Raw genomic sequence first — 72,089 nt, forward strand, 5'->3', positions numbered from 1 at the left:
AAGACATAGTATCAAATCTGAAAACACAAAGTCTTAACAAATTGAATACTGATAAATATCAAACCCGGACTTGCGGCTTGAACCCTTGAACAAATGTTTTTCTTTTCTGTTGTCTTGATCGCCCTTTCTTCTTCGTCGAACTGTTCAGCCGTCTCCCTTCTTTTGCTTGTTGCCGTCACTTGCTTGTTGACTTTTTTTATGCTCCCCCAAACTCTCCTCACGTCCCCTATATATATAATAATATGCTTTAGGGTTTTTTTTTTATTTTAGAATTCCCTTAACACTTCGGTTCCAAGCCCAATTAACAATTCCCTCAACTAAAATCTCATGGACATGTATGCATGGAAATGGGCGGCCCACTGACTAACGTTGATGTAGATCGAACTTAATTAGCCAGTCCCCTAGTGTGCCTTCATGTCCCCTTACTAATGTAGAGATAGTAGGCTCGGTCCAATCGATAAAAATAGCGGCAATTTTTACTTCTGTTACTGGCACCTCACTCTGTCCAACTGGCTGGTCATTTCCATATTACTCGTTTTTGCTCCATTTGCACCAGGATCTAGCAAAACACAAAATAATAGAAAATAACACTAAAACTAAATAAAAACTATACAAAAATAATACACTTTACACAGGGAAATATGTGTATTTTACCACACATCAAATATCCTCACACTTAACCTTTTGCTTGTCCCTAAGCAAAATCCTAAGCGACATGTCCAACTTAAACACTTAACAATAACGCAAGTCTCGAACAAATTATAACGCGAACTACGAATCATCAAACACAGCGGTTTCACAAGACTTACAACGTTCAAAAGGTGATGAATCATAACATTTATATAAAAAGGGCCTACCCAATCAAGTTTTTCTTACCTTCAAGCAATCAATTATGCAATGTCAATACCCCTCACAATTTCACTCAACCCTCGGCTAATATATATAATATTTCGAGTGAACTCTCAATACCAAACTATGAAGCAACACTATCATAAGCTTGTACGTCAATCAGATTTCCACCTATTCGTTAGAACTCGGTACGGATCAAGAGGGCTTTAATGGGTAGGTAGGGACTAAAGGTAGGTTATATTTTTTTCATTTTCATTCTTTTTTTTTTTTGGTATAAGTGGCTAAACACATAATCACACGATAAACCGGATAAGAACGAAAAAATACTAACATATTGGTCATTTCGACCCACAGTTTTATTCTATTTTTTTTCTACGTTTTTCCTTTTTCTCTTTTTTTTTCTTTTTTTTCATATTTTCTCTCTTTTTTTTTTTTCATTTTCAAGATAAAGATAACAATAACACAATACGATACGGTTATCACATCAACAACGGGTAACAAACGAATGGCTAGGCTCAAAGTGGTGTATCTAAGGGTAGTGGTGAAACGGGTCAAACACAAAGGCTACACAAATAGGGTGATCCTAATGCCTCTATCACATCCATGTCAAACCCTAACCGAAGGTCTCAAACTGTATCAAAACGCACAAGTTCTAAAGTAATGCAACAAGTCGGTAAACACACATGAAACGAAAGTAGTCAACATATAAATATGAAACATGTAAAGGCTCAAATCTCACTATCATGTGGTAAATAAGGCTACCGATATCGACAATGCACAACCAATTAACTCTCCGGCTCCATCCACCATCCTAGGCATCCCAAAATCTTTACTCCCAAAAAAAAAAAAAAAAAAAAAAAAAACCGATTCAATCAACCTACTATCCCGCAACTTAAAGAAACATGTGCTCTCCGACTCGCAGATTCGACAATTAAACCGTTTTTGACCGACGTTTTGAAAAGGTTCTTGTTTTCTACGCGCTAAAGACCGGGACTCACAAAACCAACTCTTTTTTTTCTTTTTCAAATTTTTAAATTTTTTTTTCTTTTTCTTTTTTTTTTTTGACTCAATTCTACCTAAAAAGACGTAGTCTCCCATCCCCACACTTAAAATTTACATTGTCCCCAATGTAGAGTGAAAGACAACTAAAAATAAATAAGAAATAAAACCTAAAATAATATACTAAATAAAAAGATAACGAATTGGAAAGGACTTAGCTGGTTAGGATAAAAATCAGTGCCAGCTGCGCGTGTCTTCAATCCGAACTCGTACACGATCGTATAGCATTCCATTCGCGATGGGCTTTGCCTCTAACTAGTACACTTGGAAAATGCCTGATATCTGATAAGCAGCTCCAAAATCACCCGAATGGAGATTGAGTACGGGTGGTACATATTCAAACCTGCATAAACAAAAACAAGCAAAACCAAAGCAGTCCCGACTCTAAAAAAACGACTCAAAACTACTAAGTTAGACTCCTGGTACAAAATAAACGACTAAATATACAAACTCTACAAACCTCCCCACACTTGAATTTAATCAGGAGGTTTCTCCTTTATCCAACCCCGGTCCAACCCATTCAATTCCACTCTTTTACTAGTTTTCAATAAGAAATCGTTTGTGAAATTGAAAAACAATCTAGAATACTCAAATGGGTCAACCCACCAATATTTAAACTTACCTGGACCAAACTTGATTCGTGGCATGTAATGAGGAGAATGGTTTTCTGTACACTTTAATGTTCCATTAAGCTTCCTTTTGTACCATCTCTGCACCCTCAGACTATGTTGATCCAAGTTTCTCTGTGCCTTCTCCCGTGATTTTATATATGATGGCGATCCAACATCTAAATCTTTCATGGGCCAGCTGTCAAACTCTTCAGCCACTTCCTCTTTTACGTTCGGTGTATATTTGATCTCCATGGTCGGCGTCTCTACAAGTAATGTCTCTAGATAGGCGAGATCACCAACCGGGTCAAATTCCTCATATTCAAGAGTTGGTAAACCTACCAACTCATCACCAAACTCTTCCTCCCAAGATGGTACATGCTCCAGCTTCTCATCCTCCATCTTGTCCAGTGGCTCACAAACTTCTTCATCCCGGGCTGTGGTGTAGTCGGGCACCTCCAACTTTGCCTCTTCTACTACCCCCTCATCATCATCACTCCAAAATCCGTCATAAATATCCCATGGCGTGGGACACCAATAACTGGAATTAACGACCTGCTGAACCAGAGGTGGGACTTCAACGTCCATTATCGTCTCCGGTTCATGAGTGTGATCCTCATCTTCTTCATACAAGGGCTCAGAATGTGAAACCTGCACGACATCATTCTCACAAGACAAGGGTAAATCTGATTCATGAGAATTATAATAATTAAAACTAGAATCGTAATATTTACCTGACTGTGAGATCTCAATGCACATTTCTCCCCCCGGATCTAAAATTGTATAATCCATCTCACCATCAGCCGTTTGATATCCTAGATAATTTCCATTTATATCATACGTGTAACGGCCTTGGCTCTTTGAGCTCTGTGAATTTAAACTATCAAGTGCGGCTCGAATTCCCCTTTCTCTTTCTTCCTTAGCAGCCTTTACCCAGTCACGGAAGTCCTCTGGTGTTCGTTCAGGTTGCCCATTCCAAGACTGATATGACTGTGGCTGCACAAGAGGGTTAACATCGAAATCTATGGAACACCCCGAATCGTTTGGACAATATTTGGTGTAATGGGGCCCTCCACAGATAAAACACATGATAGAAAAAAAACTAACTAAAAAAAATATGAACAAAAACGACTAGACACACTACTACTAGACACAAACCCTAAGACTCAAACTACAAATAAGACCAATTAAACAAATAAGATCAGTCAAAGCTAATAACGCAATCGCCTAAGTGTCCCCGGCAGCGGCGCCAAAAACTTGATGTGCAAATTATGGTCTGTAAAAACTAAACCTAACCTAGACACCCTAGTTTTAAATTTATAAACTAAGACTCTCTAAATGCTAGACCACTGACAGGCAAGTGTACCTATCGTACGTAGTAAAGCCTAATGAAGTCCGAGTATCGAACCCACGAGACACTAGCGACGCTAAACTAGACTCTGACTTAACTAATACTTAACTGGTTTTAATTTGTATTTTGATTTGAGGTTTTAACTAATTAAACTAATAATCTACTTAAACAAGAAAATGTGGCAAACAAGACAAGCAACGTAAAACAAACACGAACTCGGGAGCTAGGTGTAAATCAAATATGATGAGAAAAGACTACCTAGGTGTCGAATCCCTAGAATCATGCAATGCTAATGTGACAATGATAACGGCTAAATATCTATTTCCCTCAATTGACCCCCCGCTAGAGATGTCCCAAATGAAGAAGCAAGACTAAATATGAAGTGCTAGAACGAACCGGCTCGAGCTATTGATACCAAATCCTACGAAAATAGAATCCTTTTGACCTCAGAGACAGTTATGTTAAGAGAAGATCCCAAAATCGCAAAGCAAACCCAACTTTGATAATTGAAATCCTAGGAAACCTTAATTACGATGCAATAAACGAGCCCGAGCTATCGGTCACCCAATCTACCCACCAATAATTAGCTAATAACCTAGCTCACCCTAATCGTCTTTCGAGTCACAAGATGAGGATGCAAGTTTTAATATAGTGATTTTAATTATTAGTCAACTTGGTCAATTTCTCAACACAATACCTAACCCGAAAATCCTAAGATCAACGAATTAAATTAAATCCTAAGTCTAGGGGGAATTTCTTCGTGCCTAAACCGCTGAATTTATTGACTAATAAAATAACCAAAACATACCAACATACAATATCAAGATCAATATCAAAGAAAAGTTATGTAAATCACATCAAATAACCATAATCATGTCAAAATCGCATTACAATCATCAAGTTCATCTAAACCTAGGTAGCATGAAAAGATTTAGCCAAGAATCATAGTCGCTAAAAAGGAACAAGTCTCAAATAATAAATAAGACATAGTATCAAATCTGAAAACACAAAGTCTTAACAAATTGAATACTGATAAATATCAAACCCGGACTTGAATCTTGATGGCGGCTTGAACCCTTGAACAAATGTTTTTCTTTTCTGTTGTCTTGATCGCCCTTTCTTCTTCGTCGAACTGTTCAGCCGTCTCCCTTCTTTTGCTTGTTGCCGTCACTTGCTTGTTGACTTTTTTTATGCTCCCCCAAACTCTCCTCACGTCGCCTATATATATAATAATATGCTTTAGGGTTTTTTTTTTTATTTTAGAATTCCCTTAACACTTCGGTTCCAAGCCCAATTAACAATTCCCTCAACTAAAATCTCATGGACATGTATGCATGGAAATGGGCGGCCCACTGACTAACGTTGATGTAGATCGAACTTAATTAGCCAGTCCCCTAGTGTGCCTTCATGTCCCCTTACTAATGTAGAGATAGTAGGCTCGGTCCAATCGATAAAAATAGCGGCAATTTTTACTTCTGTTACTGGCACCTCACTCTGTCCAACTGGCTGGTCATTTCCATATTACTCGTTTTTGCTCCATTTGCACCAGGACCTAGCAAAACACAAAATAATAGAAAATAACACTAAAACTAAATAAAAACTATACAAAAATAATACACTTTACACAGGGAAATATGTGTATTTTACCACACATCACATGCATATCATCATACACATTTTAGTCGATATCTCGCGATAACATCATTCATATTGTTCGTATTTACATACTCAACCTTTTGAATGCTTTTATACACTTAAATCCGCTATGTCCCAACGTACACTATATACGTAAATTTTATTATTCGTACCTACACTTATACGCATACGTTTTATGCTTATACTTATACTCATACTACTCGTACGTTTTATGTTTATACTCATACTTACGTGCATATTCATACTTAAACTTATACTTATGCTCATACTTTCATTCATACTCATGATTCATACATTCGTACCCGTACGCGAGCGTAATTCGAGTGATTCGCTTACGTGGGTCCCATACATACTTAAGCATGGACTTGCTTATATACTATATTCTTATACGCACACATTCTTATTTTTAAATTATATATACCGTAATTCATACACAACTAGTACAAGCTATGCGGATCATGCGACGATCAAAATAATTGCGGGTGCACACGGGATTATAGTGATAGGCGTATGAAAACCATAGAGCGTACTACTGTGTATGGTAAGACACGGAACGTAACATGACACCGAATAACGAGACGTTCATAACATGGTCAAAACATGGTGGATACGCCGCTGGTACTTCCTATATATAAGTGTTTTCACCATGTTACCAAACTTTCGTAAAATGTGCCATGAGAAATTCAGTGTTTTGCAGACCTTTTGACCTAATACAAACTTTAAACAACTCACAAACGCATTATATCCGATTATCCATGATGAGACTTCATCTTTAACACGCTACTTTCGTCTATCTAATACTTATATCATTCATATACTTGCATTCATTTAGAGTCAATCGTTCGCCCCATACTCCTATTATTCTCTATTATCCTTTCTTTCATACGAACCCCGTTCACAATCAAGCTTGTTTAAACATTCAAATCCTAACTTATCTCATTACCTTTAAAACCGTCTTCCTATTCTTTATTCTTGTGTAAATGTACTTAGTATACCTTTAACGTTTTATTCAAAGTACTAAACCATTTCGTTCCTCTTAATAAACAATTTTTACAAAAGTGCGATTTTTATACTATCCTTAAAAGTTCCCCTGTAAACTACCCCACTTTCCAACAAAATACAAACCGTTTGTCAAAATATTCCTTCTTAATATGTCACATTTTTTAATACATCTCCAATTTAAGTTATCCAAACTTTTTTAGACTCACTTTACCTATATACGCACCTACACGTTTTCAACTATGTTTGGTACCTCAAATTATTTTAGGCAACGAACTCCCTTGCAAATTCACTTTGTCGTTCTCCAAAGTTTCTTACTTTTCAAACCGTTTCAAATTTCCAAGTCTCAATTTTTGCCAAAACTTTTTCAAGTCTTCCTCTTTAATAAATTTCGGGATGAAATTTCCTAAAGGAGGGGAGACTGTAACGCCCAGCATTTTCATACTTTCCATATTTAGAAACCATTGCTTGAAATTCTATTTTTTTTTGGAAATCTTGTATTCCTTGTAATCGTATTTAGTTGTATCGTTGTAAAATCTGAGACTTTGATCGTAATGAAACGAATCTTTTATACATCGTTTATACATGTTTATACATTGATACATGCACTCGTTTGATACATGGTTCGTAATTCGTATAAACATAAGCTTTACTCGTAAACAATGATCGTGTATTCGTAATAGTTAAATCTTCATACATTTAAACACTTAGTTATTCGATTATAAGATTAAGTTGTATGTTTTTTTTTCACTTGATCATACCAAAATATAAACCACACATACTTGTTACATTTCATGTGTTATATACACCTATGTTATCACACTTTTTGCTAAATTAAAACATGTCATTTATGCATTTTGGACCTTGTTACAAGTTACATACATACTAAACACCATGTAACACTTTATTAAACATCAAATATATACCTTCTAATGTCAATAAAATAAAATAAAATAAAAATTATAGGGCTGTTAACAGCCTTGCATCAGTCCACTTAATTTCCTTGTTTCGAGTTATTTAGCCCACTAAACACTTCCAAAGCCCAACCCAATGAAACCCTAATCAATACCCTATACAACCCAAGCCTCCTCCAAGCATTTTTCACTTTCTAAACACTCTCCATTCACTCTCAAAACACTCTCCATTCACTCTCAAACACTCCAAACCGTAGCTGATTGCAGAAGTTCGAGCAGAATTATACCATTTCACTAAAGTGAGCATTACTCACTCAATTCTTATCCGATTCACTCGATTCTTTTTCCTACTACTTTGTATTGACCTTAGCTACGTTTCCATGGGTTTTCCCTGGAAAACCAGAGCCTGGAATGTTGCCAAAAGGGCGCCAAAGTCGACCAATTTTTTTATTCTTGATTCAAACTTTGATAAACTTGTTTAAACTTGAGGAAACTCATCTCAAACCTATGTCCTTATGCTTATATGGTTAGTTAGGCTTAAAAACAAGGTTGAGATATTCAAAATCAGAGGTATAAACCTCACAAACTTTCTGTTTTGTTCAAGGGTTTTAACCCACAAGTGATGCTCAAGTTCAAGACTTGATGATTGTGTGATTTAGGATTAGCTTGGGCTAACCTACTTAAAAATCCACACATTGCTTGATGTTTTCTCATAGATTAGTTGTTCATATTCTATTGTTTCTTATAAGTTCATGACCCTCCTTGTTGTTCATAACAACAAGTGTAGTGGTGAACAATAGAGGTACCTAAATGGAAGCTTTGTTCTTCCTACCTCATGTATGAATTCCATGATACTTAGAGGTGCCTAAATGAAGATTTTAATCTTCTACCTCATGCTAGACTTATATGATGTAATATACACTATGTAATAGTTTTGTAACAACCAAATAATCGAACTCTTGGTGATGAACTAATGGACATTCGTCAAGCTAGTAGATTGTATCATCTCAGGCCTTGACAACTTGTCACGATTCTAATGGAACTTTGTTCCATGAAAACATTTAAACTCTTTTAGAGTTTCATAGTGTCAAGAACAAGTGTCATAGGTGTTAGATGCTTATTTTCATATGTTTATTTTTCATGTTATTTAAACTCCAAATCCCTAGAACCATATGTAAACACCTCTTAAACTCCAAATCGAACACATTCAACTTCCTAGTCTCAACAACTTCGTCACATGGGATAATCGGAAAGCATATGCAACTTTGTGAGTACACTTGACCCATTTTCCTTTTAATACACTTTGGGTGCAACATGTTTTACTTGTTAAAATGCACGATTCACAACCATGATTTTATTCGTTCAATCCTTATACATGCTTTGCTATGCTTAGGTTCATGCTAGAATACATACTACTTGTTAACTCGGCTTAACAATTATAGCGCTATAGGAGTAGCACACCACCCGACGGGGTTTTGTTGAGTCTTTATCCTATAACGTTCTCGTCACTTTTGTGTCGAGGGATGCTAAATACTAGTGGACACTAGAGTTGACATATTGTTATGCATGATAGATTTACCTTGTATACCAATTGCTATGTTGGATTGAAAATACTTTTATACACATGCCACGAGTCTAAAACTAGTGTGCTTGCCAATACCTTTGTATTGAACTATGCTTTTTAAAACATGTTGCAGGTTTAGCAATTATGTTGGTGATGCATGGAATCTAGTAGGATGCTTAGATACACACTTTAATTTGTATTTTTATTGCATTGTATTTCATTATTCATGATGTTGTATTTACTTCAAATTCTTGTAAGTGACTCTTTAGAAATGAAATGAAAATTACTATTTAAAAACTTGTCATAATTATTAGCGTTTTGATGTCTCGAGCAATCTATTTCATCTCACTCCGATGTTTCCGCCATCGGTTGGGGTGTGACACCCTTTCTCTCTCTTCTCTCTCTCCCCCCTTCTCACCACCACTTCCATTAAAGAATTGCTATTCAGAAGGAGGTTTGATAGATTTGACGAAAGAATCGGTTGATTGGATGATTAGGGTGTGTAATTGTTATGGGTTTGTAAACCTAAACCCACAAATTATCCCCCAATCGGCCTCCTATCTACCCATGATAACTTTCTCTCTTTTTCCTCTCTTTATCTCTCTAACACAGATCTAGAGTTGAATTTGTGAATTGGTGATGATGTAAAGATGATAGCCTTTGAGCTTGTGAATTTAGTGTTTGATTCCGAATTTAGTGATAGGATTTTGTGTTATAAAGTTGTAACCTAAATCTCCTTTCAGATTGTAGATGATAAACTATTAATGTGCATATACCATAATTTTTTTTATACACAACTGCATATGATATAACATTATTTGTTTGAATACGAGATGTTTGATGAGAGAGAAAGTCAAACAAGAGAAAGAGAGGGGTTGTTGTGGTGCAGATTAACGGTGGTGACAGGGTGTTGTCGGTAGTGTCAGGTGTAGTTCGGGTATAATGAGGGGCAAAATTGGGAAGACACTATAAGACGGTGGTGACAGGTTGTTGTCGGTAGTGTCAGGTTGTGCTCTGAAGAGGTGGTGCTTGTGGGGTGGGTGTTGATGGTGGCAGTGGTGAGAAGGGGAAGGAGGTGGCGGTGGTGGTGGTGCTATAGAGAGAGAGAAGAGAGAGAGTCACGTGTGTTTAGAGAGAGAGAGGAGGTGCAGAGCTTCCAACAGATTTCTGAATTTTGGACTATTTATTTTAAAATCAAGATTAAAATGACCAGATGTTATTAATAAAATTAAAATGACCAAAATACCCCTGAACAAAAAGACAAAATAGGCAGGTTGTAACAGTTAAAAAAGGGGGTTTTTGAATTTTGGACTAAAATGACAATAAAAGTGAAACCACAGGGACCCAGATTTAAAAAGTTTGAGATTTGGACTAAAATGGCAAAAGTGCCCAAACCACAGGGACCAAAATGGCAGTTTACTCTTTTATTTAAGTTCGGATCACAACAATCCTAATCAAAGTCGGACCCTAATCAATTTTTTTTAAACTCGGACCTTATATAAATGGGCAAACTCGGATCCCTTAATGGCACACAAACTCAACATTTAACACTTGAAAACCCTGAATTTCCTTTACATACTCAGACCAGGACACATAATAAAGTCCGGAAATCCATTCCCTCTCTCCAACTCGGATCGAACAACTAGAATCAAACTCTGAATATCCCACATAACATACAAGTCCTGAATAATCCATCTACAAAACTCTGATGAACATTACTAAATCGGACCTGGTTTGTTTATTTGGTAAACTCTGAACTAAGTATGCATAAACTTGGACCTAGGATTCTAATCTTTGGTTTTTGTTTAGTTAACTCGGACCATCCTTTGATTCGCAAACCTTGATCCCTTTTTCACTTGAAACTCTGACTAGAACATAAGGTTTTATTTATAAACCCTGATCAATATAAACTCTCATACTTGTTAAAACCCTGACTCTCTTAAACACATAAGTCCTGACACGAGTAAACTCTGACTTTGTGACTTCACAAAGCCTGATTGTTCACTGCGGACAAACAAACGCTCAGAATTAACAAAAATAAATTGCAGTTTTCAATACAACAGTTACAATCTATCAATCAATCAGTACGATCAAAACCCTAATCTACCATATGAATTAAGCAACAATTTAACAATTCTAGCATGTGGATTGATCCTAATCACAGGCAGATAATTACACAATCACAAAACATTGTACAAACAATTTGAAGGATCAACTAAACACAGAATCATTGTTTTGAGGCGAGGGTTTGCATGCAATCAATAGAATAAGAATAACAACGTATGATACGAACATTACCTTAGATTCTATGTGGAGTTTATCCTCGAAGAATTAAGAGATCAAAGATCAAAGGTTTAGAGATTTGTGAAACCCTAAATGATTAGAGAACTTGCAACTGCCGTATGATTGGAATTATGAGAAATGAATTAGGTTAAGGAGTTTTGTTTTATTTTCAATATTAACACTAAACACCCTTAGCTAATTAGCTTTCACACAAAGCACATAACAATCTTGTAATTTACAATTAAGGCACGTATTTGTCACACAATACCTACGTTTCATATTAACCATCTGTTTATAGTTTATTTTTCACGTTCGTCACCAACGTTCGAGAGTTATCATGTAAGTGTTCAAGTAATTCCCCGAATTACCGACATAGACTCATTTAACTAACCCTAGTTAAATGCGGTGCTACAAATGTATGATTAAATTAACTATTGTTAGGTTAAAGTAGTAACCTGAAGTTGCGGGTTATCACATTAACCAATGCCCCAGCCGCATTTATGGACATGATGAACAGGATATGTAAACCATACGTGGATAAATTCATAATTGTCTTTATAGATGATATTCTAATTTACTCTAAGAGTAAAGAGGAACATGCAGCGCATCTTCATACACTTCTGACATTGTTGAGAATAGAGAAGCTTTATGCTAAATTCTAAAAATGTGAATTTTGGTTACAAGAAGTGCAATTCCTTGGACATCTAGTTAATCATGAAGGAATTTATGTGGATCCCGCAAAGATCGAGGCGATTACTAAGTGGAAAGTCCCTAAATCACCAACGGAAATACAAAGTTTTCTTGGACTGGCAGGATATTATAGACGATTTATTTGGGATTTTTCTAGAATAGCCATTCCATTAACTAAACTGACCTGCAAATCAGTTAAGTTTGAATGGGGACCAAAACAGGAAGAAGCCTTTAGGATTCTTAAGCAAAGATTAACCAACGCACCCATACTGGCATTACTAGAAGGAACTGAAGACTTTATAGTCTATTGTGATGCATCTAAGCTAGGATATGGATGTGTGTTGATGCAATGTCAAAAGGTTATAGCTTATGCCTCTAGACAACTTAAAAACATGAAGAGAATTACATAACCCATGGTCTAGAACTAGGAGCCATAGTTTTTGCCCTTAAGATTTGGAGACACTATTTATATGGAAATAAATTTGTTGTCTTCACTGATCATAAGAGTTTAAGATATATTTTTAGGCAAAAAGAATTAAATATGAGACAGAGACGCTGGATGGAAGTTCCTAGTGATTATGATTGTGATATCCAGTATCATGCTGGAAAGGCTAATGTAGTGGCTGATGCTTTAAGTCGAAAGTATCATGAAAAGTCGAAACGAGTACGCTCTCTCAGATTAAATCTGCAGATAGATTTAAATGAGCAAATTCGAAAAGCACAGGAAACAACATTAAAGGACGATGTTGAAGGTTTAAAAGGAATGATTAAGGAATTAGGACAAGGAACAGATGGAATTTGGAAGTTCCATAAGAAAAGGATGTGGATACATAAACAAGAAAACCTACGCCATAGAATTCTAGAAGAAGCTCATAAGTCCAAGTACATGATACATCTGGGAAGTGATAAAATGTATCAAAATCTAAGAAAGAATTTCTGGTGGATAGGAATGAAAAAGGATATAGCCAATTATGTTGCTAAATGCCTAACTTGTTCACAAGTTAAAGCTGAACATCAAAAACCCTCAGGACTTTTGCAACAATTAGAAATGCCAATATGGAAATGGGAATTGATAACAATAGACTTTGTTACCAAATTGCCCAAGACGAGAAAAGGAAATGATACAATTTGGGTGATTGTGGACAGATTGACCAAATCTGCTCATTTCTTACCAATGAAGGAAACTTTCAGTATGGAACAATTAGCCAAGCTATATGTAAATGAAATAGTTTCATTACATGGTATTCCTTTATCTGTCGTATCAGATATAGATAGCCGTTTTACTTCTCATTTTTGGATAAGTTTCCCAAAAGCAATGGGAACCAGGTTAAATCTAAGCACAACTTATCATCAACAAACGGACGGACAAAGCGAAAGGACAATTCAGACAATGGAAGATATGCTTAGAGCCTGTGTAATTGATTTTGGAGGAAATTGGGATGATCATCTACCATTAATAAAATTTTCCTACAATAACAGCTATCATACTAGCATTAATGTTGCACCTTTTGAGGCACTTTATGGACGAAAGTGCAGAACTCCAGTATGTTGGGTAGAAGTTGGAGAAAAGCAATTGTCTAGACCAGAGATTGTACAAGAAACGAAAGATAAGATAATTCAAGTCAAGGAAAGACTTAAAGCAGCACGAGATCGTCTAAAAGAGTTATGCAGATAACAGACGAAAACCTTTAGAATTCCAAGTAGGAGATAAGGTACTATTAGAGGTTTTTCCATGGAAAGGAGTCATCAGATTCGTTAAAAGGGGAAAGTTAAGCCCCAGGTATGTTGGACCTTTTGAGATTATTAGAAGAATAGGACCTGTAGCCTATCAGCTACAACTGCCAGAGGAAATGGCAGGAATACATGATGTGTTTCATGTATGTAATCTCAAAAAGTGTTTAGCAGACGAATCATTAGTAATACCTCTTAAGGACATAGAGGTAAATGAGAAACTTAACTTTATCGAGAAACCCATTCAGATTGAAGATAGAAAGATCAAGAACCTTAAACATAAGATACTAGTTCTGCTCAAAGTGAAATGGGTTTCCAAAAGAGGACCAGAGTACACTTGGGAACTCGAATCAGAAATGCAAAGGAAATACCCACACCTGTTCCAGTACACCTTGAGGACGAGATCTAAAACAAGGTGGGGAGGATATAAAAACCCTCCTAGAACCCTTAACATGACCCTAAAACGTTCCTTACGTACCCCGTACGCCAGAACCAAGCCCGAAATAACCCAACACTTCGAAAAATCATGAAAAACAAATTTAAGGGGTCGCTCGCGGGCCGCGACGGAGACCCCTATGGTCTGTCGTAGGGCGGGACGGACCTTACTTGGTCGGCACACAATAGTGCCACGTGTCGTACGCGTGGCAAAGCTACCCCCTGACTTGGCAACCCTATAAATCGATACGTGGGCTCTCGCGGGGCGCAACGGACTGCCGGATCAGCCTATATAAGGGGGATCAGGGCTCATTTACAACTTGTTCAATTCTCGATTCTCTCTCAAACATTCTTATAGTAGAAATTCTACCCTGGCATAATACCCACTATAAAGTGAAGCTCTGCCTCGTTGTAAGTACCATAACCCTGCTGTTACCCTACACGGTTGATTTAGGATTCTTTAATGCATGTCGGCTCTGCCCGACTCAGTCATTGGAATTCTGTCTCGTGTGTACACCCGATTGATTTAGGATTCCGTAATGCATGTCGGCTCTGCCCGACTCAGTCATTGAAATTCTGTCTCGAGTTGTACGGTTAATGTGATTTTAGGTTATTTTACTAACACGTGTGCATTGTTTAATAGATAATAACCAGGAGATTCTTAGGAAGCTTTAGTATTACCTAAATAAACAATATGAGTACATCTGCTTTTCGTAAACTATTTTTACAAAACCTCAATTGTTTTGAAATATAATTAACAGTGATTGAGTCTATGTATTCTTCAATTACTGCCGGTGTGTTGGGGTTTTGTATACAAAATGTGAAAGACGTTACCATTGGACAAAGAGTTAGCCAATGAGTAATATGATCAACCAGTCAGGATTGACAGTACTGAATGAGTAATTGTGTAGATATAAACATTGTAATCGCTCTCAATACTGTGAAACTATATAAACTATTTTTGATTAAACTGGGATGCACTCGCCAGTATTTCTTGCTGATAAAATGTTTTTAAAACGTGTTTCAGGTAACAAAATGTGAATGCCAATAGAAGCCAGCTGGAGAGCACCGAAGGCTTGGAAAAGTGGCTATAAAAGTTACCTAAATAAAAAGGAGTTTTTGTTTTCAATAATTAGGGTTTATCCCTACAATTGTACTGTCAAATGAACTTGGGTTTTATCCCAATGTTTTATTATTATAAAAGTGTGGTGTTTTACTATGATAAAAATATTTCGTAACTACGGTCCTGATGTCTCATTTCCGCTGCTAAATTAATAAACACCGATACCACCAGCTCTGAGGCTCGCGGCGCCCGCTTCCGGGGTAGGGGTCGGGGGCTGCGACATATAATATATAATATATCAAAGACTTGGTAAACTACGTTTTCCAAACCGAACAAGTAAACATATATATATTTTTTCAAGTACACAAAAGATATTACATGATTTATCTTAAAAAGGTATTATTTTTTAAATATATAAAGATATATATATATATATATGTATATATATATATATATATTTCCTAACATCTAAAATATATCATTTTGGTGAAAGACTAAAATTATATTTTTAGAACTAGTCTTAAAAATAGATTATTTTTAAGATGTTTTCTATACCTTTTACCAAGTAAAGATTATATATTCTTATGAAATATATCTTAGAATATATAAGTATATATATTCTAAGAATACAAGATCACATATAATGAATACGCGGGTATACGTATTCCTATACGTACAACTATATACACACTCACATCACCTAACACTTGGTGAAACACAATTATACAACTACGATACAACTCACGAGATACAAGAATATATATATTTGGCGAATATATATACTAAATAGTTATCAGTTAATACATCTAAGACACAGTTCAACGAATAACAAACACATACAAGTCTTAACACATATTCAAGATAAAAAAACTTGTACACGAGTCATTACAAAGACCGAAGTGTCTAACAAATATAGAACGTTTGTAGGTCGTGACACTATTCAGGACGACCGCACGTGAGATAACAGTACTTACAATTCACGGACGCAATTCTATGAGTTCATGTCCCCTATTCATTTTAAATGCTTTACAACTTTACAACTATTGGGGAAAATACATGTTCATAGTATGATAAGTCATGGAATGAAACACCTTAGATCATGTGCGAATAGGGTTATACAACTAAGCACCATTAATCTAGTTTGGACCTAGGTACAAGGGGTTAGATCTAATGGGTTTTGGCGAGCCCCACTCTTGGTCGTGGACCCATACAGAAGAGTGCGTTTGTGTCCCAGTCGATAGTAGTCGACACAAAATCGTCTAGGTTTGGATTGCTTCCTATTTCGTCACACATATTAATGTCCTTGCAAAACATTAATGATCAACGATTTCATTGACGCTTTACATACTACATCTTTACGTACTGGTTTTCATCTTATACAACTCACATTTTACAGATACATTTTATACAACTCACATTTTACAAGATACATCTTATACAACTAAACTACATGAACTCGCCAACTTTGGTTGATGTTTTCAACTTAACATGTATTTCAGGGAATTAGTGGACCATGCGAATATTTCAGACAAAAAAGCAATTATCAAGACTCCATGCCACCATTTGAAGGGTTTGCCCGTTATATACCGCCTCTTTGCGGTGATATAGTGGTCAAAGCCTTAACATTTTAGAACTTACATTTTGATGTATGAAGCTATGACACTTTACTTTTCATGTTAATGGTTTGTAACCGATACACTTAACTCTTATGTGTTCTTTGGAAACAACTATGTAATGGCATTGGAGCATGTTTTTATTCATTTAGTATGTTCACTTATATTGTTATGCAATGAGAACCGATCAGATCACACCTCGCGCTTCCGCTACAAGCGGATATGACATAACCATCCTTCACTAATAGCCACCAAGGATCAAAAAAACAAACCAAACTACCACATTAATTGTTCAGCCTAAACCAACAAACAAAAACCACGATTTCCAACAGTCACGCACGACCTCTTTCTTTGTCATCTTGTGTACAACATTGGTCAACATCAAAAGCTGCAAAGACTTGACATACTTAAAGAAAAGAGTGCCCCCGAACTGGATGTGATTTGATTTCAAGAAAGCTGACCACTTGGTAAAACCATACCTGTAACGATCACCAGACTTCTCGGCTCTTGTGTTCATATTAGTTAGCTCACTCCTTAGGTTCTGGATCGTAACGTCACGTAGGTTGTCAATAGAAAGAGACAGATCACTCGAAACATCAACCGGTAAACACTTAGAAATGAACAGAAGGGATTAATTATTAAATTCATTAATCAAAATTGAGTAGTCATTTAATAAATAATAATGAGTATAATCATATCATAACGTATACCAGTCTGCTTTCAGCCACTTTGGTGAACTCTAAAAATGCATTGTTTTTCAACCTTTTGACTATACGTTTACAGCGAACATCAGTCGTCGCCATGGTGGATCTGCAAGGCTTACACTTTGGTTTAACCTAAATATGTAAAAGATATAAACTAAGTATCATAATTAAAAAGAACTATAATGATTTCATGAATGAATTTTATTAATAAACATTATAGAATGTGTACTTACAGTAATGTTTTTAGAAGGCTTCATCATATCAATGACAACACACTCATTCTTCTTCGAAACGTTTGAAAGCGTACGATAGGTGATATGAGAATTCTTGGACAACTCGTGTACACAAAATTTATTCTTTGGTATCAAGAAATTATCGAGATCCATATCAAACTTGCTTTTAACCTAAAACAAATGAAAAACAATATGATAAAGTAAAACATATAATATGATAAAAATACAATGTACATATTGAAAACAAATATTAAAGTATGTTATTAGTTCATATAAACCTTTGGAGAAACAGTTTCATCACCACAGACAACCTTTGACTTCCCTTTCGTGTCCAACTACACAACAATGAATAAGAAACACATAAATATAACATGAAGTAATTAATAGCATCTATATAATATATAAACAAACTTATATAAAAATATTACATGACATTGAGAGGTAGCAGACAGAGTCTCTTTCAAAGCATCATTCTTTGTATTCCAACCATCATTGAACTACATAAAAGAAAATAGTAGCACGATTTAATAGTGTACTTATCTAATAGATATAATAAGATCTGTTAATAATTTGAACGTATACACTTACCAACTTCTTAGCATCTTCCATTTCAATTAGAGCAGCTATATGTCGATCAAACTTGGAGTCGTCGGTATTGTTGGATTAATCGGGTTCGTTTACGGGTCACGGGTCTGTGCCTTATCGGGTCGCGGTTTAACAGATTACGGGTCAAAGTTTCATGGCTCGTTTGGAAGGGTCAAAACAGTTTGCACATTAAAGATGTGGTCAAAAAGTTGACCGAGTTCTTAGCGAACGTGCGTTGGATTGGAAATGTATATTGGAGAAGAAGTGGTCATGTTTGACAAGTCTAGGTTACTGAGTTTGGTATGCAAAATAACGTAGAGGTGCACGTTAGAATTTGCTGTTTTTAAGGAGATCGTGGACTAAGTTTTTAGCATGTGATTGTTTATCTATTCTTATAAATAGGATAGAGTTTTCTTTAAATTGTACCCTCTTTAATATAATAGTAGAAGTTTATCTCCATTTTTGTCTTCATATTATTTTTAGCTTCCAATTCCATATACTACATACTTACGTGAGTTTAAAGTGTAGTGTGAGTGTGGGACCTGAACCAACATTTGGTATCAGAGCTTGGGGCTCGTTGAGAAGCGGGTTTGAAGATCGGAGGAAGCCTCCCCCGCCGGCGGGTGTGTCGGTCGGTGGAGGGCAGGCGTAGAAGAAGGTTCGAGACGGCAGGTGGCTGTTTTCGGATCGTTTAACAGCAGAAGACGGATGCGTTAAGGTGTTTCGGTCGGTCGTTGTTGTGGTAGACGTACCGGTTAAGACGACGGGGGTGACCGATGATAAACATAGTTACATACATTAAAAGTAGACTCAAAATTTGAAAGTTGAAAGTCACCAACACTATCCCCAGCAACACCTTCTTCAACATGACTTTCGTTAGTCTTTAGCTTCTCCTTGTGTTTCGACTATAGATAAAAAATCCACATTAGTCGGACCATCAGTGAAGGCACTTCTGTCGGACCATCCCTCCACCTTAACATTCCAATACCTATCTCCCACATACAGAGTTGCCTCTCCACCTTTAAAATTTTTGCCGTAAAAATCTTTCCAGAATTTGTCAGCCAGGAGCTGAAAATTATTTACAAAATAACGTAAACAAACCATAAACAACAAAAAATTTTGTTAAACAGACTTATTATATTATACATTGCACTTACAATTAAGGTATCATCAGGTTTAATTTTAGAGATGAAGGAGTTCTCGAAAACGCATGATTTAAAGACTGAAACATAAAATGCCGATGCTCCAATAGCCTTCAACAATAGATAATCATTCTTTTTGAGACCAGAATCTCTAACGAATTTGGTGAATCCATCACCTAAGACTGGTACCGAAACATTTATGTTAAGTCTAACGACCCATGATAAGTCATCGTCAATAATTTCAAGACATTGACCATATGGAAGTTGTTCTCCCCACAATAAGGTTGCAAAATCATACGGTATTTCCAATCAATCGAGACAAAAAACATATAAGTTGCAATAACTTATTGTGTGTAACAAACTAAAAACTAAAGAAACATACCAAAAATATAGGATCATAGTCATCAATCAACTTTAACAACGAAGGAGCGTTGTTTTTAGGATCCATAACTGCAAAGGAAGCAAGCAATTTAAAAAAAAAAAAATATAACGGTAATCTATTTATAGAAACAATGTCTATCTAGAGAAACCGAATAATAATTCCGAATACATAAAATTAACCTTAAAACCAGTAATCTGTTTATAGAAACAAAAACAACTTTAAAAAGAAATTAAAGGTATCCTTAAAGAATTAACAACTAACTAAATAGAAAAAATATAACTCACAAAACAAACCATATGAACTTCAAAAGATAATCACATAAACTTTCAAAATAAAGCATAAAGACAAAATTTAAAACCTAAGACTATAGATATCAAAAAACAAACAACACCAAGAAAATTGAACTAACCTGTTTTGGTCGATGAACAGTCCGCGTCCGATTGTCACAAAAGATTGAGGGCTCACCATGAGAAAAACAAATCATAAATCATTCAGAACATATATTATTAATTTTTGAAAAAACATACCGAACATAAAGGATAAAATCAAATATTACAAACGTAAAAAAGAGAAAACAACTATGACATTCAACTAACCTCTGTTGTTTGTTGAATGATCGGAGTCTGATCGTTATCCAATATTTAGGGATTCACATGAAAATCAAAGTAAACAAAAGTCAGTAAGTTTGATAAATGTCCAAGACATGATTAACGTTCATAGACACTACATAAATCAGAGAATTTAGATGATGATAACAAAACCTCCGATTTGATATTGTTTGCAAAAACAAAAAAAATATAAATGTTCAATCGCTTAGATTAAAGATGCACAGTAGATAAACAACAAACTAAAACAACATACCTTCAATTTTATGATTGGGTCTACAAAATTCAGAACAAAGAAGAAATTAATAGCATTCTAAGAAATGTTTATAAAGTCAACTTTCTAAAGAATTAAATAACATAAATAAAGCAGATTTAGCTTCGATTAGGTATATTTACCTTTGATTTTGAACAAATCTTGTATAACCACTGAGATCTTGAAAGGATTATAGAAGAAACAGAAGAGAGAAAATTGAGATGTCGGTAGGTGAGATGCAAAGAACAATAATTGAGACCTGATTTATTAGATCCAAATAAGGTAAATGGGTCTGTTTGGAAACCGAATTCTCCGACCCGAAACAATACGGATCCCGCGTCCGATTTTGAGGTAAAGTGTGAGTTTAGAATTTTATAATCCATTCCCTCCCAAACTCACAATCCACATCCACCATAGGTTGCCACATCATCAAAAAAGCTCCACCATCACATGCCCCATGGCCCAAATCCATCTCATTTATCTATATATATAGATTGATATATGTATAGATTTGTGGAATCGTTTTTTGATTTTGTCTTTCAAATATTTTGCTTATGTAATCCGATTTGCTCAAGCAATCCGATTTTCTTTGATTATTTCGTTCGTATATGTATAGATTTGTGGAAGTAATCGTTGATACATATATATTTGTGAGATTGTGGAATATGTTAGTTGTTCCACTACGCCAAAATAGGGATACAGCCACACCAAAAAAGTGTGACAATATGTCTTTCGCCACACATATTTTTTTCATATCAAGTATAACCAAAGCTCAAGTCATCGTAGGTATCATACAGCCACATACACTTTTTAGTGGCCTTAAAACTTAAAAGTATGGCTAAATGGTAACAAAATTTTTGGTTAAAATCTAGCATTTCCTCAATTAAGTGTGGCTAAAGGGTTGCAATAGCCACATAAATTAAATTAAAGTGTGTCTCTTTGTATTATATAGTCACATATATTTACTAAAAAGTATGATTTAGCCACATCAATTAATTAAAAGTGTGACAAAAAGAGTTGTAATCAAACATTTTGTCTATTAAGTATGGCTAAAATGTAGCAACGACCACATGAATTTATTGCAAGTGTGGCAGGCTCTATTACATTGTCACATGAATTTATTGTAAGTGTGGCTATTGCCTAACATTTGGTCACATATAACTTTTATTCCCATGACGTTTGGTATAATTATGTCACACGACAAAAAGCAAAGTAACTATGGCGTGACTAGTGGTTATTTATAGCCACACCGAATATTGTAATTTTAAGTGTGGCTATTGTCTAACATTTGGTCACGCATAATCTTCTTTTTCCATGACGTTTGGTATCATTCCGTCACACAAACAAGAAACAAAGTGACTATGGTGTGGCTAGTGGTTATTTATAGCCATGAAATTTTGTAATTTTAAGTGTGGCTATTGTCTAATCTTTGATCACATGTAACTTTTTTCCATGACGTTTGGTATCATTCCGCCACCCAAACAAGAAACAAAGTGACTATAGTGTGGCTAATGTTTATTTATAGTCACATGAAAATTTTTAATTCTATGTGTGGTTGTTGCCTAAACTTTGGTCACACTTTTTTTTTTTTTTTGTGGTTTTATGTGACCATTTTCGTGTATTACCCATTTTATTTTCCATTTTTTTTGTCAAATAAAAACTAAACTAAAATGAGAACTAAAAACCAAATGCTATTAACATTAATAACCCAAAATCCATACATAAGTTTTGAATTTAAATAGTAATACTAATTATAAACATTAACTTCTAATCAAAACCTATCTACAAAAGTTACAAAGGAAAACGACTCATTCAAGAATTCCCTATTCCCTTGCCTGGATTCAGAAGAAAGCTGTTTCACAGCAATTAAGGTTCCATCCGCCAATACTCCCTACATTAAAACATATTTTTTGGTTTCTAGAGCATAGAGCATAGTATGAAACATGTTTGATACTAGATATGTAATCAAGAGAGTAGTGATTACCTTATAAACCGGGCTGAAACCACCTTCTCCAATCTTATTAGCAACATCAAAATTGTTTGTTGCAGCTTTAATTTGCCTCAATGTAAACCGACCTGTGTTAAGCTCCAGACCACTCAAATCTAACAACCAAAAAATGATATAGAAGATAATTAAGTGAAAAATGGGTCAAATAGAAAACTTTAGCTAATAGGAAAATGGGTCAAACAGGTCCAATGTCGCCAAAATATATTTCTGATGCATACAACTTATTACAACCCTGTAAATTATTTTAGTCAAAGGTTTAAATTAATATTTTAATAATATTGGTTATTTTTCCCTAAAATCATTATCGCTGCATTATTTATTTATGACTTTTAAACTTACAAACGTGTATAAGGGTCAACCCAACCAAACCCGGCACATAAATACCTAGTCCACTTGAATCTCTGCGTCGTAAATAACCAAACCACCATAAAATTCCAAGAATTAGGACAATGCTGAAAACTGCTCCAACCACAATCCCGGCTACAACACCTCCAGACACACACACTGTTGCCCATCTCTTGCGCATATGGAACATGACGTCTGTATAATGGAAATAAAAGAATGAACTAACTAGAGTATAGAAGTAACATTAAACAATATAGACCATGCAATAACATACTACCATCATTGTCACAAGTAGTACAATCAACTCCAAATCATGAATACCATATCAATAATAATAGCTTACTTGGATCCACAGAAATAACTGAAATAAGAGGCCCATATGTTCCTCGGCTTGGGACATTTATTGTTCCTTTTCCAGCCCAATAAAGTCGGATTTCCAAAGTATTTGTAACATTATCCGTATAAGTCGTCACAATTGCTTTCCCAACCCTACCTGCTCTATCACTGATGTCAAAATCCTTCTCCACGAGCATACCCTAAATGTAGATATGAAACACGTGCCTCCCAAGGCTGCTAAATTTCATATCATCATCAATAAAAGCAATCAAACACAGGTCAGTTTACATTGCTGCAAATTTGCATTCACGGGCTAGTGGCCACCTTGTTGTTGTCAAACTGGTTCGCTTTATTTTCTTCTTTGATATATGTTCTTTTGTTGAAGCGATTCTTGATTATGCCGAATCATTTTATCAAAATGTTTTGTTAAATCTTGATTTTATTTTGTCTAATCGTTTGTTGATTTATGGAAGCAACCATTAAACCATCCAAAATAAACTAAGATTAGATTTCAATTACCTGCTGCAATAGTTTATTATTACTAATAAAATTTATTAAAACTTTGATGTTTGGAGGTTTCTTTTAAAGCTTTATTAAACCAATCCTCATCAAATAGAAATAAAAGACATCTTTTGATTATTGATCTTGGGGCAAGTTTTGTGTTGTTTTGCTAATAATCATAGTCATCACATTGCTTATATTCCTAATAATCATACTCATTAGTCATCACATTGCTTATATAGTGGCGGTACTGGAAAAACCAACAAATATTCTTTGATGTTATGTTTTATTGTTATCATCAAATAAGTGTTGAATTTTATTATATACTTTAGATTTCTGATAGTGTTTGATATCCACATCAAAATTCTAATGAGTAAAAAATGCCCATCATAGTTACTGTCATAATTGCTACAAAACTAATATCAAATTAAATCTTAACCGTTAAGGTGCTACTATCACGACTCAAAAAGTCAAACTGATTAATGATGTTTTAACTTTAACTTCTCTGGTTCTCTTTCTGTCTTATGGAAACTATGAGACTGTGAGAGGTGGACTGAAGGGTTTGCAGTGGGTTTTTGATAAATGGGGAAGGGGCGATGGGTTTTAAGCTGGTTTTTGGACGCGTGGCAACACCTGGTTATAAAATGAAATTACAAAAATGTCCTCCTTTACTGTTCATTCACTTTGATTTTTAATATGTATATAATATGTATATAATTTACTGTTCATTCACTTTGATATATAATGTTGGTGTCTATTTATATGGAAAAAGTGGTGCCAAGACTCAAACACCAAAGATTATACAACTTTTAAAGTACTTCATTGAATTTGTTAGATTATATTAGTAGTCATATGGTTTTAATAATCATATTTTCCAAGTTTATATAATTGAGAACTTTACAAAATTTTTATGTTTTGTAAGTTTTAACAATAATTTCAACGACAAAATATCAAATACAAATAACTTTAACGTACAAAACGTATAAACTGAAGGTTTTGCTGAAAAAACGCGGTGCCTATTTATATAATTTGGTGTCTATTTATATGGAAAAAGCGGTGCCAAGACATGACTCAAACACCAAAGATTATACAACTTTTGAAGTACTTCATTGAATTTGTTAGATTATTTTTGTAGTAATATGGTTTTAATAATCATATTTTCCAAGTTTATATAATTGAGAACTTTACAAAATTTTTATGTTTTGTAAGTTTTAACAATAATTTCAAAGACAAAAGATCAAATACAAATAACTTTAACGTATACAACGTATGAACCGAAAGTTTTGCTGAAAAAACGCAATGCCTATTTATATAATGTTGGTGTCTATTTATATGGAAAAAGCGGTGCCAAGACATGACTCAAACACCAAAGATTATACAACTTTTAAAGTACTTCATTGAATTTCTTAGATTATTTTTGTAGTAATATGGTTTTAATAATCATATTTTCCAAGTTTACATAATTGAGAACTTTACAAAATTCTTATGTTTTGTAAGTTTTAACAATAATTTCAAAGACAAAAGATCAAATACAAATAACTTTAACATACAAAACGTATGAACTGAAGGTTTTGCTGAAAAAAACGCGGTGCCTATTTATATAATGTTGGTGTCTATTTATATGGAAAAAGCGGTGCCAAGATATGACTCAAACACCAAAGATTATACAACTTTTAAAGTACTTCATTGAATTTGTTAGATTATTTTTGTAGTAATATGGTTTTAATAATCATATTTTCCAAGTTTATATATTTGGGAAATTTACAAAATTTTTATGTCTTGTAAGTTTTAACAATAATTTCAAAGACAATAGATCAAATACAAATAACTTTAAGGTACAAAACGTATGAACTGAAGGTTTTACTGGAAAAACGCGTTGGCATTTTGGTAATTATTAGTAATTATTAAAATTACTCTACAAATGATTCTGATTCTGTAGAGTAATTTTGATCTTTGTAGAGTAATTTTGTAAAATGTTCTCGTTGGGTAATTATCAAAATTACTCTGCAAGTGTATCAAAATTACTCTGCATCAAAATTACTTTACAAGTGAATCAAAATTACTCTGCATGATCAAAACAATACTACTTCTTTAAAGAAAGAGCTTAATCTTTTTGAACGGCTAATAATACTATTAGCACAAAAATCATGCTTTGCATTCACCACAGATGGTGGGTTTTTAATTAAATAAATGAAAAGGCTAAGGAGCTAAGGGTAAAAACCAGAGATGTAAACTTCACTTATCAGTTTTTAGGTAGTTCTTCCTCTTCGTTGCTTTTCTGTACAACATATCAAATATGGCACATGGTTCAAATTCTGACCCATGCAAATTTTGTTCCTTTTTTTTCTTTGTATAATTGAGGGGTGGGCTAAACGTAATCCCTTGTTACTTGTTATACAACCTCCATAAAAAAATCTCTTTAAAAATTATCAAATTCATTACATATAAATCCATTTTTTCGAAAGTCTTTTTTTAAGAGATTCTCATATATCCGACTATAGCCTGCAACACTAACATTATAAAATCATAAGGATTTTTATAAACTAAATCCATATGAGAATGCCATCGTCAAAGTTCATACATATTTTGTTTTGATATCCACGGATCACGGTGAGAATGTTACATATTTATTAGTTGATGAACTTTGAAAATAATTTTGTTTTGATATCCACGGAACAAAACCACAAAGACAGAACAAGGTTTTTAATATCATAACACATATTAAAGATGCATATATTATGACTGAAAATCAAAACACTCCAATATGCATGTCATAAATGCGCAGGGAAAGATTTATTTTGCTATCCCACTTTATTCATCTCATATCTATATTTGTCAATAGTTTGTATGCTACGACCTTCCAATCCCTCCAGTGACGGATCCAGGATTTTTTATCAATGGGTTCAACTTTTTTCAGTGGTCAAATTTCTTACAACCAAACGTTAAAATGTTAAGGTCGGTTTTGCATTCACCAGATGGTTGGTTTTTATGTAAATAAATGAAAATGCTAAGGAGCTAAGGCCGGTAAAACCAGAGATGTAAACTTCACTTATCAGTTTAGTCCTCTTCATTGCTTTTCTGGACAATATATCAAATATGGTACATGTCATTTTCCCAGCTAGCTCCCGTTCCTCTCTCTCTCACACACACTCACTGCTTATATATAGGGCACACCATGATGAGATGCACATAAACAAAATAATTATTCGGTTGAACTCTTTCTCAGAAGAAACTGGTACTCTATCTTCTTCCAAGGTTTGTATTTCCATCTTTTTACCTTTAAATCTTCTTGCAAGTTTGATCATTTCATCTATACAGACCCACATACATGTATATGTGTGCGTGTCTATATATATATATATATAGAGAGAGAGAGAGAGAGAGGTTGTCTTTGTTCTTTGATCACTCCTTTATTCTACTCTTTTCTTCTAGCTTAAAAGAGAGTATAGTAATTGCAAGAAACAAAGTTCTAAATGGAAGAAATGAAATTTGTCTCTTGGGTTGATGACATCCAGTGTTTTTGGTTGTTTTTATGAAGTTTGTTTATTAACGAGTTAGGGTTTCTAAATATATTGTTGCTAGCTTTCCTTTTTATTTTACTTTGAACCTTTTTTGTTAACACTAATTTTTTTTCGTTGATTTTAGCCATGGGATCGTCACAGATCTACTACTAGATCTTGGTTGATCTCAGTTTTCAGGGTTAATTAAGTCTGAAAAATAAAGCAAATAGATCATATATGCATTAATTTAATCAACTTTTATGGTCTAAAGATTTAATTGATATGGGATCGTCACAGTCTACTACTAGATCTTGGGGGTTTGGTTTTTATGCATACCAGGTGTTTAATTGATGAAATGTTTTTTATAATGATTTTGCAGGACTTTACAGGTAACGAGAACTCAATCATCAAAATCAAAATGTCAGACAACATTCCTTTCGAAATCCAAGAGATAATCATGAACAAGCTTCCAGTGGAACCGTTGATTCGATTCCGAACAGTCTGCAAAGCATGGAAGTCCCTCATCGACAGTTCCGATTTCATTCGAAATCATATCACCCAACAGAATCAGCAACATCTGCTCGTAGGGTATCATGAAGCTCTTCATCTCCCGCTAAAATATGTTTCAATTCCTGACGATGATACTGCTACTTTCCCCCATCATAAGGTTCCTGTTACTATTCCCCAATTGGTAGTTAATTCGATTAATCATCATCCTTATTATACAAGAATTGACAGCTCTCACGGATTATTGTGTTTGTTCGGTACCAACAATAAAGCGGTTATTTGGAATCCTTCTATTAGGAAAGCGGTTGATGTTGTTCTGCCTCATATGGTTGATGATGGGATACATGAAAATGTGTTAGGGTTTGGGGTTTGTCCGGAGACTATAGACCCGAAGATTATTAAAATTGGGACTAATATGAAAGATTTGATCCCGTGGCAAGTTGAGGTGTTTACGTTAAGCGCTAGGGTTTGGAGAAGTGCGTATAGTGGCAATCTTCTGAGTAAATCTGTTAGGTTTAGTGGAAACCAGGTGGTTGTAGGTGGAGTTGTTTATTTTATTGTTAGTGATAGGGTTGATGGTAGAGATGGGTGTGGTAATTTGATTATTTCGTTTGATCTGACAAGTGAAGAGTTTGGAGAAGTGAAACTTCCAGATAGCCTAACTTATACTCGTTGTAATTTGTCTATGCGTAAGCTAAGGGAGTCACTTGTTGTGATTGAAGACTGTCTAGAGGAACTCGGTCCAGAGGAAGTCGGTCGAGGGTACTATAAACGAGTTTACCATATATGGAGGATGGAGGATGGTGTTTCAAAGTTGTTTGAAAAGCTCTTCTCTATCGACTACTCACCAGATGGATCAGACGTTGATATAAGGGGCTTTAGGAAGACTGGTGAAGCTTTACTAGAATGGCTAGTTCCTCCTGACTTCGATAGCACACTTGCTGCTTATGAACCTTATTCTAAAGCCATCACTACTCTTGGGATTAATGGAAGTTTTATTTCTGTGTATTCCTTCCAAGAAACATTGCTTCTGCTTTGATCAACCCGTTATTACAGTCAATGAAAAAGGTAATGTCATTTTTTCTAATTAGTTTTCATTCCCTATACGATCAATGTAGTAAATGCCTTTTTTAATGAAATTTGTACCAAATATTATGCATATCGTTTGATTGTGAACTTATTTGAGTTATATATGCCAGGTGGAAATCAATTTAAATGATATAGTGAAATGGGTTACACATAATCCTCCAAATAGGCTACTGGCGAAATTCACTACATAGAAATACACTCGCCTCCAAACCGGGGAAAACCCTCACCTATGGCCGAAGCCCGTGAACACTCGCCCGAAGGCACGACAGTGCAGTGAGGTAAAACCCGCTCAGTTCAAGGATCGAACTAACGATCTCCACCTATTAATATTGAAAAAACCCAACCCATTTCATAAAATCTGGAAAAAAATAAAACAAAACAAACAATGTTGCGTGCATTGGAGCACATTATGCAACGAGCGCATTATGCGAAATTGGCGCATTATTCTCGCATCACGTAAACGCAACGCATCAGTTGTGGCGTTGCACTCTCATTAGCGCATCAGGCGCACCAAGCATTATGCGCGCATATTAAAACCAAGCTCATTTTGATGGCCTAATTTTTCATCAGGTTGTTGTAGAAAGATTGGTGAATAAAGTACTATCGGAGCCGATTCATCCTCAGTTTGCCGTTGCTTCTGTTTGTCGTAAGATCGATTTGTCAATGGCTCAACGACTGGTATGTCATTTGGACTTCAAAGTTGAGATGAATTTTAAAACAAGAATTATTGGATGGAAAGACCTTTAATATTATTAATATGTATATGAAATGGAAGATCACATGCATATGAATACAGATTCAACATTTTGGAGGCAGATGTCATATTCCTTGAAACCTTTGATGCATTCATAGTTACTTTAGCTTTATTATTGATGGAGAAACAGTAAACCCCCTTCATTATCCTTCCTCAAGAGTAAACAGTATTAAGTGCATTCGCTTTCAAGATCCAAGATTTACGAGGCTGGATGCGTAGATTTTTCTTGTGGTATGCATTTTGTTCTGTAAATGCACTTTGGGTGAAAAATGCGGGCTCTCAAACTCAAGGGTCTTTTATGTAATTTGTTAAATCTATTATGTTGGTCAGGGTTTTCATGGTCAGGACTTAGGAACTCATCCTAGTTCGAATTTTGGTGTTTTATTTAGTCAGGGTTTGTATTGTCTTGGGCTTTGGGCCCATGTCCTGACTTTAGTAGTCAGGACTTCCCATTGTATATAAACTCTTAGTGAAATGTTATACAGGGCGATTTCTTTTGTGGAAAGTTTGTTCTTCAAGAAACCCTAATCATTGTCACTGTGTGTGAATTGACGACTACTGTGTGTGACGTCATTCATCAACTTCATCATTCTTGTTCTACACTTTCTTGATCCAATACCATACAATAGTGATTGCTAGGTGGATCCCGCACACCTGGTGATTGCTGTCTGAGTGAGATCCTTGGGTAGGAGACCTTACAAGTGGTATTAGAGCGGTGTGCTTATACTACTGTAGGTTTGGGTTTAGAGGTTTAGTTGAGGAAGATCACATTTTGATTGGGTGTTTGGTGTTGTTTGCTGGGTTTTAAGTGTTTTCCATTAATCATTCATGTGCTTACTCATTCTAGATGATGGATTGTGATTAGAAGGAGCCTTTTAGGATAAACATTCATCTGGGTTTTTACAGAGCTTGAAGATCTTCATCAGGGGGTTTTTGAAGGGTTTTTGAAGGTTAGTAAAGATTCCGTGTTTGATCCATTTTAATTTGTTCAGAGTTTTCTTTTAGTGTTTTTCCTTCAGAGTTTTCCTTCAGAGTTTCCATTCAGTGTTTGTGCTTCAGGATTATTGATGAACTAGTGTGAAGTCACACTTATGAGATATCTTGAAGCAATTTCCTCTCCGAACTAAGAAGTCAGGGTTTACTTCTTTGAGAGGTCAGGACTTTGTGGTCAGGATTTGGAGATCAGGGTTTTTCCTTTTAAGAGGTCAGAGTTTACTTTTAGGGTTTACATACTTTTCTAGTAGTCAGGGTTTACAAGTATTCATAGTTTTTTTAGGGTGTATTCAGAATTTCTTACTTTTACAATTTTAAAACTTCAGGATTTATTTTTTCAAAGGTCAGGGTTTACCTTTAATAGGTCAAAGTTTACAAATTCAGAGTTTAACGTCTGAGTTTAGTAATTAAAATACATCAGGGTTTACAAACTTTTAGAGTTTAGTAACCTAGATCAGAGTTTGATATTTTAAATTAATTTAGAGTTTTACTATTATATTGTCCGAACTTTAAACTAGATAAGATATATTCTGAAGTTACCTTTATTCATCAGAGTTTAACACCTTTATTCATCAGAGTTTTACGAAGTTTCCGAATTTTTGTTTTAATCGTGTTCGAGTTTTTTTTTCCTCTTCAACCGGTCTGAGTTTTTCTTGTTTTTCCTGAAACTGTCCGAGTTTCATTTGTTGAAACTTGTCCGAGTTTAAGGTTCTTTTTTTTTAATTTTCAGAGTTTACTCATTTTCTTTCAGAGTTTGATATTAAAACAATATCCGAATTTATTATATTTTAAGAGAGTCGGAGTTTAACCTTTCATATCCATCCGAGTTCACTCAAGTCTTCATATAGTCCGAGGTTTTCAAGTGATTTAAGCGAGTCAGAGTTTATTATTTTGAAATAGGTAGTTCAGAGTTTAGAAAAGATAGAAAAATCTGAGTTTATTAGTTCAATTCATCCGAGTTTAGGTGTGTGGGGGAGTGTTTCGAGTTTAGAGTGTTTTCGGAGTTTTTGTTTCATTCAGGTTGTGATCCGGGTTATACCACTCTGATTTTCTCTGACTTTTCACTCCGTGTTTCCAAGGTTCTCTTATGTCTCCGGATTTTGTGAACTTAGAAACTTTTTCAAAACAAACTTTCTGTTTAAACTCACTTTTCTTTCACAAACACTCTTTGTTTCTTTCATAACTCATTTCGAAATGGCAAACAACAATCTGACCGCAATGGTGCAAAACCTCAAGCACAATGCTGAGGTAGGGAGTAATGACAAACCTCCTTTGTTGATAAACGAGCTTGATTTTCCTGAGTGGAAGGAGCTTTTCGAAAGGTATGCAAGAGCGAAAGACATCAAGATCTGGTTGTGTATCGTTAAAGGATGTGGAGCCACACCAGTAAGAACGTTAACGATTGATACTTATTTGGCACTCACCAACGACCAAAGAAAATTCTATGATTGTGAAGAGAAAGCAATGTCGATTATTACGATGGCTATGACGCAATCTATACTTCATACTTTCCGTAAGAGAAGTAATTCGAAGGAGTTGTGGGATAGCATGATTGAACGGTATGAGGGAAATGCAATGTACAAGAAACGATGTCTTGAACGATTAAAGACTCAATTCGTTGTGTTTAAAGCATTAAGGAATGAGTCATTTGATGACACGGTGAATCGATTCTATCATATGTTGAGCGAACTTGATCGTAGTCAAGAAGGCATCGACACTGAATTTGAGAAAGTTGAGAAGTTTTTGAATTGCCTTCCCAAAGAATGGAATATGTACACCGCATTGATTAGAGTAGGTGTTCTCTACGAGGAGCTCTCATTGGAAGAAGCTGTACAAAAACTGAAGGGTTATGCCTGGAATACGGAAGATCAAGCATCTGATTTCGAGAAGATCCAAGATCCTCAGTTATATAAAGCTTCAAAACCGACGGATAAGGGTAGTAATGGAGGAGCCGGTGTTGCCCTATATTCAGAGAATGAAGTTCCTGCAAGTAAACACGTCTTTATAAGCAACAATGTCAGTTCAAATGGAACAACAAATTCCAATCAAGGAATGTACTCTTCCAATGGAGCTCATAAATCTCAAGCGACAAACTTGAACATTCCAAAGTTAGATGCAAGCTGCTTAAAGTTGATAGAAGAAAACATGAGCCTTTTGGCGACCTTCATGACTGCCTACGAGAACTTCTGTCTTGGAAAGCTCATTGAACCGTCAAGTCTCGATGAGGACTTTGACCAGATAGACCAAGACGAAATGGGAGAACTTGATCTACAACTCACTATGGCACTCTTAGTCCGAAGAGCGAAGAAATTTCTGTTGAGAACGGGTAGGAAGTTCATAGGAGGTCAGACGAAGACTCGAATGGGAGTCGACATGTCAAAGGTGAAATGTTATAACTGCGGCATCTACGGGCATTTCGCACGTGATTGTCTGAAGCCGAAGATGGAAAGATCTAACAGAGAAAGCAACTCTCAAGGAAACAACTCAAGACCTCACAACAATGCATCAACTAGTTCAAATACAAGTGCTCGTCCAAGTGGTTCTGAAAATCTTACACCTTCGACAAACAATGCTCTGGTGGCTCAACCTTTACAAAATGTGACTGAGCCTTACGACTTGGGTTGTGCATTGGAAGACATTTCAGGAGCTATCGATTCACACTACTAGAAAATGAGCCTAATGCAACTTTTTAGATGCAACTCTTTTCAATAATGTTGCATTAGACTCTAATGCAACATAATTCAACATAAAGGTTGCATTAAAAGATCTAATGTAACCTTTTTAATAAAAAGTTGCAAAATTTGATCAAAATTGCAACCTTTTGACTCAAAAGTTGCAAATTTTACTTAAAATTGCAACTTTTTCTTGAAAAGTTGCATATTTTATTGGAGTTTGTAACTTTTGTTAGAAAAGTTACATTGTTCAAGCTTAGATGCAACTCTAGTGCTAAAGGTTGCGTATGAGATAAAACCACCTTAAACTATGTAAAAAATAAAGTAATAAAAAAGAAATTTTGTTGGTTATGCAAGTGGGTCCCTTCTCACGTCTGCTAAAGGGCTGGCGAAGCATACAATGATGCCCTTCAATGACACCTAGGAGATGGTTTGAGATGCCATTGGGGTGATGTGGCGAGGAGCTTTATCCCACACTGAGCAACCTACAAGTTATCATGACCATGGTCTAATTTGATTAAAAATGTTAATCGTGGTCGAACAATTGAATATAAATAAAGTATACAATTGAATATAAATAAAGAATATAAAAATTATTTATTAATTTTTTTCGATAGTTATAACCTAAATATATATCATCATTATACAATCACATTTTATAATTATTTTAATCTCCCTCCCAAAATCTAAATAGTTCCCCCAAAAGTTTAGATTTTCCTATGAGATTTCACAATGAACATTCATCTCTCCCATTACCCACCCCAATCGCTATTCTTTCGCTGAAACTGCTAGATCGTCTCCTCTTATCGATTCCCACTACTACGCCCCTAATGAATCGCAACTGAGTAACCGATGAACCACAACTGCACCACCAGATGATCTCTCATCGCCGCTCATACCTTGTCACTCAACTCTTCTTCGCTTCACTTCAGCCCCGGAAGGTATATTTGTTTCTCTTCGACCAGTTTTGCTTCAATCACAATTAGGGTTTTAATTAAAACATTGAATTTTGAATTTTTTTTGGGGCACATGTGTGTTGGAGGGGATATCTTATGTTAGGAGGATTTCTAATATCTTTTACAGAAGAAACACTTGTAATACAACTTAAGGTATATCACTCATCATTGAGTACATTCTAATTTTGTATTATGGGTGCATTCTATTATAGATTTGTTGATTAAATTTTGTAAGTGAGTCATGTGTGTGATTAATGATCAGTTTGGGGACTTGGGTTTGATTTAAATTTTGTTAACTAGGGTTCTATAGCAAAGCCAGAGAATCTCTGTGATGGTACATTGAATTTGATGATTTGGTAGTGTATCATTTGTAGTAAGAACGGGGTAAGTTCTTGTAACATTTCATTTGTTTTGACTTATATTTGTTGATCAAATAATTTTCATTGATTGGAATCTTGAAACTTCTGTGCTTTGGCTGCTTGTTTACTATTATCTTTCATTACAATTTATACAATATTTATGTTCTTTTTGTCTGCAAATTGTAATAGCAACTTATCTAAAAATATGTGATACATTATGCCTACTTTTATAAAAAAGCACACAAAATCAAAAATAAAAACATGGTACATTACAACTATTAGGCTTCCTACATAGTTTCTAGATTCTTATGTCATATTGTTTGTTTACTTGGTTGAAGACTTGCACTCCTTATGTAAAGAGTTGTGCAGTTTCATTTCCTTAGTAATTACAGGTGTAATATTTTTAACTAGCTGGTCCATTTTGGATTACTTGCATATGTTTCATGCCTTTATCGATTACTTTAAATGTGTTGTACATCTTTTTCTAGTTTGCTTATCCCTAGGTATTTGACTATGTGTGCAAACGAGATGAGCTCGAGCTCGCTTTACTTATGAGAGCTCGAACTCGGCTCAGTTTGAGCATTGTTCTAAAGCTCGAGCTCGACTCGTTTAATATTTATTAGTTAATTTATATTGATTATCATTAATTTTTATAATGTGTGTGTGTGTTTGTGTATACATATAATTTAGTCATTTTATTATAATTCTATACATAAAATTACTATTATATGAATATATATTTTATATATTAAAAACAAAATATATAAATTTTAAGCTCGTTTAGGCTCATGAGTAGGCTCAAGGTCGATAAGTGAAGCTCGGGCTTTTTTTACAAAATAAGCTTTTATTTAGGCGTGGGCTCAAACTTGTTTAAGCTCAACTCATTTCGAGCCGCTCATCATTATATTTTAATCAAATTACATTTATTACTTTCATGTATATTAAAATTAGATGAGAAAATGAAGTACTTATTATGAACCAGATAAATAATAATCAAAGATCATTATCCCAACAAACCGAACTAATCCCTTGAGCAGCAGCCGTAGCGACTGCATGCCCGCGGCTGCGCGACTTCACCGCACGCAACAACGGCTGCACGCTCGCAGCTGCGCGGCTTCACTTCACGCACGCCGCACGTAGCAGTGGCAATTATCTTATTATTGACTTTGTTTTTTGCACAACTTAAATAATGAAGGTAAGGAGTAAGGTTCCATGTTTTCATGCATACAATACACATTCACTTTTTTTATGTTGGATAAAACTTCTTTGTGTGACTGTTCTTTTTTTTTTTTTTTTTTTTTTTTTTTGCAGCCTTCAACATGTATATGTATGATTATTTGTACATGGGACATGTGAATATAGAATGACTGGATGAGGTCTTCAAAGTTACTCAGGTATGTTTATGAGAATTACATATTCCCCTTCTTAAAAGGTGATTCTTAAATCTACAACCATCCTAGACAGTCAAAGTGGGCGGGTTGGGTTGGGCTGTGGTGTGTTGTGTATGTGATGGTTTAAATTCATTTTTTTAATGTCTTAGAATGTCATTATCATGACTGATGGTATCGGGCTGGTTGGGTTGGGTTTGGTTTTGTTTGGTTGTGTAAAGGGTCAAATTAGGTTCGGGTCAAAACGGGCAGCTTTTATAAAAACAATGTGAAATGAGTTAGGTTCGGGTCAAAACGGGTTGGGTCAAAACAGCTTCACGTGCTATAGTTGTTTTATGGCGGTTAGTGGCCACAGTCGGAACGAGTCAATTAAAAAAACGGTTGTTTTGGTTCGGGTCGAAACAGGTTCGGGTCAAAACGGGTTCGGGTCAGTACGGGTTTTGGGTCAGGTCGGGTTGGTTAAAAAATGTTTTTTTAAAAAAAATAAGTGATTGTACATCAAGGGGCAATTTATCGGGTTAAAACTAATAGATTAAGAGAATTTATACCTTCTTTGTTTGACAAAATGCCAACTTTTAAACATGTGGTTATAATGTCATGTGGTTATAATGTCAACTGAAAGTGTATTTGACGAATAGAATGTTAGTTGTCGATGCATGTCAAGTGTGGGATTATGACTGACGTCGAATGTTGTTTGATGAATTGAAATGGACGAGAGGAACTTATTTTCTTGGAACATGATACGGGTTTTGGTATGGGTTGAAACGGTTCGCCTCGAAACAGTTCGCGTCGAAACGGTAAGCGTCTAAACGGTTCGCGTCGAAACGGTTCGATTCAAAACGGTACTGGTCGAAACGGTATAGGTCGAAACGGTACGTGTTGAAACGGTACGGTCGAAACGGTTCGCGTCGAAGTATGTATATGGTATATGGTTTGGTGTTTTGTATTTGTATTTGTGGTACCGTAGGTCTTGACCCTTTTGATAGCTTCTCTATTTAAAAAATATAGTATGTGGTGTCGAAGTATGTATATGGTTTGGTGTTTTGTATTTGTATTTGTGGTGGATTGTTTCCAGGCCTGCTTCCTGCTGGTTCGTAGTTTCCAATTGAATTATTTTTCATCGTCAATAAATAAATGTGGCTTCAAGATGAAATAAAGTATTTATTTTGGCATTTTAATTAGCTAGTACCATTTTAAAGGTTCTAAATTGATGCAATCTCTTTCTGAAAAAAAATCCAGAACTTAAAAAAAATAAAAAGTGAAATTCAGAAGGCGTCCAACTTTTAGTTTCTACAGATACAAAGAGTTGTTACGTATTGCAGCTTCTGGTAAGAGTTTTTCACTTGTTTATCATTCACGTTAAAGAATTTTTATACTCATTTTATTATACAGTTTGTTATCTTTTGGGATTTACTTTAGGCTTTCTTCCGAGTGGTGGTTCGGTTCATCAAATGTGCAAAGATTCACATTGGGATAATATGGGTTGTTTCTTTTCTAGGTGTGTCTGATTGTGAATATATCATCTTACATTTATAATATTGGAACTATTCTTTGATTAATTATAGATCAGATTGGACATGGATCTGGTACAAATAAACATCTTAGAGAGGATGCAGAAATCGCTATGCAAGGACTCATCAATTTTGCTTAATATACATCTAGTATACATCTGTAAGTTGCTAGCTGTTAATATTTTTATATGTAACCAGGTCATCCAACTACTAGTTTTTTTAGTTTTAGCCTTTTAAGTTTGATTCTTCAAGTTCTTAAGCATACAAATTCTATTGAGCATAAAAATATGTGAGATATACCTGGCAGAATGGGTGGGTTAGGTTGGGCGCAGTGATGGGTCATAATAGGTTCGTGTCAGAACATGTCATTTTATTATAAAAAGCTCAGTTTGGTTCGGGTCAGAATCAGTTTTGATACCAATTGATACAAGTCGGAATGGGTCAACTCTAATCTACAACATATTTTATACTTTAGATCCCTATCGTCCCAGCTAACTATATTCCTTATATTCTGAACTTTTTTTAGTTAAGTTTTTTTCGTAGTAGCATATTTAGGGAATCAGAGTGTAACGTGAATGTGAAATCTTAGCAGCGCCAGGTTTTTGATAAAACGTCAGCGTTAGAACTCGCCCAAAAATCTAAGTGCTAAATCATTCAAAATCTAAGAGAAATCACCATAAAGAATTACTAAAAATTTAGAACAAGAATTAAATAAGCCATAAAACTAGAGGTCTGCATGGGCGATGTGGGAACATCAGCATAGCAAGGCTTCACATCTTTTAAAAAGCACAAGAAAGGGGGACAATACTCCATAAATTTATGGTAAATTAACTTATTACTTATTATCTTTGTAATTGATTGGTTTCATCACTATTTAGCTTCTTAGTCATTCCATTAATTATATTCATATATCTGTTGCAGGCCATTTTACTTTGGGGTATGTGAATGACAAGCGGAGTTTTGAGAAGATGATCAGATTGAATTAACAACTTTACTTGGATTACTTTGTTATTTTGAAATTGGAAATATATGTTAAAGTACAACATAAGATATTGATTACATTTATGTTATTGTGCTGGTGTAATTGAGATACTATTCCATATTAATAAAAATTTTAGTACATCAAACAATGATGTTGTAGAGTTGCCTTTGACTATAATCAAGGTTGCATTTGTTTTACTCTTTATATAATAATGGTTGCATTTGAGTGTAACAAAGGTTGCATTTTGGTGTAGAAAAGGTTGCGTTTGAGGTGGCAAAACTTGCATTTGAGATAACAAAGGTTACATTTGAGTGCTAGAAAAGTTGCACTGAAAGTAAAAAGAGTTGCGTTAGGATATAAAAAAGGTTGCATTATGAAAAGGTTGCATTTGAATAGTAAATGCAACTCTTTAAAAAAAGGTTGCATTTTCTAACAAAAAGGTTGCATTAGGTCTAATGCAACTTCATCTAATGCAGCCCTTGATAAAAGGTTGCATTAGGCCTAATGCAACCTTTTTAACCCCTAATGCAACATTTTATAAGGGTTGCATTAGCATCATTTTCTTGTAGTGTCACAAGCCTTTATGGCTGAAATTATCAACGAAGAAGTGTGTGAAGAGGTTATCGAAGAGGCTAACATTGAGGAACTTGCAGTTGTAGCCGAGGTTTTTGGGGAAGAGTTGGATTCGGGTAACGTTGCTGAGAGTGAAGATAACTTGAATGAAGATTCTGTTGAAAAGTCTAACAAAACAGAAGATGGAGAAAAAGGAGAATGCTTTGATTTCAAGATCTCCACAGCCAAAATGCAGCAATTTGCGGATGCAGAAGCTAAAAGGTTGGAAGAAGATTCCGTAGGAAATGAAGCATGTGCATTCATGGCTGGCATTGAGGTAAAATCAACTCTTTTAGATAAATGGTGTGCAAGATGTGTAGAGTTTGTCACCAAGATTGACAGATATGCACTTCACAACACAATTCTGATTGCAGATTTAGAAAAATCCAGAGAACTCATTGCTGTTTTGTCTAATTCGGATAAAGAACACCGAATTAAGATAAAAGCGCTGAAAAATGATATCTCTGAATTTGAGAGACTTGTCGGACAGGGAACTCTTAAAAATCAGGAATTAAGATCTGAACTTGAAATGAACCAAAATTGTGTTTTGGAAAAGAACAAAATCATTTTGGAGAAAGATAACTTGATTTTAGATTTGCAACGAAAAATTGAAAAGTTCGGGGATTCATCTGAAGTGATGAATTTCTGTATTAACAGGCAACGTCTCAAAGAATCTGAGGAAGAAATGTTCGGCATCGGTTATAAGAAAGTGCCTCCACCAGTAAACCATAATTATACATCGATGCCAAGCATTGATCCTGAATTCGCAAATTTTGTGCCAAAGACCCCTCTGACGGTTGAACCGCAAAGTGAGTCAGAATCTGAGCCTGATGAGGCTTCTGACTCAGAACAGTCGAAGGTGAGCGAAGTCACAAAGAAAAATGAGCTAAATTTTGATAACATTGAGAATTTGATAAGCAATAAAATTTTGGAAATTTTCAATCAAGTTCAAAATGCGAAGTCAAAACCAAAGTCACATGGGAAACCCAAAAAGAATTTGAAAAATTTCCCTAAAACTGAGTTTGTTAAAGGGGAATATTTTATTAAAGAGGAAGAGACAATCGAAACAGGTTCAAACTCTCAGTTTGTCAACCAAATTTTGAAAAATCTCGCTAATGCCTCATCATCTTCGACCAGTCATGAGGAACGTCCAAAGAATGCTGCGAAAGTTCGCAAATGTTATAAGTGTCGTGGGAAAGGACACTTAGCAGCAGATTGTCCAGATGACAAGGGTAAATCCCATGTTGATCCTGATCAGAAGAAACCTTTTGTTGAAAAACCGCAAAATGAAACAGTTAATATTGAAAAGCAAAATGGTAAAAATCAGAAGGTTGAGAAAAACAAAGTGATTAAACAAGAAGTAAAACCGGTTGTCAAAACAAATGTTAAATCATAACAAAATCAGGATCATGGGGAGAAACCAGTTGTTATTAATCGTGGTGAAAGATCGGAAAGTTCATCTCAAAGACATGATACTCGTGAGAAAACCCCTCACAGACGACAAAATTATGTTACTTTGCAGACACATGAGAATGACCATCGTTCTGGAGGTTCGAACAACAACTATGTTAGACCTCATGCATAGAACAGATTCGTGAATGACCGAAATGCCTCAACCCCCCTGATTTTCAAATCAAAGACAACATTCGGATAATCATCCACGATCATTCTCAAGACACGATGATGTTCCTAGATTTGGTAGGAATTTTGAGCCACCCAGGAATCAAAATTATGGTTACCAAAACTATGAAAGCCGAGGTTATGGAAACTCTGGTTATACCAACAGATTGTCAACGTCGTATAATCCACGATTTACGGGGAGTCATTCCAACAATTTCCGAAATGGAAATGGAGGACACAGAGGCGATGATGGTTATTTCGAAGAGTTTTCTTATGTTGACGAATAGGGATGACCCAAGACCATCATGGCTTGGGTCCCACACTCTAACTAAATTTTCTTGTTGGGGAGTGTAGGAGCAGCTGAAGAGGGCTATCTATATTTGGTATATTGATAGTTGTTGTTCCAGACACATGACAGGAAATAAAGAGCTATTGAACAATTTTAAACAAATTCGTGGTGGTTATGTGAATTTTGCCGGTGAGAAGGGAGGTTACAACACCGGGGAAGGTTCTGTGTCAAATGGAAAAATTACGCTGCATAAAGTGAACTACATTGAAGAACTGAAGCATAACTTGATGTCGGTTTCTCAAATCTGTGATAACAAGTACACGATGTTGTTCACTGATAAAACTTGCTTCGTTTTGCGTTCGGGATTTGCTGTTCCTGAAGATTGGATCGTAATGAGGGCTCCAAGGGTGAATAACACATATGTCTTAGACATGCGCCCGTTGGTTAACTCGTCGGCTCCAGTGACATATTTACTTTCGAAGGCGACTGAAGATCAATCGTATCTCTGGCATAGGAGAATGGGCCACGTGCATCTGCGAAAAATGAACCACTTAGTGAAAAACAACTTAGTTTGGGGGTTCCTTTACGTAGTTTCAATGTGCACAACAAATGTAAATCATGTGAAAAAGGAAAAATCAAACGAAAGCCTCACAAACCGAAAACTGTTAACTCAATCCAAAAACCACTTGAATTGCTTCACATGGATCTTTTCGGCCCAATCCATGTTGCTAGCATTGGTGGGATGTCCTATTGCCTAGTTGTCACTGATGATTTGTCACGATACTCGTGGGTATTTTTCTTAAAAACAAAGGACCATACTGCTGGTATTTTAAGAGACTTTTTCAAACAATTTGAGAAAAATTATTCACTTCCTGTTAAGAAAATCCGAAATGACAACGGCACTGAGTTTAAAAATCATTATATGGATGAGTTATGTTGGGAAATGGGAATCGTTCATCAATTCAGCGCTCCATATGTTCCTCAACAGAATGGAGTTGCAGAACGGAAGAATCGTACCCTAATTGAGGCGGCCCGAACTATGCTTTCTGAATCAAAATTACCAATTTTCTTCTGGGTCGAGGCGGTAAACACTGCATGTTATGTGTTAAATCATGTGCTTACGGTCAAAAGAGAAGATAGAACATGTTATGAATTGCTTTAAAACAAGAAACCAAACTTATCTGGTTTTCAACCTTTTGGGATCAAGTGTGTTATCAAACGCACCAAAGATACTCCTAAAATGGGAGAAGTTGGAGAAGTTGGGTTCTTTTTGGGTTATGCCAATGGAACTCTAAACAAACGCATTTATAACGTTAAGAAGCGTACAGTGGAGATCGTGTTTGATATAACTCCTTTGAGTTACGATCCTTCACCGTCCGAATTCGGTCCTAAAAGAGGTTACGATTATGATAAATTATTTGATTCATTTAATCTTCCTGATGTTTCAGAAGAAGATTCGGAGGTTGTCTACACACATCTTGTGAACAAAGATGAGGTGGATGCGAGCTGGAGAGCAAGTATTCCTACTAATGTGTCTCCGAATGTTCCAGTCACTGATTCTTCGATCATAAACGAAGTTGTTGCTGAGCAGATCCCCAATGCAGCTGCTCAAACTACAAGTGGTGATCTTTATGTTGATTTTTCAGCATATCCAAATGTTAATGTGTCTTCTGGAAATGATCAAGCTTCTAGTAGTAATGCAAATGCTGAGGGGGAGATTCAATCGAATTTGGGAAACAATCTTTAAGCTCCGACAATCCCAGTTCCAAGAACAAATATTCATCATCCTGTTGATAATATTTTTAGGAATCCAAATGCGGGAGTGCAAACGCGAAGGAGTATTTCAGAGATGCAGTGTCTGTTCTCTGCTATCAAGAAGGAAGAAATCTACAATCTTAGCCTACAAGAATGTTTTATCTCTCAGATAGAGCCGAAGAACTATCAGATGGCTCTAAAGGATAATTCTTGGTGTGAGGTGATGCAAGAAGAGTTAGCTCAGTTCGACAAGTAAAAGGTGTGGAATTTGGTCGATCTTCCAAAGGGCCAACATGCAATCAACACAAAGTGGGTTTTCAAGTGCAAGAAAGACGATAAGGGTGTTGTCATCAGAAACAAAGCACAGTTGGGTGTTCAAGGCTTCGATCAAGAGGAAGGGACTGATTATATAGAGGTTTATGCTCCGGTGGCAAGACTGGAAGCCATTCGTCTGTTTCTAGCTTTTGCTGCACACATGCGTTTCAAAATCTATCAGTTGGATGTGAAAAGTGCGTTCCTTTATGGGAAATTGCATGAAACTGTGTATGTATCCCAACCACCGGGTTTCGAAGCTCCAGGGTCTGAGAACAAAGTCTATCTGTTGGACAAAGCTCTCTACGGTCTCCATCAAGCTCCTTGGGCGTGGTACGAGACTTATCAAGACATCTATTGGAGCACGGGTTCTCGCGTGACTCCATCGACTCTACACTGTTCATATTGAAGAAAGGGGGAGATTTTCTGATCGTGCAAATTTACGTTGATGACATAGTTTTTGGTTCTTCAAATGAAGAATTGTGTCGTGATTTCGAGGTGGTGATGAAGTCAAAATTTGAAATGAGCGCGATGGGCGAGTTATCGTTCTTTCTAGGTCTTCAAGTGAGTCAAGAAAAAACCGGGACGTACATGCATCAGACGAAGTATGTCCACGAGATTCTCAAAAAAATTGAATTGGAAGATAGCTTACCTTATGACACGCCTCTGCCGACAAATCACAAGCTTTCACCCGATAAGGAGAAAGATCCTGAAGTGGATCCGACTCTATATTATGTTTTCTGTTTGTTTGTGTGCCAGGTTCCAATCAACTCCAAAAGAGTCTCACTTGAAAGCGGTGAAGCGTATCTTCAGATATCTAAAAGGGACGCGTAAGCTTGGATTGTGGTATCCAGCTGAAGGTGGTCTGGATTTGCTAGCGTATGCTGACGCAGACTTCGGAGGGTGCCCGGTGAACAGAAAGTCAACCTCTGGGGGCGCACAACTTCTTGGGAACCGTCTTGTCTCTTGGCAATGCAAAAAGCAAGTTGCCATTTCTTTATCCACGTGCGAGGCCGAGTACATTGCAACATCAAGCTGTTGTGCTTAGGTCTTGTGGATTCAGCAGAAAAGGAGGGACTACGATTTGAATTTTACTCGAACTCCTATTCTTGTCGATAACAACTCTGCCATTTCCATAACTAACAATCCAGTTAATCACTCACGCACTAAGCACATAGATGTTAGGCATCACTTCATTCGCGACTGTGCTGAGAATGGTTTAATAGAAGTGGTTAGGGTAGACACCTTGGATAATCTTGCCGACCTATTTACGAAGACAATCGATTGGGCTAGATTTGAAAATCTGGTCTGAATGATTGGCATGATCAACCCTGAGTAAAATGCTTTTCAAAACTACTATTAGAAACTTTATTTCATGTTTACTGTACAGTTCTTACCGCTTTTCAAAAATTGAAAAACTCCAAAAATATTTTACATAGTTGTAGGATAAATTTTAAGAAAAATACAAAAACATTTGAAAAATATAAAATGAAGTCTTGTTGAGATATAAGGGAAATGATAGTACATCGGTTAGTCGTATCTGGTGCTAGATTATAGTAATATGTAAAATTAACCGTTAACTGTAACAGCTTCATTATACGTTGCTTCGGTAGGTTTTACGCGTAAATAAGAACCTGTTTTTGGTATATAAACATAATGAACTGCGTAACTTGTGTGGTACATCTCTCGGATATATGGTCTTGGTACCGTAATTTCGTTTGATAAGTTGCCAAACTTCTGAGATACTAGGTCTTTATGTTTGTTAAATCTCTGGGGTATTATACTTGGTCTTTAGATATTGCGTGAGCAATGGCCTAGACATCGTATAATGCTTTGCTAAGCGCTTAGTTTGTGCGCAAACTCTCTTGGTGGATTTCTTTTTCTGCCACAACAATCATCACCGGATGATCTATTCAAAATTGTCATCACCGGATGTGCAAACTGCAATTCTATGTTACCACCGGGTACATAGCAAAAAAACTGCGAAATTATGCAGAAAAAGATACCAAACGATGGTACACTACCTTTAAAGTCAAGCCTTCATCTCTTTGTATGTGCGGTGGCACTAACCTGAGCTCTCAAGGCATCGCATTTTAGCCGGATACAGAGATTTTTCAGATATACTCACCTGTAAGATGTAATGTTTGGTAGCCTTGATACGGGAGTATATTCTGAGGTGGGTAAACATAGTTACAATAAGTTATTAATACACTTAATCGCATATCTCGAAAACAGTGTTCGAAAGCGTGCTAAAGCTTAAGTGAACCACAATACCGTTGAATGTCTTGAACTATTAATATCATTCTAAAAGCTTAGACTGAAATACTATGCTTCTTGTGTTGGATATTGACAGAAAAACCGATATGATCCCTTTGCTCCGACTTCACAAAAAGATAATTAGTGTAAATACGTTCGTAGGTTTAACCTATGTTTCAATCAAAAATTGATAAACATCAAAAAGATTTTTCTTTCTTATTTCTATGTGCGAGTTATCATTTTGAATATTCTCCAAGGGTTGTGAACATTTTTTAATAAGGTGTTAAACACTAGGTTCGGTAATTTAAAATAAGTCTTTTTCATAAAATTCGGTCCTGCAAGGTACATCTAAGTATGTGTGGGAAACTTTGTCATTTTAAAGTGACATCGTGAACGTTACCCAATTCGTCTCTGTTGAGGCATTGCGTAGACAATAATGCCAACCTTCTTGTTAGACTGAGATGGTTGACAACTTAATTACTGGTCCAGGACTGGTACTCGAAACTCTTGGGAAGGTTGTTTGGAGTGGGAGTCGATTGGCGGCAACGCGTGACCGTCAGGAAAGCTGATAAACTGGGGAAACACTGGAAGATCGCTGTAGGCGATCGTATCGTGTTGAAACCCTGGGAGGGTGTGGAATGCTTGGGAAGCATGGCGAGCCTAACTGACGTCACGATGGACCATTCAACGGTCTGGGAAGAATCGATAGTGTAACCTACAAACTCGAGTTACCCGACGAATTGGGTAACGTTCACGATGTCATTTATGTCGCGAGTCTAAAGCAGTGTTTGTTCGACGAAACGCTTGTGATACCTTCTTAGGGTCTGGGTCTAACATCAAGTTGCAGTTGTCAAGGTGCCTATTGAAATCATGCCCTAGGAGGTTAAGGTTTGCGAGCACTGTCAAATTCCAATTATGAGAGTTCGTTGGAACTCGAGACTGAGTATCCGCAATCGTACGAATATGCTGAATCAATTTCCGATGCAACTGGTGAATTTCGGGGACGAAATTCCATTTCAAGTTGGGGATGATGTGGTACCTGAGCAAAATTCGCAACAATCTTGATTTCTCACTTCACTCCTCTGTAATTACTTGTCAAATTTCGGGACGAAATTCTTTCAAGTTGGGGATGATGTGACAACCCGAACTTTCAGGGTCAGTATCTTTTCGTCACGTGGTTCTGTTTCTTGTTATATTTTTCTCTCTCTTTCATATTCCGTATGACGATAAGAATCAGTGAACACTTGTAACGGTAATGTAATGACTACATGTATAATATGTTCGAGTAATATATATATATATGGGTGTGTGTATTGGGCCGAACCTAGTGTTGTGTCTATGATTGGGTCATGCATACGTTTGGGCTGCACTCTTACTAGTTATAACTTTCCCCGGCCCACGCTTATAGGTTATCTTAGGCCCAAAGTCATACAAGTCCAATCGAGTCATAGTGGGCCGATTAGTTGCATTTTATACATCCACGCACACACCGAAATCATGTTGGGCCGGGCGAAGCCCAAGTGAATTAATTATTTTGTTTGGGGCCGGTTATTGGAGGATACATACACACACAAGAATTACGCAATTTATTAACAACACACATTCAAACCCTAGACTCCCTAGAGTTCATACGGCAGTAGACCCCCCCCCCCTTGTTGTCGAAGTCCTTTCTTATTAGAGATCACCCTTTTCTCTGGGTTAGTCAATCATGCTTATTAAACTCTTGCTTTATCATGTTAAATTATGTGCAATCTGATTATGAAACATGAATTGTTTTATGAGTAGTAAGATGACATAATATTATAATGCAAATTGAATTGTTCACTAAATTCACAAAATCCATGTAACCGATTATGACATATCAGTAGCTTTTTATGGGTCCAATACATTTGTTGGAAAGTGGTTTGACATAGTTGATAACTTTGAAATAGGAAATTGGCGGCCCATGTGTTTGTTGGTAGTCTTGATCTAATCAACCATGTGCACATCCTAAAAGTGTTGTCAGGGATATTAATGTTATGCGAATTAATCGATAGTGATGTTGTTAACATATGACCGATCTGCATGAAATAGATATGATGGTTATGATTTATTAATTATGATTATTAAATAATGGGTTGCCAAATTGTGTTATTAATAGATGAATTACAATCATATGAAACTGGGCCAAATTAGTAAATGGGGAATGGAAATACAAACTGAGTTATATGATAAAAGGGGTTAGGAATAAGGCTTGAACCGAGGGATGGGTAACTGGAATGAAGTTTGGGCTTGGTTGGGTTGATCTCGATTACTGGGCCGCATGAGGAATAAAAAGGTCCACGAGTAATATGATTTTGGTTTGGGGTTAATGAATATGATGTGGACAAATAAATTCAATTGGGTGTAATGGGTCACACACACTAAATTAAGTATATTGGGCCGGTGTAGGTGGACCATGAGCTGAAATAGGAACCGCATAAGGGGTTACGGGCCGGGATAGATTTGGGCCTGGGTTTCGTATGTTGGGTTTAAGGGCCTCGTATGGTACATGAAGTTACCCGTTAATTGTATGTTTGACATGAGATGTTAGAAGAATAACTGGAATAATATAACGGGCAATCAAGTGTTATTAGTCGGTTATGGCTGCAATATGTGATTACTTGTGATGTGAGTATTTATTATGCATTATGTGAACTATATGTGATATGAATTTACGTGAACTACTACGCCATACATGCCACGGGGTGATCAATCTATGTTTACAATTTGTTTTAATAAGTTGGTGTTGGTGCATGAGTCTAATTCATATCGGTAACTATGTTAGGATTGTTTTGAGCAACTGAACATGTAACTAGTCTTACCGAGCAAACCAAAGGTGAGTTAATCTCTTTTGAGCATGTGTCCAGGTGGTTGGGATAGTCAGTGGGTATCCCGGGGAGGGATAAGTCTTTTGGGTAAAAAACGGGAATGTTGGATAATATACTCATCCTATCACCATTAAAGTCCCTCCGTGTTGTTTGGTTACCGGGGAGGTAACATGGTATTAGTTAGTAGCGCTACTCAGGTTTGGCAACCTCACCCCGTACCTGGGAGGACGGATGTTGAACTAATGACCTAGTCATGACCAATGCTTTGATAGGAGCATTGGAGAAAGGGCAAAATAATCAGAAGCCGTCTTGTATTCGGGGTATTATCAACACTACTTTCGGAATTAAATTCAATGGATTAACTAAACACTTGGTAACCAACGATTTCGTAAAACTATGAACTCTGACACTTGTTGCATGCTCGCAGGTCGTTAGGTATCTTGGATTTGTCAACTTGCTGTCTGGAGTAGCTGGAGTGGTCATGGGTCAACTGGAAGGATTCATGTGTTTGTATTATTAATACTATTCATTGGTTTCGAAACGGTTTAACTTTGGTTTATTAATTGCTTCCGCTAAACATATTGGTTTTCGTTTAAACTTGCTGATGGCATTTTTCATCAATTATTAAGGGTTTGATTTATAAACTTGTATGGGTTCAATGTAATTTGTGGCTCGTTGTTGGAACGTCACACGCCTAATAGGGATATTCCCTAGGTGGTATTTTGGGGGTGTGACAGTTCGATAAAGTTATTGTTCCAAGTTGTGATGTTTTTCCAAAAGTCTAAGTTTTGAAGTAACTTGTTCTGAATGATCGTGTTTTGAAATACAAATTATTAAGTGTTGGTTGTTTAATATTTCAATTTTTACTTCTGGGGTAATGGAATTTATTTCTGGGATCCAGGTTTGGGCCGAGCGTCTCCGGGGTTAAGATTCTTAATCCGGTGTTAAGTGTTTCAGGTCTGGATCGTTCATCTCAAGATGGAAGATTTGAAGAAGTTGTGTGCGTCTGGATCGTTCATCTCAAGATGGAAGATTTGAAGAAGCTAAGACGTCTGCCGTTGCATTCCTTTGAAGAACATCAATTGTTAGCTGATAAATACATCAAGGTCGTGCAGTTCTGTGTGAAAAACTAAGCAGCAAGTACTCGAAGCGTTAACGAAGAGAAGATCTTGAGCTTTACATTGAAGATCCCGCACTGATCAAGGGGGAGTCTGTAAATGCGCTTTGGGTGATAAGTGCAGGCTCTCAAACTCAACGGTCTTTTATGTAATTTGTTAAATCTATTATGTTGGTCAGGGTTTTCATGGTCAGGAGTTAGGAACTCATCCTAGTCCGAATTTTGGTGTTTTTGTTTAGTCAGGGTTTGTATTGTCTTAGGCTTCGGGCCCATGTCCTGACTTTAGTAGTCAGGACTTCCCATTGTATATAAACTCTTAGTGAAATGTTATACAGGGCGATTTCTTTTGTGGAAAGTTTGTTCTTCAAGAAACCCTAATCATTGTCACTGTGTGTGAATTGACGGCTACTGTGTGTGACGTCATTCATCAACTTCATCATTCTTGTTCTACACTTTCTTGATCTAATACCATACAGTAGTGATTGCTAGGTGGATTCAGCACACCTGGTGATTGTTGTGTGCGTGAGATCCTTGGGTAGGAGACCTTACATGTTCTGTTTCTCATAGTTGGTCTAGTAGTTAGTCACATTGGTGGTGGCAATGAAGTTTAGAACTAGGCCTCCCTGGAGGTCGCCAATTCAAAACCGAGCCGAACCGGGTTTTACCGCAGTGGGCCTTCGGGCGGCGGGTTTTCCCCGGAACTGGTGGCTTGGTGGCTGTTGGTGCACTTCATCTGTCGACTTCGTCTTGGATCGAGTCATATGTTGTATTGTATAGATTAGGGCACAATATACGAGAAAATAGGCGAATGTATGTGTTTTGAGAAATAGTTTCGCTTATAGGGACACTAGAAAAGGTTTCGCTTATGTGTACTAGTTAGGTTCGCTTATACGTACACACGAGGTTCCGCTTTTGTGGACATGTACGTATAAGCGGAACCTCAACTCTATATAAACCATATAAGCGAACTCAGTTGTAACTTTTGTCGAATTCCATACCGAGGTGCTGCCGGTGTGATGATTGAGCTGTAATCATTGTCAAATCAATAAAACAGTAGATTAAGTGAAGAACAAGCTATTTCTACCTACGTTTCTTGTTATTCCGCACCTGAAACACAGAGGAACGCCTCTGAACGACTCGTTCGAGTCAATATTCGATCCTACAAGTGGTATCACATCTTGGGAGGAGGTTTTCTACAGAAATTAGCTGGATTTCATCATTGTTTCTTTCTTCTACACCTTCTATTTTCAATTCAGAAAGTTGTAACGGTTAGAATTGGCTCAAAATTTCTCAGATTGTGTGTAATAGAACAAAGATAAACCCTGGACAGTTTCATGCCAAAATATGGACTAAAAGTGGACCAAATGACCTTCGAACTTAGTTTCGCTTATTTGGACAGTATATAGTTTCGCTTCAGTGACATCATACAGTTGAGTGATTTCGCTTATTTGAACAGCTAGTTCCGCTTGTGTGTCACAAAGATCAAAGTTCCGCTCCAAATTGCGTTCTAGTTCCGCTTCTGTGTCATCTTAAGTGAGGTTCCGCTTCAAAGTAATCAAGGTTCCGCTTATAAGGTTCCGCTCTTGTGAACCATATTAGTTTCGCTCCAAGTGCACCTAAAGGTTTCGCTCCTAGTGCACATATGTGGTTCCGCTTATTGATACATCAACAGTTCCGCTTCTAAGAACATTTGTGGTTTCGCTTATTTGTACTTTGGAGTTTCGCTTATCAAGACATCAGAGGATTTCGCTTTTGTGATCATTTTGGTTCCGCTTATTTGTCACTTATCTTGGAAAACGTGCTAAGTCAATATGGATACTGAGTTTTACAATGCGTTTGCAACACCGTCCACTCCAGCTGCGATTGCTCAGGCTATGAACTTAGAGAACGAGACGGGAATCACCCAAAAGCCCCCGAAATTGATGAGTATCGAAGAATACTATGGGTGGAAAGACAGATTCGAGAACTGGGTTCAGGCAAACCATCTTAGGTCGCGGGAATGTATTCTGAAGAAATACGTGTTGCCTCGAACAGAATTGCGGGTTATCAAAGAGTTATCAGAATTCACAGATCAAGAACGGGTTATGTACAAAGCTGAGAAAATGATGATCAGTCTTCTTCAGCAAGCAATCAAAGAAGACATATTCATACTGCTTCAGCACGACAAAACTGCTAAATCAATCTGGGATGCACTTAAAGTAAAATTTGAAGGAAGCGAAAACATGATAAAGAGCAAGAAAGCTTTGCTTAAGAAAGAGTTTGATCTGTTCAGCAGTCTACCGGGTGAAGACACAAAGAAGCTGATTGAGAGATACTGTCACTTAGTGCGATCAATGTCAATGTTGGGTGTTACAAAAGATCGTGAAGAGTGGGTAGAAAAACTTGCTGATGCACTACCGCAGAAAGAGTGGGGAACATATTTGATGATATTAAAGAATACGGGCGTGTATGATAATCTAACGATTTCTCAGTTCATAGAAAAGATTGAGAGTCAGGATCTGGAACAGCAGAAGATTGCTAGGATGAATAGTTCGAGTGGTCAACAGGATGTAAAGATGTATTACAAAGGTAGTGTTCCGGTTCCAGAATCTGAGAGAAGTCCGTAAATCCAAACTGCTTTCAGTGCTGGTGATTCAACGGAAAAGGCTGATCAAAGTTCAACCAAAAGCAGCAGCGGATTTTCATCATATCCAAGTGTCAATCCTAAAGAGTCAAACACAAGTTTTCAGTCTCAGAGCACAAAAACAGGAAATAGTTATGTGATTCAGTGCAACATCGCTCTAAATCTTCCAGAAGGTCAAAGCTTCTCAGAAGACATTGCTAAAGACCACATGGCTCTTCTTGGTTCAGTGTTGTTATCCTATGAGGGTCTAGTAGCTGATCGGATTGGAAATCCCATGCTCACCAAAGAGGATTACGACCAAATAGACGCCGAAGAGATGGAATTAATGGATATCAAATGGTGTCTTGCAAGTGTTCTTCGACGTGCTGAAAAATTCAAAATAATCACCGGGAGAAATGACTTTCTTGATGCTCATGTATCTACTTTAGGTTTTGATAAATCTAAAGTTACTTGTTTTTGGTGCAGGGAGAAAGGCCATTTCAAATGGGAGTGCAAGGGTAGAGAAGCTAATGGAGCTCAGAATCCGTTTGGAAAAGATGATTACTACCGGAAAGCCATTTATCAGCAAGTTGGTCAATCACAAGATTCACAGACGGCTCATGGTAGGAAGATTGAAGATTCTAAGAGAGCGTGTTTAGTGGACTTCAGCTGGGACAAATACATACCTCCTGACAGCAAAGCCTGTATAGTTGATCAAGATAGTGAGAGACTACCTGAAGGTTTCAGCTGGGATATGTTCGTTGATGAAAAAGGAGAGTTCAAAGCCTTCATCGCCAAGATTGTCAGAGAACCAGACATGTTTGCTACCTGGATGAAGTCTATTGGAGTGAATGTGACGAGTGAGGATGAAAAATCTGCTACGTCTGATGAAAATTTAGAAAGTGTTGATGAACTTTCGGAAAATGTTGAGGAAAGTTTAGAGAGTTCAGATGAGAGTGTTCAAAATGTTGCTAGTTCTGAAAAAGAAGTTGTATTTGATCAAACACCATCTAATTCTGATGTATCAGATGCTGATTCTGAAAAATTTGTACAGTTTGATCAGTCACCAATTGATAGCAGCAGTGATGATGAGGAAGAAAAACATATCAATATTGCAAAATCTCATCTTTCTCCTGAAAGTTTTCATTTTTATTTTGCAGATCGCTTGGAGAAACTGAAGGAGAAAAGAGTTGCTAAAGAACAACAAAAGAAATCTGAAGACGATGTTCAGAATGTTGAAAGTGTTGCTGAGAAGATTGTTGAAGCTGAGAAAGTAAAAGCAGAAGAAAAAGTGATAGAAGTGGTGAAAACAATCGAGGTTGAGAAGATTGTTGAAGTCGTCAAGCCTTGCATGAAATGTTTGGAAGGTTGCAAAGAATGTGCAACAAAAGACGACATCATTGCTGAGTATGAGAAGAAGAAGAAGAAGAAGAAGAAGGAACAGTTACTGTTCAATCTCAATTATGTAAAAGAATCATATGATGTCTTGAACAAAACAGTAACTGGCCTCCAAAAGACAAATTCAGAAAGAGAACAAGCACTGACGATGATGAATGCTGTAATGATGACAAAGCAAAAACCCATCAATTTTTACATCGAAGAAAGTGCTAAGTGGAAGCAAGAGTTGGAGACTGAGAAGATTGAGAATGAGAGAATTAGACATTTATTACAAAGTTATTCAAGTTCTGATTATCTCATTGATCGTATTTACCCAACTGTTGCAGGAATGGAAGCTTTTCAAGACGAGAAGCAAAAGAAGAAGAAAGACTGTGGTAAGAAACCGAATGTTAGCTATAACAAGTGTCCGCCTCCGATTTGGGAAGGGTATTCTCCTAGAAAACTAAACGAGGAGCAACTTGAAAAAGCAGTCAATATAAAGCTAAAAAGCGACACAACTGATGAATTACCAGAAAACATTGATGTTACGTTCACCTCGTCTGACACTGATCATGAGTCTGAGTTAATCAAAAAGGTGGTCGATCAGGTGTTGGATACTGATGAGGAGTCTGAGTCAAAATCTGAGTCTGGAGGGTCAAGTTCGTCGGTCAACAGTTCAAAGTCGTCGGTCAAAAGGGCTTATAGTAAAGAATTTTTGTTATTAAAAGCAAATTTGAATGATGAAACATTCGAAGTTGTTTATACTTTGAATGGTTCTGACAAATTATATTACAATAAATAGTTTCCAATAATAAGTATTAAAACAGAATTGATTAACAAAACTTTCAAACTAATAGAAATTAATATTCCTGAATTGAAAGTTTTGAAAAGTTTTGAAAAATCTAAAAAATATACTTCAAGAGTTCAACAACGATTAAACAAGAAAAAAGGTTACAATTCTGGTTCCATTTTTCAAAAGAAACCTAACCAAAATCTTAGCTACAAAAAGAAAGGTCTTGGTTTTATTCCACCAGAAAATTATAAAAATGACAAAAATTCTAAAACAAAAACAGAATTTGTGTCAGGTGGAAGCTCAGATGATGAACAGAAGAAACCATTTTGGAGACAGTCAAACCAAGAGTTTCTTGCTGAGAAGAGAAAGAATGGAACTGAAGTGTTGTATCAAAGAGAGACTTGTATCTGTTACAAGTGCAATGAAGCTGGTCACATTGCATGGAACTGTTCAAAGAATGCAAAAACAAAATAGGGAGTTTCTCAGAAATTAAAAGAAAAAGTTGTTAATGTTGAACCACCAACCAATAGACTTAAAATTTTTGAAAACTCAACGTATGAGGTTGGTGAATGTTCGAAGAGGAATTTGTATGAAAGGAAAGGAAAAGACAACCAAGTGTGGGTTGTTAAAAGGAATGATGTGAATGTCGGCGATAAATCTGGTTCCACAAAGCCAGAAGAGCCACAGGTTGAGGAGAAAATTTCAGTGAATGATGATGATTTTCCATCACTGAAATTTGAAGAAGTTAAAAAGAAAATTGGAAAAGTTGATATCTCGAAACAGTTTTATACTGAGAAAAATGAATTTGATGTCGAAAAAACATTTAATGGAAGTGTTAAGAATTCTTTTGGGAAAATGTTGAACGGAAAGCAAAGGGGGTTAAAGATTTTTATGCGACTAAAAAGGCAACATACAACCCCACTGCGCAAGAGTTGAAAGCCATCAAGTCTGAAAAGACTTGGATGGAAGTTTGTTTTCCATGAAATCTTAGGACTATGCCGGAGATCCCAAGTTTATATCGTGGATCAGGAATCGGCATCATTCTAGTGTTTGAAAAGTTTGTTTGAAAGATTTTGAATAATGTTTGAATTTTACAGGTGAAAGGACTACGCCGGAGCTTCCAGGTTGATAATTGAGAAGCAGGAATCAGCATCTTTCTGACTAATTTGACAAGTGGTAAAGAGGTTTCTGTAGATGTCTCATTCCTACAGGAAAACCTACAAGTGGTATTTGTTGGTTATACTTTGAAGAGATTATGTTTACAAGTGATACAGAGGTTTCTGATCTGCAAATAGTAAATCAGGGACATTAAATTGTACTTGATTTACTATACATATGAGATTGATAAACAAGATGATGAACCATATCCCCATACTTCACAAGTGGTAAACTTAAAAGTGGTTAAAACAAACTCATTTTCTGGAAAAATCATTTTGATTAAAACAAACTTAAGTGTTTTGAGATCTAAATGAGAAAATGGTTTGTGATAGGGGGAGTTCAGATTGTTTATGCCGAGTGAATAGCGATTTGATGTGATTCGATGTCAGTTGTCAAGTTTCTGTACAGTTTGTTTTACTTTTTAGTTTTCAAGTGGGTCAAGAGTCTAGTAGTTTTCAAATTTCCTTTGAAATGTGTTTGCATTTTAGGGGGAGTAGGGAAATTTCAGAAAATCCTAAAACATTTGAAAATTTGAAAACGACAAAAACATGATAAAATTCAAAAATGAGTTTCGTTGTGAAAAGAGGAAATGATAGTACATCAGTAGGCTATCACAACATGCTAAAGAAATGTAAAGATAAAAAGTGATAAACAATCTCACTGAGGATGTGCCAGTAGGTTTTTACACATTTAGTAAATTGTGACGAGATATAAACTAAATTTCAAACTTGCTTGTTCTGTGGGTTAACACAAACTTGGATATATAGGTAACCCCTGAAATCTTGTTTGAAAGGTCCCTTATTCTGAGATACTAGGTCTTTATGCTCAGTGATATCTGGGGTATTATCCCGGGACTTCTGCTGTATGGAAATACTAACCCAGTCCCCGGATAATGCTTTCCACAAAAGCTTGAAACATAGCTTCACCTTCAGCATGCTGATGAAACAATTTTATTGATAGTCGCTGCTGTTGAAATTCTAAGAGATCCTCTAAAGGGGTCACACCGAAAAGTCGAAGCCGTCATCTCTCTGCATATACGGAAGTATCGACCTGAGCTCTCATGGCCCTCGCATTTAACCCCTGAACAGATATCATCTGTGGTATACTCACCTGTAAGACTGAATATTGGGATCTGGATACGGGAGTATATTCAAGTAGTGAGACACACGAATAAGTCAGTATATAAGACATTAACATCGTATCTCGGATCAATTGAACTTTGTGTGAAAATTTCAATGGACCGATATACTGACAATCTAAGTGAATTGTTTATAACTTAAAATGTAATCAAGCTTAACGGTGTTAGTGACATGTCTCATAAACTGATATGATCCTCTTACATGAACTCACAAAAATATGTTTGTAAATATTTCATTTCTGCTTCATTCTGTCTTTACAAGTGGTGTCATTTACTTTCTATTAAGAAAAATCCAAAAAGATTTTGGGTGTGTTTTAGTATAAATCTTTTGAAAAAGACAAAAAGATTTTTAACAACTGATGTAGGAAAGCTGATTTTCAAAATTCCGAGTGCTAAACATGATGACATTATTGTGAGGGGGAGTGCTTCAAATTATCAAAATATAGTTGTCAAATCAACAAGTGGTTCATCATAGTCTGAGGAAGAGTTATTTGAGAGGGAGTTAGTGTTGATGCACTCAAGTTGTTAAATTTAGAAATCTTATTGCTGGGTTAAGAATATGTGCAGGTATAGCCAGGTTTTGATCTTGAATCTGAAGATAGAGTGCCAGGTTTCGATTCCTGAAGACCTCTGTTTGAGTCAGGTTGATCAATCCAGAGAACCTGTGAAGGCCAGACAACGATCCTGAAGATGTGCTGAAGAACAAAGGAATACCAGCAAATCGTGAGAGGGAGTCTGAAGATAGAGAGAGAGAAAACCCCAGAGACTAATCAAGACTGAAGATGTGAAGACACAGATTTGTCATGACTCGATGGACGACTCCGTCAACATCTGAGGGGGAGTCTGTTGGTGCACTTCATCTGTCGACTTCGTCTTGGATCGAGTCATATGTTGTATTGTATAGATTAGGGCACAATATACGAGAAAATAGGCGAATGTATGTGTTTTGAGAAATAGTTTCGCTTATAGGGACACTAGAAAAGGTTTCGCTTATGTGTACTAGTTAGGTTCGCTTATACGTACGCATGAGGTTCCGCTTTTGTGGACATGTACGTATAAGCGGAACCTCAACTCTATATAAACCATATAAGCGAACTCAGTTGTAACTTTTGTCGAATTCCATACCGAGGTGCTGCCGGCGTGATGATTGAGCTGTAATCATTGTCAAATCAATAAAACAGTAGATTAAGTGAAGAACAAGCTATTTCTACCTACGTTTCTTGTTATTCCGCACCTGAAACATAGAGGAACGCCTCTGAACGACTCGTTCGAGTCAATATTCGATCCTACAGTGGCTCGGGTGTGCATCCAACTCTGACCGTTATGGAAGAGGAGATGCATTTGCTTGATTGAGAGCATCCCAGAATGCTTATCCGGTGATTTTGTTGGCCGTTCAGAAAAGAATGATGTGGTAATAGACGGATGGGGTGGATTTTTCTTTTTGGATAAGTGAGCATTTCCCAGAAAATATATTCCAAAAAGAAACGTGTTACAGGTTTTAGGGGGTATACTCCCCGAGACTCCTAAAAGAGGACACCCCAAACAAGCATTGGGAACCTCGAAACGAGAAAATTTTATTGACCCGACTAATCCTATTACAAGACCGGACTAGTTGGACATGATATAAAAGACTGCCACTGGAAAGATTACAAAAACAACAAAAACAGGGCCCACATCTGAACACAACAACTACACAACAAAACCCAAACAGATGGGATTTCAACCGAGAACCCAAACCCAGAAGCTGGGCCTCCATCTTGGACAAGCTGAGTGTGTGGCTTCAGCTAATATGGACAAGCTGGGCTAAGTGTGCAGCTAGGTTGAGTGTGCGGCCCACTATACAAAGCCGGAGCCCATGCAAAAGAAACACGGACGCCAAAATATAATGCCTTGGCCCAATATCAGTCTGAACAAAAAATGACTCGGACGCTAAATAAAAACGGAATCCCAAGCCCATCTTCGGAATAAACTCGGACGCTATCAGAAGCCCGGACACCATAATAACCCGGACAACATACCAAACTCGGATCCATAACAAACCTGGAAGCCATCAAAAACCCGGAGCCATAAGAAACCCGGAGGCACAGCAAGATTGGACCCATGAAAAACCCGGAAACAATAATAAACCCAACTCACAAACTTAGAGCCCATATAATGTTGGATATTTATGTCTGGTTCGATAAGTCAACACTGCCGACCGGGTCTTGACCCATAAGAGTTACAACGTAGGCAACGAACTAAAATCCACTTAACTAATTAAACTGGTAATTACAAATGATACGCGGGTATTAAACTGAGAGACGGGTACATGGACCGGGTGAGACAAGAACACTCCTATCGCCACTTGTCATGCAGGCATTCGTGCTACGCCACTTGTCGCGCATGCACTCTTGCATCGCCACTTGTCGCGCACCAAGGACCTTGGCCAATTGCATCACATGCATTATGCATGTCCGTGACTTGGCAAACATGCATAGACCTCCATCCACTATTTAAATGGGTACTTGGGTCTTGCATGAGGTTGTTGTTGCAAGAAAGAAACCACTCTCAAAAGAGAACCCATAACCGGCCGCCAGCCACCGCCTCGCTGCCGGTCACTGCCAGTCACCGCCGCCGCTACACGGGTTAGCACTCGCATCTTGTTGGTTCGTATCACTAGCACTTGTTCGTTGAACCTCAGTGTCTCAACCAGTTATTTACTAACCGAAGGTATATCTAAACCCCCTATGTTTGATGTTTTATTTCGTGTTTGCATGTTGGTGATCTTGTTCCATTGCGGATACTCTTGGTATAAAAGTGTTCATATTTTATATATTGCTACTTATGCTTCCGTTGCCTAAAAATGTACATATATATTTTTAATAGTTAAAGTTTATTTAACTAACATATATGTATGTAGGGTTAGGATCTAGAGAAAACGGGGGAAAATGTGAGAACGGTGAGAATGGCTATGGATCGTCAGATCAAAACAATCCATGGACTAGATTGCGCAGTAGCGTTTTCGTAAATAACATCAATTTTATTATGTGGGATGCGCTTCATTAAGGGTAAAAGGGTCTTTTACCGCTCAAATTCAAAACACCAACAAAAATGATAACACGCCATTCAAATAAATAAAACACCATTAAATACAAAACGCCAAAAATTAGTGATAAAATGCGTTGGAGATTACAGGAAGAGGAAACAACACAGTAACTAAAATTCAGTTATTAACATTTATTAGAAGAAATTTCCTCCTAAATTACGTGCTAAAAACATCATTATATAAACGACGTAAAACATCGCTTCCATAATCACTTCAATCTATCATTCTGTAGAAACATGTTTTACCAAAAACGCCAATTTAACCAAAACGCCAAAAATGACAACCCTTGTTTGGTGGAGATACACTCTGGGAATCAGGCGATTTGTCCTACATTTTGACAACAGAAGGAGGGTGTATATTAGGACAATCAAGGCAGTATTGAAGATGGAAGAAGAGGTACAGAGGGGTATCATGTATCTTGGCATCGCTCTAGATAACGAATGCCATGAAACACATATGCTTATGAAAGCATTAACAAGGAAATTTGGACCAATCAAAGCAGATGGAAAGCCGAACCCTGTCATGACATCATGGCGTTTTGATAATGAAACAGACACGGTTACCGTTATATACGACAGCGGAGAGCAGGAAGACTACCTGCTTGAAAACATCATGACAAAGCAGGGGCTTAGGTTCATCGAAGAATTGCACAACACCACTTGTTTGAACACAGACATGGACTCAAAAATGGCATTAATGCAAGACATGTTCAAATGGAGGCTTTAGAATCTTCAGGAACAAGAAGCCGATAAAAGTGAAGGTGTAGATGAAGACTCCGAGGAAGAAGATGACGCAAGTAGTGGATACTTCTCGGATAAAGTACCTTCTGACGAAGAGTTTTAATTTTTTTGTTAGTTTTCTTCTGTGTAATCTTCTTTTTTTTCTTAAGATAATTAAATGATATATTTCTCTATTTAGTTGCAACTTGCAAAACGCCAAAAAAATAATGCAAAAAGTTACTGCTTACAAAACGCCAAAAATAATAAAAAAATATTTTTCCTGCTTAGTATTTTCTCCGTTATTGTATTTTGTCATCTTGGTCTGCATAACGCCATTTAAAAAAAAAGTCAAACTTGGAAGATGGGACGTCTATCACCCTAGAACTGATAAAGCTAAACAAAACAGTAAATACACACAGTAACTGAAAAGATGGTTACTTTATTACTATCATATATTATAATAAAAAATCACACCTAAACTACGCGCCAAAAACTCCTATAAGAGAGGGGTCTCTACACAATGAATTGATCACACCTAGAAAAACGAACGACATGTTCCCTATAAACCACTCACTTTAAAACGCCAAAAAAATTAGTTAAAAAAAACCACATATGGCAAAGCTTTCACTGAATGTATTCTTCTCTGAGGGGGTTATCTCTATAATTTTTTGCTGAATGAGATGGGCAAATATTCAAGAAAAAGAGACTGATGACAGTGATATGTCATCATGTGAGCTTTGTTCTTGATGACTATATGCATGGCATGAAGGGATCAACACGAGTGTAAAATGCTATTTTGGACTCCATTATTATAAATAGCATTCAAGCAAGAGTTGATCTTCAATGACATGCCACCAAACAAGAATATCACACCAAAAAACAGGATGCCACTAACAAGCTTCGTCTAAAAAAGACGGGGTTTATGTAGGAAAGTTGGCATCTAGCTAAGGTATTCAAAGGTTCAAAACGCCACAACAAATTCTAGAAGAAAAGGCTGATGACAGTGAAGATTTGGATGAGAAATTAGATTACCATTTTTTATTTTTTTTCTTTTTCATTTTATATTGTTTTGTTAACAAATTATCTGTTGTTTGTTATCTAATTCTCCACTAATAAAATACATTATTATATAAAACGCCAAAAACTACAAACACCAAAACCCTAGTAGTATGAAAACTGTGAGAACGGGTGCTGGCAAAAAGCACCTTGTCAATGTATTAAACGCTAAAAAAATTGACTAAACGCCATAAAAAACATTTGGTCTTATTGTAATCTTATGAAAATATTAATGACTCGTAGTGAATTATTATACAACGCCACAAAACGCCAAAAAAATTGACCAGAGAAATGCTATAACGCCAAAAAAAATTATCTATGTGACACAAAAATAATTAATTCAAGGCCAATTAGTTAATTAATACAATTAACGCCAAAATAATCTTAGACGCCAAAAATGAAGCAGCATGTTACGCAAAATTGAGAAAATAAAAGAAGATTGAAAAGACAAAAAAACCCCTCACGCCTTGATCATATCCTGCGCCACGTGCTGGGCCAGGATGCGTTCTCACCGTTCTCACACTTTGGGGTGTTTTCTACTGATCCCGTACATATGTATGTATACATTTTTGTCAAAAGTTTTTTGACTAATCTTTGTAGTAAATAAATATATACATATATATGAACCAGGTTCATTCAAAAAAAATTATACCACGAACATCCTTCAGTGGTATCAGAATCGATGCTCACCACATGCAAATCAAAACCGGTCTTTTTTTCACCGGAATAATAAGTCACAAACTTTAAAAGTCTAAAGTTTTGATTTATTTTATCTTTGGGCTATATGTATATTTTTTGTCATATTTTAATTATTAATATTTGGTTGACCAAAAAAAATTGCCCACACATACTTTTGGTTGTGTTGAATATGTAAATCGGGCCCGGCCTTGTGGTTGTGTTTATGTTTGGTTTTGTTCATGGTTTTGGCCCATTTTGCGGCTCAAACTTGTAATAGACTAGTTTATGGTTTTGGCCCATTTTGTGGTTCAAAGTTGTAATAGATAGGGTTTTCTCTTTGTTATATTTACTTGTTAAATATTGTTGATACGAAGACCCGAAGCAAACCCGAAGCAAAACCGAATGCCAAGAGGAGTCTTGGAGTTAGTGGGAGTTGCTCAAGACAACAAGATGCACTCAAGTCCATCCTTGTGGTTGATTTGTGTGTTGTGACCATGACCCCTTTGATCTTGCTACTTGGCTCTAACAAGATCATAATCATGCCCATATGATTTACATATTCATTTTTGCTATTATGGTTGCCTTTAATAAATGTTATTACACCTCAACCTAATACCAAAACGCATTCTTAAAAAATGGTTTTTTTTAAAAATGAATTCGAGTAAAAGCAAGTTCTAGCAACTTGCATATTTTTATAACCACTAGAGTTTTAAAACATGTTTTTCTCACATCTTAAAACTCATAAACTTAATAGTATTCACTATTAACTTTAATTGGTTATTCCAATTGGCGACAAACTTAGTTTTATAGGTTATCTAAAACTAATTGTCCCGAGAGGTGAAAGGGTCTTTTGGTTATCTCACAAATTTAATATCTAAATTAATACCGACTATAACGACCCTATTTGGTAAAAATTAAAATCAATGGTCTATGTCATCGTACTACTAGTAACACTCGGGGTATAATTTGAACCATCAGTGTTGGAGCCACAGCACGACACTTGGTGTCTAGTTTATCCTTCCAAGGTGCAAGGGTTTCGTCGACACATCCGGCCCTTCCACATATGACCATTTTAGGACGACTATTACTTTTCTTCTCGTGTTACGTGCCCCAACCGTCTTGAGAACAAAAGTGGCATAGATGAGGCCAAATGTATCAATGCAAGGACAAAAGGTTGTCCTCGCAGCCTCATAAACCCCGTGAGTTGTGCTTTTCTCACAATTGACAAACGTTATCAGTCCGCTTAAACCTCTTGCTAATGTTGCATGTCCCAGCTGCCTTTAGAAAGAGCTTCTAACTGGATTCTCTTTCCTTATCGTCTCACCTCACTAAATAAGGAAAATACATTAAAAAATACTAATTAAATAATTTTTGCTTAGCAGATGTCATCTGAAAAAAACATCTCTTTTGCTCTCAAGTCCATACTTGAGAAAGACAAACTAAATATCACCAATTTTCTTGAGTGGCACCACAACTTGAGAATCTTTCTCAAAATGGCAAAAAAGCTTTATGTTTTGGAAACCCCCATCCTAACCACACCCGAAAACAATACCGTGGTTGCAAAGAAGGCTTTCGATAAACATAGAGAAGATGCCGTGGAAGTTTCTTGCCTCATGCAAGCCACCATGTCTCCAGATCTTCAGAAGAATATGGAAGACATGAATGCCTTCGACACGATTGAGCAACTCAAAGGCATATTTCAGAAACAAGCCCGTCAGGAACACTATGACACCATGAAACAGCTCATAAGCTGTAGAATGCAAGAGGGTTCCTCAGTTAGTACTCATGTCCTCAAGATGAAAGGCTACATCGACCAATTAAACAAACTTGGTTACCCTCTCCAAGAGGAGATGGTTGTTGACTTCATTCTCAGCTCTCTTTCCAGTCACTATGATCAATTTGTTATGAACGTTAACATGAATGAGTGTTAGTGGTTCGATCTGGTGGTGTTAAGAAGCCCAAAACAAAGAAGAGTTATAACAGCAAAAGCAAAGGAAAGGCTCCGGTTGCTGCCAAACTTGCCACCAACAAGAGCAAACAACCTGTGAAAGCCCCACTTCCAGAAGAGCGGCAATGCTATAAGTGTAACAATATAGGACACTGGAAACGTAACTGCCCCGTGTATCTTGCCAAGCTCAAATTGAAGAAGGCTATGGAGAAGGCACTTTTTTAGGTACTCTAATATATGTTATTGAGCTTTTCACTGTTTCCAGCAACACATGGATATTTGATACCGGGTGTGGTTATCACATCATTAATGTCTTGCAGGAGCCTGAGAAGTGGAAGAAACTGAAGCCGGGAGAAATGGATCTCATCGTTGGCGATGGGAAGAGAGTCCCAGTTCTGGCAACTGGCACATTTAATCTTACATGTCCTTCTGGTCTTATTGTTGTTTTGAACAATTGTCTTTTTGCACCTGGTTTGACCAGGAACATCATTTCAATTTCGTTGCTTCGTGAACAAGGATTTAGATATGTTTTTAATGGTGTTGCTATTTCTATACAATAATTTGTGAGACCTTCCTAAATATTGATGTTTATTATGAATAAGTCTCATTATTTTGTCTTAACAGGGGATAAATGTTGCAAAGTGATATTATGATATCCTTAGGGCTGTGAAGAATCAGAATGATGCATCTTCTATTCACATGCTAAAGTATTGTAGTCTAAAGCATGCTAGACTAGTACTTGGTTAATTATGGGTCTTGACGGAGACTAATTAACTCTAAACATTCAAATGCGTATAAGGAAAAGACATGTAACCTTTTAAGAGTTTGTTCGAAAAGCTAATGAGGAGAACTCATTGTCTAAGCTTATTCTAGATGTTAAATTAGAATTATTCTAAGTTGGTGACAAACTTATGACAATGGCATATGTTGCTTTGGTCAGCTCGGAAGCTTATGTAAGCTAATGCAATATGAGTTGAATTCACTGATACAATGAGGTTGAACTTGTTCAATCATATGTGTATAAATGTCGCCATAAGTGGTGTTACGGAAATGTTGATCAAATGGCAAGAAATGTGGGGGAGGATCCATTTAAGAAACAACCCTATAAGGGTAAGTAGAAATGGTTCTCATTAACCCATCTAGATGTTATCCAATAACACTTAAATGTGGGGGTGTCTTGCATTTGTTTTTGGCAATAAGGATTTTGTAATCCAATCTAACATTGCAAATAGACGACTAAGTGGAGGACACAAAGGACGATGTGCATAATGGAGATGTGTTTGCCTTAAATGATACACGTATCTTACGAAGACATATGTTATAACCAGATTCAGATGGCCATTGAGGTTATAGACTTAGAAGTTAACAATAGGCAAAATTAACTTACGAGTTAAGAACACATCATGACAACTGATCTCAAATATGCAAAGTTATTTTTTAATGTTATGGATCCAACAACCTGAGGGTTTATTAGAGATCAAGTTGTGGAATGAAACTGAAGCCCATGGAAAAGGGTGTGTGAAGGAAACCTAACTTAGTTGACTTGAGATCCCAAGATCTAAGTTCAATAGGACAACTAACACATATGCCTAAGGGTGGTCACTGTGGGGGCATAAATGATATGCATAAGCTAGTATTTATGATCATACATACCCCCAAAGTATAAAAGGGTGTTTAAAGACATCCTAGTCTATTCCTATGATATTCAGTGGTCACTGTGGTAAATGATTTGGATAAATCACGATAACCACAATGCTTTTAATGATCTAAGGAGAATCACCTATGTTAGAGAGAAGACGGGCCGCTTCGAATGGAATTGAGGGCATAATTCCTAGAGCTCTTGCAGAACCAGGAAAGTGTTCTACGACCATTATTGGACACGATTATGTGGAGATGACCCGACTAAGGAGAGTCTTGTGTGATGTGTATTGTCGTCCACACAAACGGCAGACGAGTTCAAAGACATCGAGATCTACTCAGAGCTAGTGGGCTAAGTGAATTTCATAAGCAAAGGTTCAAAGGGTAACACCTACCTATCATATGCAAAACTCAACTGTCGAGGTTCCATTGGAAATTTTATGTGTTTTGAACGATCTCCATTCATGTGGGGGATTGTCGGAAATTTGGTGAATGGATATTTAGTGAATTATAATTTAATGAAATTATAATTATTAATAAACTCTTCATATGGTGAATTAAAGACTAAACTCTTAAGTAGAGTTTTAATGTCTTTTAATTTGAGTCTTTATGTCTCTAATTAAGTGACACTCATCCTCAACTCTTGTATAATAATAGGCTCTGTGCCTCATTTGAGAGGTAGAACATCTAGAAAAATACAAGAGAAGATACAAGAAAATTACATGAATATATGGAGAGTTATTGAAAAGAAAAACATACTTGAAGACCCATGTGTTGGGTACTTCGAGTGTTAGTGCATATGTCTACTGACTTCGTCTTGTATTGAGCCATATAATAGATTAGATAAACCAAGACGCGTAGTACGAGAAAAACGAGAAACAGGGCTGAAACAGTCACCTCGCACGAACTGGCCAGTTCGCACGAAGTGGACCAACTCGTATGGGATGTTTCATGCGACCTGGGCTTCCCTATAAATAGAGGGTCTTGGGTTGTCATTTGTAACTTTCTGATTCCGGTAGTGCAGCTCTGCCGAAGTGTCTCCAGCTCGTGTAACAGTGTTATATCAATACAATCGACAGTTAATCTACTTCTAAGTGCATATCAAGCTGAATGAAGATCAAATCAATGAATTCCGCCTCTGATTTGGTCAAGAACTCTTCTGATTGACTCGTTTAGATCGATTCACCGATCCTACAAGTGGTTCATAGCTCAGGAGGAAGAGTTCTTACCATTTCAGCTTGTTTTCACCATTTTCTACTCACTTCTACTCATTTTCTACACTTTTTCTTCAAAATTTCAACGAATTTAGAGTCAAAATGATCTGATTTTGTGATATAACACATAAAACACTGTTTTAATCAATCCTTGAAAAAATCAGACCTAAATTGAACCTAAAACTTGATAAAATGGACCAGACTGCGTGAAAATTTCATCAGATCGTTCGAGACATCATTCAGATCGCACGAGCTGAACATCCAGCTCATACGAATTGAATCAAGTCGCATAGTTTGAATTTAGTCAAGTCGTACGAAGTGGTCCAGACCGCACGAAGTGAATCAGTTCATTTGAAAGTTGTCCAAGTCATTTGAAATTTGTACCAGTTCGCACGGTTTGAACAGTCCAGGTCGTACGAAGATGGTTAAGTTCAGATCGTTTGGATTTGTTGTTTCAGTTCGCACGAGTTGAATTCCCAGTTCGTTTGAAAGTCTGTTTTTGTGAACTTTAATATCGAAACATGGATAACGAATTTTATAATGCATTTGCTACTGCCCCGGGTACTCATGTTACTGTAGCTCAGAATGTAAACATGGAAAATGAAACGGGAACATTACAGAAACCTCCTAAGCTGATGAGCATTGAGGAATATTACAGTTGGCAAGAACGTTTCGAGAATTGGGTTAAAGCAAATCATCTAAGGTCTTGGGAATGTATTGAAACTAAGTATGTTAGACCTTGTAATAATGTGGTAGTTACAAAGAATATTTCTGAATTTACAGAAAAAAAGAGAGAAATGTACAAAGCAAAAAAAATGATGATCAGTTTACTTAAGCAAGCTGTGAAAGAAGATATTTTCATATTACTTCAACATGATGATAGTGCATGTTCAATTTGGGAAGCACTTCGTACAAAATTCGAAGGAAGTACAGAGATGATCAAGAATAAAAAAATCATTATTAAAGAAAGAATTTGAATTGGTCTCAAGTTTGCCGGGTGAAACTACAAAGACTCTTATTGAGAGATATTGTCATTTAGTACGTTCAATGAGTCGGTTGGATATTACTAAAGATCGTGAGGAATGGGTTGAAAAATTAGCCGATGCTTTACCTCAAAAAGAATGGGGTACATATCTTATGATTTTGAAGAATACCGGAGAGTATGATAGATTGACAATTACTCAATTCATTGAAAAACTTGAAGGACAAGATTTTGAACAACAAAAGATTGCTAGAATGAACAATTCAAGTGCTCAATAAGATATCAAGATGTATTTCAAAGGTAATGTTCAAAAGGTTGAAGCAAGTCCAAAGATCCAAACCGCTTTCAGCGCAGAAAACTCATCCGGATCACTCAATCAAAGCTCAACCAACAACGGTGGATTTTCTTCATATCCGAGTGTTAATCCTAATGTTCAAAGATCAAACAATGGTAATGGTCATGTGCTACAATTTAACATCGCGTTACATCTTCCAAATGGTCAGAATTTCTCTGAAGAAGTCGCTAAAGGTCATATGGCATTACTAGTTACGTTGTTAGAATCATATGAGAGTTTGGTTGCGGGAAGAATCGGAAATCCTATGTTAACAAAAGAGGATTACGATCAGATTGATGTTGAGGAAATGGAGCTAATGGATATTAAGTGGCGTTTAGCGAGTGTGTTGAGGAGAGCTGAGAAATTTAAGCAGATTACAGGAAGAGATGACTTACGTGATGCTAATGTTTCTACTCTAGGTTTTGATAAGTCTAAAGTTACTTGTTTTCGGTGCAGGGAAAAAGGACATTTCAAGAGGGAATGTACCAATCGAGAAGCCGGTGGAGCTCAGAATCCTTTTGGGAACAATGAATATTATCGGAAAGCAATATATCATCAGGTAGCTCAACAACCGTCGATTGAAGATGGAAAGAAGAAAGCTTGTATTACCAAGCCTCCAGATCAAGAAGATGAAAGATTGCCAGAGGGATTTAGCTGGGATAAATATATTCCAGCTGATAGTAATTCAAAGTTTAGAGCGTTTGTTGCACAAATCATTCAAGAACCAGAGTTGATGAAAGAATGGATGGATGTGTTTGCAGATGATGAGAAAAGTCAAGATGAAGAATCTGTTTCTTCAGAAGATAGTTCAGAAAAGACACAAGTCTTTGATCAATCATCAATTGATAGCAGTGATGATGATGAAGAAATTAAACAAATAAACATTGGTAAAACTCATTTATCTCCTGAAAGTTTCAAATTATATTTTGCAGATAAATTGGAGAAGCTAAAGGAGAGAAGAGCAGAAAAAGAAAAGAAGAATGTTGTTCAGGTAGAAGAGAAGAATGAACAGAGTGAAGAGGTTAAAGTTGCTGAAAAGATTGTTGAAAAGATTGTAGAAGTCACTAAACCTTGTCTGAAATGTTTGGAACCTTGCAAACATTATGAAGAGAAAGATAAGAAGTTTAGTGAGCTAGACGAGATGAAAGAAAAATTATTGTTCGACCTTAAGTACGTGAAAGAATCTTATGATGTGTTGAACAGAACAGTAAATCAGTTGGAAAAGACAAACTCAGAAAGAGAAGATGCTTTGACAATGATGAATGCAACGATGATGTCTAAACAAAAGGCCATCAATCACTATATTAAAGAGTGTGCAGAGTTGAAGCAGGAATTAGAGACTGAAAAGATTGAGAATGAAAGAATCAGACGATTGCTGCATGATTATTCAAGTTCTGATTACTTGATTGATAGAATCTATCCAACAGTTGCTGGTTTTGAAGCTTTTCAAGATAAGAAGTCGGAAGATAAGGATACTGGTAAGAAACAAAGTGCAAATTATAACAAGTGTCCACCTCCGATCTGGGAAGGTTATTCTCCTAGAAAACTAAATTTGGAACAACTCAAAAAGGCAGTCAATATAAAGTTAAAGTCTGAAACAACTGATGAGTTACCAGACAACATTGACGTCACATTCACATCGTCTGACACTGATCATGAGTCTGAGTTAATAAAGAAAGTGGTCGATCAGGTGTTGGATAAAGGATGAGGAGTCAGAGTCAAAGTCTGAATCTGAGAGTTCAAGTTCATCAGTTGACAGTTCGAAATCATCGGTCAAAAGGGTTTACAATAAAGAATTTCTGTTATCAAAAAATAATTTGGATGATGAACCAATCAAAGTGGCATATACTTTGAATGATTCAGATAAATTATATTCTGATGAGAATTTTTCAATTAAAAATGTGAAAATTGAAAACATTAAAACAGTTTTTAAATTGATAAAAATAAAGTTTTTAGAAATAAAAGATAAAATGAAATTTTCAAAACCTAAATATGCTTCGAGAGTTCAACAACGTTTAAAAAAGAAGAAAGGTTTCGGTCCAGAGCATCAAAGGAAACCAAATCATAAAAGCAATTTCAAAAAGAAGGGGTTGGGTTTTGATGTTGAAAATAATAAAAATGATAGAAGTTCTAAAACAAATACAGTGTTTGTTTCAGGAGCAAGTTCTGAAGAAGAGACAAAGAGTTCATTCTGCAAGCAATCGAACAAAGAGTTTCTTGTTGAAAAACAAAAGTTTGAGAAGACTGTGTTTGGAACCAAAAAGGAAACAATAACTTGCTATAAATGCAAAAAAGTTGGTCACATTGCCTGGAATTGTCCAATGGCAAGCAACACAAAACAGGAAGTTCTTTCTAAACTCAAAGAGAAAGTTGTTGATAAAACTGAACCACCAACAGACAAATTCAAAGTGTTTAAAAATTCTACATTTGATGTTGGTGAGAGTTCAAAAAGATTTTACAAAAGAAGAGTGAATCTTAATAACCACAAGTGGGTTGTTAAGAAAGCAGATGTTAAATCTGGCGATGAATTTGACTCGTCAAAGTCAGAGGAGCCACCAGTTGAGTTAAAAAGAGAAAATTCAGTTCCACCAATGGATGATGCCAACTTTCCACCATTGCGGACTGAAAATTTTAAACAATATGTTGGAAAAGTTGAGATTTCGAATCAATTCTATTCTGAAAGAAAGAATTTGATGTCGAAAAAGCATTTAATGACAAAGTGAAAAATATTTTTGGAAAGATGGTCGATGGGAAGGAAAAAGGGGTAAAAAAATTTTATGAATAAAAAAGGAGAAGTTACCCAGTGAAAATAACTCGGGAACACCCAAAGCTGGTCAGGCTAGGGTGTCTGTATTCCATGCTTAAAAATCCTGACTTGCCGGAACTCCCAGGTTGGTAATTGGGGTGTAGGAATCGGCATCTTTCTTGAGAAATTCACATCTGTGAAATTTCGACTTACAAGTGGTAGTGTTGATAAGAACATACAAGTGTCATCATTCTTGAAAAATGTTTGTGTGAAAAACTTACAAGTGTTAGATTTTTACAAAGTGGTAAAAGAAAAGGAAAAGTGATTGTTTTTACAAGTGGTTAATCAAGGTCATTAAATTGAACTTGATTTAACTTTCATACAAGTGGTTGAAAAAACAATGTGATGAAACCCCATGTTTGTGAAATAACAAACAAAACTAATTTTCTGGAAAAACCATTTTGATTAAAACAAACTTAAGTGTTTTGAAATCATAATGGAAAATAGTTTGTTGTCAGGGGGAGTTCTGATTGTTTAAGCCAAGTGGATGGCGAATTGAAGCAATTTACATTAGTTTGTCATTATATTTGTACAGTTTATTGTTATTTATTTTCAAATTTTCCTTGAAAATCAAAAATTGAAACATATTTTTGATTTTAGGGGGAGTAAAAAATGTAGAAATTTTGAAAATTTGAAAAATCGAAAAACATGATAAAATCAAAAATCCAAAAACATTGAAAAAATAAAAAAATGAGTTTTGTTGTGAAAAAGAGGAAATGATAGTTCATCAGTAGACAATCACAGCATGCTAAAGATTTGGAAAGTCAAATATGATAAACGATCTCACTGATGATATGCCAGTAGGTTTTTATACATTTAGTAGATTGTTTTCGAGATATAAACTTAAATATCAAATACTTACTTATTTCGTGGGGAACATCTCTCGGATATATAGGTAACCCCTGAAATCTTGTTTGAAGGGCTTTCTATTTCTGACATACTAGGTCTTTGAATGTGATGATATCTGGGGTATTATACCAGGACACCTGATTTTGCGGAAGCAATAGCCTTGTCCTCGTATAATACTCTGCATTGCTTTAATCATAAAGCTTACCCTCAGCATAAAAAAATGATGAAACATTGAAAAATACTAATCATGTGTTGTTGAAGAAAAGATCCCTAAACGGGACA

The 72,089-nt window shown here is 36.3% G+C and overlaps 1 protein-coding gene and 2 long non-coding RNA genes across 5 annotated transcripts; 2 read left to right on the top strand and 1 right to left on the bottom strand.

Moving 5' to 3' along the window:
* Positions 1-22,504: 22,504 nt before the first annotated feature.
* LOC110866281 lies at positions 22,505-23,221 on the bottom strand. The gene is made up of 3 exons (XR_002551293.2): positions 23,112-23,221; positions 22,704-22,822; positions 22,505-22,610 (listed from the first exon to the last, which is right to left on the bottom strand). It is a non-coding gene; the product is annotated as an uncharacterized LOC110866281 (long non-coding RNA).
* Positions 23,222-27,827: 4,606 nt separating this feature from the next.
* On the top strand, positions 27,828-28,955 carry LOC110866585 (putative F-box protein At1g32420). Its single transcript, XM_022115727.1, has one exon. The coding sequence runs from the start codon at positions 27,828-27,830 to the stop codon at positions 28,953-28,955; it is 1,128 nt and encodes a 375-aa protein (XP_021971419.1).
* Positions 28,956-34,108: 5,153 nt separating this feature from the next.
* On the top strand, positions 34,109-38,771 carry LOC110867952. 3 transcript variants are annotated; one of them, XR_002552023.2, is made up of 5 exons: positions 34,111-34,365; positions 36,051-36,133; positions 37,693-37,798; positions 38,231-38,460; positions 38,560-38,771. It is a non-coding gene; the product is annotated as an uncharacterized LOC110867952 (long non-coding RNA). The 3 variants fall into 3 exon arrangements; XR_002552021.2 differs by having other exon boundaries at positions 34,109-34,365; positions 37,693-38,460; XR_002552022.2 differs by lacking the exon at positions 38,231-38,460 and having other exon boundaries at positions 34,116-34,365.
* The last annotated feature ends 33,318 nt before the right edge of the window (positions 38,772-72,089 follow it).

This window comes from Helianthus annuus, chromosome 7 (genome assembly GCF_002127325.2).
Source record: "Helianthus annuus cultivar XRQ/B chromosome 7, HanXRQr2.0-SUNRISE, whole genome shotgun sequence".
NCBI classification, from domain to species: Eukaryota; Viridiplantae; Streptophyta; class Magnoliopsida; order Asterales; family Asteraceae; genus Helianthus; species Helianthus annuus.

Bases quoted from the DNA above. Each gene is read 5' to 3' on its own strand.
- LOC110866585 (XM_022115727.1), top strand. From the start codon at position 27,828: ATGTCAGACAACATTCCTTTCGAAATCCAAGAGATAATCATGAACAAG.